Source organism: Cyprinodon tularosa, unplaced genomic scaffold (assembly GCF_016077235.1).
Source record: "Cyprinodon tularosa strain WSP-4 unplaced genomic scaffold, ASM1607723v1 ctg11, whole genome shotgun sequence".
NCBI classification, from domain to species: domain Eukaryota; kingdom Metazoa; phylum Chordata; class Actinopteri; order Cyprinodontiformes; family Cyprinodontidae; genus Cyprinodon; species Cyprinodon tularosa.
In genome coordinates this window covers 2,917,949-2,976,039 of record NW_024037893.1, presented here as the reverse complement: position 1 = coordinate 2,976,039, position 58,091 = coordinate 2,917,949, and the positions used below count along the sequence as shown (strand labels likewise).

The 58,091-nt window shown below is 38.4% G+C and overlaps 7 protein-coding genes and 1 non-coding gene across 8 annotated transcripts; 2 read left to right on the top strand and 6 right to left on the bottom strand.

Moving 5' to 3' along the window:
* Positions 1-7,085: 7,085 nt before the first annotated feature.
* On the bottom strand, positions 7,086-11,451 carry cxxc1b (CXXC finger protein 1b). The gene is made up of 14 exons (XM_038295978.1): positions 11,286-11,451; positions 10,048-10,163; positions 9,856-9,956; positions 9,623-9,759; positions 9,360-9,515; positions 9,123-9,269; positions 8,927-9,031; positions 8,640-8,818; positions 8,344-8,551; positions 8,135-8,245; positions 7,968-8,017; positions 7,798-7,894; positions 7,539-7,691; positions 7,086-7,457 (listed from the first exon to the last, which is right to left on the bottom strand). Exons 1-14 carry the CDS (start codon positions 11,286-11,288, stop codon positions 7,311-7,313), a joined length of 1,710 nt encoding a protein of 569 aa, XP_038151906.1. The 5' UTR covers positions 11,289-11,451; the 3' UTR covers positions 7,086-7,310.
* A 955-nt stretch (positions 11,452-12,406) lies between these two features.
* Positions 12,407-15,051, top strand: si:dkey-245f22.3 (uncharacterized protein LOC492819 homolog). The gene is made up of 5 exons (XM_038296060.1): positions 12,407-12,503; positions 13,502-13,648; positions 13,720-13,812; positions 13,891-14,124; positions 14,197-15,051. Exons 2-5 carry the CDS (start codon positions 13,531-13,533, stop codon positions 14,481-14,483), a joined length of 732 nt encoding a protein of 243 aa, XP_038151988.1. The 5' UTR covers positions 12,407-12,503; positions 13,502-13,530; the 3' UTR covers positions 14,484-15,051.
* On the bottom strand, positions 14,517-24,961 carry tfe3b (transcription factor binding to IGHM enhancer 3b). Its single transcript, XM_038295998.1, has 9 exons — positions 24,803-24,961; positions 21,148-21,370; positions 19,098-19,322; positions 18,608-18,703; positions 17,926-18,037; positions 17,775-17,831; positions 17,603-17,678; positions 17,366-17,513; positions 14,517-16,492 (listed from the first exon to the last, which is right to left on the bottom strand). Exons 2-9 carry the CDS (start codon positions 21,337-21,339, stop codon positions 16,034-16,036), a joined length of 1,365 nt encoding a protein of 454 aa, XP_038151926.1. The 5' UTR covers positions 21,340-21,370; positions 24,803-24,961; the 3' UTR covers positions 14,517-16,033.
* Positions 24,962-25,640: 679 nt separating this feature from the next.
* Positions 25,641-34,216, bottom strand: gnl3l (guanine nucleotide binding protein-like 3 (nucleolar)-like). The gene is made up of 15 exons (XM_038295990.1): positions 34,134-34,216; positions 34,003-34,046; positions 33,486-33,596; positions 32,370-32,486; positions 32,200-32,283; positions 31,957-32,092; positions 31,751-31,854; positions 31,495-31,639; positions 31,205-31,292; positions 29,666-29,843; positions 29,441-29,583; positions 29,216-29,352; positions 28,317-28,471; positions 28,029-28,200; positions 25,641-25,738 (listed from the first exon to the last, which is right to left on the bottom strand). Exons 1-15 carry the CDS (start codon positions 34,144-34,146, stop codon positions 25,686-25,688), a joined length of 1,680 nt encoding a protein of 559 aa, XP_038151918.1. The 5' UTR covers positions 34,147-34,216; the 3' UTR covers positions 25,641-25,685.
* A 3,145-nt stretch (positions 34,217-37,361) lies between these two features.
* On the top strand, positions 37,362-39,441 carry LOC119790524 (red-sensitive opsin). The gene is made up of 6 exons (XM_038296067.1): positions 37,362-37,478; positions 37,829-38,125; positions 38,231-38,399; positions 38,499-38,664; positions 38,752-38,991; positions 39,079-39,441. The coding sequence occupies exons 1-6, from the start codon at positions 37,376-37,378 to the stop codon at positions 39,175-39,177; spliced, it is 1,074 nt and encodes a 357-aa protein (XP_038151995.1). The 5' UTR covers positions 37,362-37,375; the 3' UTR covers positions 39,178-39,441.
* Positions 39,442-45,049: 5,608 nt separating this feature from the next.
* LOC119790495 (red-sensitive opsin-like) lies at positions 45,050-46,887 on the bottom strand. The gene is made up of 6 exons (XM_038296042.1): positions 46,737-46,887; positions 46,163-46,459; positions 45,889-46,057; positions 45,615-45,780; positions 45,288-45,527; positions 45,050-45,194 (listed from the first exon to the last, which is right to left on the bottom strand). Exons 1-6 carry the CDS (start codon positions 46,837-46,839, stop codon positions 45,096-45,098), a joined length of 1,074 nt encoding a protein of 357 aa, XP_038151970.1. The 5' UTR covers positions 46,840-46,887; the 3' UTR covers positions 45,050-45,095.
* A 1,583-nt stretch (positions 46,888-48,470) lies between these two features.
* LOC119790785 lies at positions 48,471-48,624 on the bottom strand. The gene has a single exon (XR_005281773.1). It is a non-coding gene; the product is annotated as a 5.8S ribosomal RNA (ribosomal RNA).
* Positions 48,625-54,334: 5,710 nt separating this feature from the next.
* Positions 54,335-56,339, bottom strand: LOC119790485 (red-sensitive opsin-like). The gene is made up of 6 exons (XM_038296031.1): positions 56,148-56,339; positions 55,581-55,877; positions 55,307-55,475; positions 55,035-55,200; positions 54,702-54,941; positions 54,335-54,608 (listed from the first exon to the last, which is right to left on the bottom strand). Exons 1-6 carry the CDS (start codon positions 56,248-56,250, stop codon positions 54,510-54,512), a joined length of 1,074 nt encoding a protein of 357 aa, XP_038151959.1. The 5' UTR covers positions 56,251-56,339; the 3' UTR covers positions 54,335-54,509.
* Positions 56,340-58,091: the final 1,752 nt, after the last annotated feature.

The following is a 58,091-nucleotide window of genomic DNA, read 5'->3' as shown; positions in this document are numbered from 1 at the left end:
TGCCCACGTGAGCGTTGAAGTCTCCCAGCAGAACAAGGGAGTCCCCAGGAGGAGCACCCTCCAGTTCTCCCTCTAAGGACTCCAAGAAGGGTGGGTAATCTGAACTGTTGTTCGGCCCGTTAGCACAGACAACAGTCAGAACCCGTCCCCCCACCCTTAGGCGGAGCCCTCTCGTTCACCGGGATGAACCCCAACGTACAGGCACCGAGATGGGGGGCAACAAGTATGCCCACTCCTGCCCAGCGCCTGTCACTGTGGGCAACTCCAGAGTGGAAGTATGTCCAGCCCCTCTATAGGAGACTGGTTCCAGAACCAGAACCATACGTCGAGGTGAGACAGACTATTTCTAGCCGGAACCTCTCAGCCTCACACACTAGCTCCGGTCCCTTCCCACCAGCGAGGTGACATTCCACATCCCAAGAGCCAGCTTCTGCAGCCGAAGATCGGACCACCAGGGTCCCCTCCCCCGGCCAACACACATTGCATACGACCCTTATGGCCCCTCTCACGGGTGGTGGGCCCATGTAAGGGGGGACCCAACAATTCACACTGATTTTGGGTCAATAGGTCACATGACCTGGGAGCTATTGACCAAAAATACTAAATTTTAACTTAATAAATTGGTAAAAAAAATAAAAAAAGAGTTAAAATGAAAGACAAATGAGTGTGCCCCATCTACAGAGACTAGTAGAAAAATTTTACACTGATTTTGGGTCAATAGGTCACATGACCTGGGAGCTATTGAAGAAAAATACTAAATTTTAACTTAAAAAATTGCTAAAAAATAAAAAAAGAGTTAAAATGAAAAACAAATAAGTGTGCCCCATCTACAGAGACTAGTAGAACCATTTCACACTGATTTTGGGTCAATAGGTCACATGACCTGGGAGCTATTGAAGAAAAATACTCAGTTTTAACTTAAAAAATTGCTAAAAAATAAAAAAAGAGTTAAAATGAAAAATAAATGAGTGTGCCCCATCTACAGAGACTAGTAGAACAATTTCACACATGTGACCTATTTTGCATCAATAGGTCACATGACCTGGGAGCTATTGACCAAAAATACTCAATTTTAACTTAAAAATTGGTAAAAAAAAAAAAAAAAAACTATCTCAATATAATGAGATAGTAACTCAATATAATGAGATAGTATCTCATTATAATGAGATAGTAACTCAATATAATGAGATAGTATCTCATTATAATGAGATAGTAACTCAATATAATGAGATAGTATCTCATTATTATGAGATAGTAACTCAATATAATGAGATAGTAACTCAATATAATGAGATAGGGATATATATGCACATCTGACTAATTAACGCTGTAGGGGACAAAATTTCTGGGTCAAACTTCTTCTCCATTGTCATTACTTACCTACTTTTGCCAAAAATTGTTCTGCATAAGAAATATATTTATATGTACTAATATCTACATTAAATAAATTTTAAGTTATTATTAAGTAGTTATTTATCTATGATTTCACTGAAGACTCCTAGATGACTTGCAGACACAATTTTCTCTTTACCTCATAAAGCACAAAAATAAAGTTCTGAAAAGAACATGAATTCTGTATATGTCAACTTTAAAGGAATAGTACACCCAAAACATGATTAGCCTTCATTTTCTACTCACCCCCATGCTGAACAACACTCTGGAGTACTTTTTTGATATCTCAAATGCATCTGGAGATCTGGGAGGCTTCTTGCTGTCTGCTGACATTCAAATAATGGAGGTCTATGGTGCCCGAGGCAGAAAGGTCCATAAAAGTCCACAAAAAACGTGTCAATATTCCTCCATACTGCTCGTCCAATGTATTCCAAGTGTCCTGAGTGGGTAGCGTCCATAATTTACTCGAAACAAAGTCATTTAGAATGTTTTTAGAGCATAAACAGTAGTGTATAGGATTTCCTAAAAGCGCGTTCACGAGTCTACGGAAACCGCGGCAGACCAAACCAGACGAAAGTGCGCATTCAACTCGGCAAAAAACTCATGCTCTTCCTCAACACTGAAGTCCTCAGACATTTTTCTTTCATTGTTTCTTTCTTTGCACAGGTAAACTGCACATTTCTTCTTCTACGCTTGCATTATCGGCAGAGCAGACGCTGAATGCGCACTTTCATCTGGTTTGGTCTGCCGCGGTTTCCGTAGACTCGTGAACGCGCTTTTAGGAAATCCTATACACTACTGTTTATGCTCTAAAAACATTCTAAATGACTTTGTTTCGAGTAAATTATGGACGCTACCCACTCAGGACACTTGGAATACATTGGACGAGCAGTATGGAGGAATATTGACTCGTTTTTTGTGGACTTTTATGGACCTTTCTGCCTCGGGTACCATAGACCTCCATTATTTGAATGTCAGCAGACAGCAAGAAGCCTCCCAGATCTCCAGATGCATTTGAGATATCAAAAAAGTACTCCAGAGTGTTGTTCAGCATGGGGGTGAGTAGAAAATGAAGGCTAATCATGTTTTGGGTGTACTATTCCTTTAATGTTAAGATTCTGAAGTGCATAAACACAGCGTTTTAGTTATTTATAATAGTTGTTAATATATGAAAAATTCAAATGTTTAATAAGTTTGAACATTCCACTTGAGAGTATTAGTGCTGCCACCATGGGCGGGGAAAAAATGGTAGGTGTAGCTACAGTGGTGGCCACTGATTGGCTAAGGGTGGCCATGGCCACCCCTAGCCCCCCATCTAGCTCCGCCCCTGCAGATATTGACATGAAATGCATATTTAAGTAGATACTTGCACCAACATGAACTTCAAAATATCAGTGGTTAAATGTTTAAGTTAAGTTAAGAATAACATTATTATCTTATCCGTGGTCATGTCAGAGCAGCAGATAAAAGTTAGATGGAGTGAGTCATCTTGCCTGAACACATTATCTGCTGCTGCCGCCTGCAGGCTTTGTATGCTTGTTTTTTTTTCTTCTTTTTTATAGTATTAGAAAAACAGCAATAAAAAGCTACGTCGAATATTGAAATAAAGGTTTAGGTTAAACCTGCCTAATGTGTAATGTAACCTATATGATTAAAACAGTGAGCACAGGAGCAAGGGTGTAACTTTGCGGTACAAGTTGGTGGGGACACCCTGAGGGTTATGGCTGATGGACCTGCAGTTATTCTACACAAACGCTTTCAATTAGGTTTGTATTTTCCAAAAATGAGCAGAAACATATATTTATTGAATGCTTTCCTATTGCTGAGATCACAGAATAATCAAAGTACACTGATATTTATATTTATAGATAGACATTAATGTATATAAAAAAGGGATGAATAACAGCCGATTCCGATGCCAACAGCAATATATCATGCCTCCCTACTATGCACACAATTTCAGCTTCATTCATCTATCCATCAGTCCATCCAGAAAATTGGGGATTGATTGATGGATATTTTTTCCTTTCAGCTACATTAGTGATTATCCTCCTTCAAAAGCAGAAAAATCTAATTTAGACATTTGCCCCACATATTGCTAAAGACAATGTATTGAAATTACTGGTGGGGACATGTCCACACCAGTCCTTCAGAAAGTTAGGCTTCTGCACAGGAGCAACAGCCTACTATGATAATACCGATTTGCTATATAGGTTCAAAATGCGGATGTCCGATTATGTCTCTTCCTTTTAAAAAAACAAAAACCAAATAATAGAGAAGTAAACTGAGAAACCAGTTTTTATAATCACATCCAGTTGTAGCAGAAACTTCAAGGAACTTTGAAAATTCAATCACAAAATGTAAATTTGCAATCACCAAAATATAATGAGGTGATACTTTTTTCTGAAGTTACATAAGAAAATAGCACTGGACTGTTGTAAAAGTTTGAAAGCCTTTCAGATGTACCTTTATTAGCATATTTATCAGTTCATTATTGTTTCTCATAGGAGCACCATCAATTAGACAATACACAGCCATGTCAGTTATGAAGCTAAGGAGAAGTTTGAGGCTACTTTTAACAGTTTCTAATTTTACACATTTCGTGGAGCAATGTTCAAGTCAAAAACCTTGTAAGTGCAAACCTACGTGGCAATAAACTTGATTTTGATTCTGAAATTCAATAATCATAGAACCTCATGGGTTCTATGATTAATGTTATAAACCAAAAATCTAGAACCCAAATAATTTATTCAATAAAACTCTTTAAACGTTTTAACATCAATAACATGGGTCAAACGTTCTAAAACCTGGCCTATTTTTGACAGACCTTTTCTAAAGCATAGCTTATCTAGATTTCATTCTCAGCGTGCTACCAAATTCTGCAGAAACATGACAACAGTGATACAAAGAAAAAACTGCAAGGCACTGGAATCACTTATGGAGGCGACACAGCAGAAGGTTCAAAAATGGAACCTTTTGGCCAATGCAAAAATTCAATGTATATTGATCATCTCTTTTCCTGCCTCTAACATGGTAGAGGTGACAACATGCTGTTAGAATATTTTTCAAAGGACAGACCAAAAAAAAAATATATATATATTACATTTTTATTTGTAAATGGAATTCATCAAGAATTCATCTCCCTAAATTACCCTCAACTTTGTGGTTGTAAAAAGATGTGTGGAAAATTCTGGAAAGACACAGCCAGGCAAGATGAGCTCCAAGCCAATTCTGCTAGTTACAGTAAGAAACAGAACTAGCCGGGAAGCAGGCCATGCTCTGATATCTATAAACAGAGATGTCGATGGCAGCAGCACAACAAGATGGAGTCACAGTAGAACAGGAACAGACCACATGAAGCTACTATGATGAGAAAGAGCTGAGAGAACTTGAAGTTATGAGTGGAACTGGACAAATATTGCAGAGCAAGAGAATAGAAACAGAATGAAGCAAAAGGAGGTGAAGTGATGCCTATATGATCCAGCACTCTCAAACATAGAGCAGCACAAAGACTAACTCAGGACTAACCGGAGTTTGCAGGCTTTCCCAAGGATGTTGTTTGAAAAGGATACCTGCTTAGACCTCCAGATATACTAAAGAACCGCACCCATACATGTATTTTAAACCATTAAAGAACTTAAAATGTACAAATGTAACTCAAAATCGATTGTCCACTCTCCTTTATACATTTGAACATGCGTTATTAGTAGGCTCTGTAAGGGCACTGATACAGCATTTCTGCAAGATTAAAAAATAAAATATTACAGTTATTAAACCATAATAAAACTAAATATGCTGACTGATTAACCCTACACTACATTCTACACTCAACATAAGAAACACATTATCTCAGCCCCTGAGATAGGATTCTTGGAATCCTATCTTTATTTCTTCAGGAGCTCAACTTTCCCTGGTCTTTATCTTCAGATCCACTGATCATGTTAAACTACACTAAAGTACTTAGCTGTCTTGATCCACCAAATGTTGGCTTTTTAAACTTAAAAGCACCAAGAACTGGAGTCCTGGCTTATTATCCTCTAAATCTCAAGGGACAGAAAATTCTTCTTTCTTGTTGCTTGTTCCAACGCTGTTCCATCTTTGCCCCGGGTGAAGGAGAAAAAAGGGCTTTGAAGCAGAATGCTGAAATTTTTATCCCATCCACATCCCACTGCTGTCTATCTAGCTTCCTCTTTCCACCAATCCAGCGTGTGGGAACTTCATCAGTGTGAGAGAACTTTCTTTCTAGCCAATAAGATGCTTCCTGTTACAAGCTTCTGCCAGACCAGACCCAAACTGTTTCTTTTTTATTACAAAATGTGTTCCTCTTTTGTTTCTCTTTTCTTACATCCTATTTTTCTATTCAGGGCATAACCATAATAAAAATCTTTACATTTCTTTCAATATAAAAACAGTCAATTTTTAGTCATATGCTTCCTGAAACATAAAAAGTCATTATTCAACAGAGATTTTATTTCAGTATAATTCATCTTAACAAGTGTGAAACAAGACTTTTTCTCACTTTAGTTGTAATTATTTTGACAGTATCAATGCACCATAAGGGTTTTAAATACTTTTGAGAGCCACTGTGAATTCAAACTGGTTTTCAGATAATCATACTTAATTTTTCAACCCCAGTTTTGGCCAATAATATGAAAAATTTGGTGATTAACACTTACTAAAGAAGTGTCTCTGCAGGTGGGGACCAGTAACCACTTCTCAGTACTTATGCTTTCTGGCTGATGTTTTGGTTCCTTTAAATGACGGCGATGCTTTCACACTCCTGGTAGCATGAGACGGACTCTATAACCCACACAAACGGCCCAGGTAGTGCAGCTCATCCATGATGGCATATCAATGTGAGCTGTTGCAAGAAGCTGGAGACGCTATCATTAGACAGGCTAGTACACCAGGAGACATGGAGGAGACTGTAGGAGGGCAACAACTCAGCTGCAGGACCTCTACCTTTGTGCAAGGAGGAACAATGCCAGAGCCCTGCAAAATGACCTCCAGAAGGTGACAAATGTGCATGCATAAACTGTGTGGTTGGCCTTGGGTTCCTCCTGATACAGGGCAATGCTATACCGCATGTAGCTGGAGTATGTCTGCAGTTCCTCCAAGATGAAGGCCTTGAAGCTTTGTACTTGCCCACCCATTCCCCAGACCTGAATCTGATTGAGCACATCTGGAACATAATGCCTCCATCCATCCACCAATGTTATGTGCTACAGACTGTCCAGGAGTAGGTATATGCTTCAGTCCGTGTCTGGAGATCCCTCAGGAGACCATCTGCCAGCTCATTAGGGGCATGCCAAGGTGTTTTAGGGAAGTCATACAGGCACATGGAGGCCACACACAATATTGAGCCTCATTTTGAGCTATTTTAAGGACATCAAAGTTGATCATCCTGAAGTGTTTTTCCAAATTTTGTTTGCGACTCCAAATCGAGGCCTCCATTGGTTAAAACATTTGATTTGTCTTGATATTTTTGTGTGAATTTGTTGTCAGCACATTCATTTATTCAATGACAATATTTAATTAAATTAAATCTAGGTTTGTTAGTGTTACATTTATTTCTATTTTGCTTTTATAGCAGTGTAGAAAATGACATCTGAAAATAAAAATTTAAGTAATCTCAAGGCATGGATAGTTGTGTCAGTATAAATTAATCAGTCCTGAAACAAACCCCCACACCACGTGGTCCATAAAGCAGTTTATTTAGAATGCACATACAAAAAACTGCAGTTGTCAAATGTAGCTTTTCTACCACTTTTAGGGAAAATATATTATAATACACACTTTATAATGGTAGAAAATGATCTTTTAAAGCAGTAGGTAATCTAGAACTTTAAAATCTTTAGCCCACAATTATTATATGTACATTGATCTACTGTTCGAAATCCAGCAACAAATCAGGCTGACTATCTATCCTTGTTGCTACGGAGATCAGTTGTCACAGGGTCATGCTGGATAGTTTGGTGCAACATTAGAGCCAGCAGACCAGCTCTGTTGGTCATAGCAGTCCTGACGTTACGCTCCTGCTCGAACAGCTCATCCAGCTTATACCACTGCAAAGAAAAGCAAAAATTATTTCATCAAGACCTGGTACAGCAGATTCCATGGCAACAGAGTGCTTAAGATCTTCCTACCACTCTGACTCGCTCCAAGTCCACCTCAGCTCTCCTCAGCTTTTCCCAGTTGTAATGTTTGTTGCACTTCCTTTTTGATACCCTGCAGTAATCCCCGGTCGGATCAAAAACGTTCTTTACCAGCGGGCATCCACACACCTCGTCTACAGGAACCTGTAGGCCAAACAAGAAACCGATTTGAATCTCCAAACAAAGATCAGTTGACTTTAAATCAAAACAACTTGGGGGTGGGCTCCATAGGAGTGCCCATAGCTCCCACCTTGGGATCTCTGGAATGTTCTGGACACAGAACCTGCAGCCTCTTACAGTACGTCTTGCTCTGAGGGTTGTACACGTCACAAAAGAGTCGAGTGGCACTGCAGAGAAATTAATACAATTAAAAGCTCAAGTCCAAAGAACTAAGTTCTTCTCTACAACTTTTACCCTTACCCCTCTATTCTTGTGGGATACATAGATCCAAAAGATGTCTGGCTTTCGTACTGTTGAGAAAAATCATTTCAGAAATGGGTTTTTAGAAGCACATAGAGCAGCTACACTTTTAGAAAACAGCTCACATCTTAGCTTTAAAATAGCAAGATAACAGAATAAATGATCACCTTAGCGTAGCATCTCTCCATATGTCTCAGAGCCACTTTTGGATTAATGGGATGACCGCAGGAAACACAGAAAATCTGGAAATCCGTGTCATCACTTTCCCCTTCGTTCACCTTTGATTATAAAACAGCAGAACCTCTTTTATTTTTGACCAATCTTTAAAATCTTTGGCAAACGTGTGAGAATCGGGTTTCTGAGCTGCGGCATGCACCTCCTCATCCTGCTGAACCGCCTGCTGCTTGGCCTTGGCGATGATGCCTTCCAGCTCGTGGAAGCGGCGCTCCATGTCGGTGAGGCGGAGTCGGGCGTTCTGTTGGTCCCGGCGGATGCGCTCGAGCTGCTTCTTGCCGTGCTCTTCAGCGATACAGGGACTCTGCTGCCACTGCTGGATCCGTTGTGGGAGGATCTCGTAGATCCGACTGCAGGTTGTAAAATCAAAAAGGAAGTTGACCATTAATCTGTTTAAATCAGGGGAATTAAAGTGTGTCTAATCAGAAAATAGCTTACTTGGCGGCTAGCTTCATCCCGCAGTTTTCAGAGCAGTATTTAGAGTTGGGCCTCGCCGCTTCCACACAGTTCGGCCCAAGACACTGACGCATCCCCCCACTGTCCCGTAAGTCCCCCCGCTCACTGTGTCTGCTTCTGTCTTTGTGCTTCTGCTTCTGTTTGTGGCGGCGAGACTCTTTCTAAATTGTTTGAGAGAAAGATTTGCTAAATCATACTGTATCTAACCAGACATCTTCTCAGCTTCCAAGGTGTGTCTAAGGACATATTGGATTCACGTGGAAACTCACTTTTTTCTCAATCTTTTTTTCCCGCCTCTTAACGTGCTTCACCTTTATGGCTTTCTTACGCATGACGGGACTGAAAGCCGGCTCGTCGTCATCGCTACCCCAAGCCTGTGTTAATGAGAAGCAGGGAATCTAATGACTTTCTGAACATGCCAACCATCCAAAACAAGCAGACAAAGGCAGCATCATGATGTGGTACCAAGTCGGCATCAAGTCCCGCTGCCCTGTACTGCTGGTAAAGATCTGCCTCGCTGTCGTAGTCCTCAGAGTACCGCCTTCGTCTGTGGTGGGAATTCTCCCTCCGCTCACGCAGGGAGAATTCTTCTTCTTTCACACGAAGCATTTTCTAAAGGAAAAAAATAATTGTATTAGCTCAACCATTTTCCATTGAAAGATGGACAGGGACAACTGACACAGCAGAAGGAAATCAACTCACCCTGGCTCGGACCTCACACTGCCTGAAGCGGCACTTCTGTCTAATTTTGTTGGGTCCTCCAAACTTCTTCATGTCCTTGCAGAAGTCACACTGGGCACAGTCTTCAGTCCTTCTGCAGGGCTCACATTCCCCACACATCCGCACTGACCGTTTCACCTGGAGACAAAAGGTTCAAAAAGGAATCAGAAAAATCTGAGGAACAACTTCTATGGCACAGGCTTTTGTGCTCAAATAAAACCATTGTTTGCAATGATTCAACGTACTTTAGATCCACGTCGTCTATCGCTTCTATAGTCGGGGGTGCTCGGGGTGCTGTACTGTCTTTCGGTTCTGTCTGAATCTGGTTCCTTCTCTCGGTTTTTCTTCGATCTGTATTTCACCTCCAACAGTGGGTTTTCCTCTGCTCGTCCCCCCCAGAAAATATCAACATGAAACCCATCTTGTTAAAGAACTCATGCAAGGAGGAAACAAATGAGAAGGGAGGGGGGATGCCAACCTCTGCAGCTCATGCAGTACCACTCCTGGATGGCCTTCGCCATCTTCTCTGTGATATTAATGCAGTGCCCGTGGAACCACTCATTACAATTGTCGCAGCCGCTGAAAAATAAAAAAACAAGAGCAGAGCCCGCATTTATAAACGCTCCTGCATGATTTTACCTTGAAGTAACTGGTCAAAACAGCAACTTACATCATAAAGCAGTTAATGTCTGGCTTTCGACAAATACAGTAAAGTGGAGCATTTTCGCCCTCCATACTGTTGCTCCCAGGCCCCAGTGCATGGTCAACATCTGACATTTCACTGTCCTGAAATACACAAGGAGAGACTGAATTAGAGCAAAACGGTGGGAAACTGTTCAACCTTATAGCCCATTGCTTATTGGGATCGCTACAATGCAGTTTACAGGTGTACCTGTGCATCTAAAGAAATAGAACAATTAAAGGTTTTTATGTTCTTCTAATATTAATGACTGCTTATACATACCCCCCCCCCCACACACACACACACACACACACACAAATTCAGGTTTATGACAGAACAAATAGAAAAAAAGAGAATCTTATTTTCCTGTGGAAAGATGAATGAATGATGAGACCAAAGTAGAGCGGTTTGGAAACAACTATAGCATGTTTGAAATAAAAAGAAATAATAACAAAAACCAAAAACACCATATTTCCACAATCATATCGGGAAAGCATGGTGGTGGATTAGTAGTAATTTCAGGCCATTTGTCCCACAGGGGTTCCAATTAGCAGTAAATTAACAACAGAATGATTTAGATAATATTATGCTCTTAAAACACTGACTTTTATTTATCCCCCAAATAGCTTTTCCACTTATGGTTCCATTGAATGATGTAAATATGTGCATTTTGTACACTTGATCTGGATTTAAACGATTCCAAAATCTAAGAATAAATATAGATTAAATACTTCCTGATATACTTAACGTAATATTTTACAGAACATGCACTTTCTTTTTTTGGTTCCATCATTGATGTGTATAAAATGCAAACAGTAACTCTAACTAACTATCTATGTCATTTTAAAGTGTGCTCTAATCGCGATTAGTTCTCAATTCAAGAAAAAAAGAAAAACATTTTTCAGCTGCTGGTGATTGAATGTAAGAAGAAAACCTTGAAATAATATGTTTTGTTTACACAACAAAAAGTCCTGACACCGCGCGCTAGTTAGCATCAGCTAAGTTCACACAAATAGCTAATACTGATATACTAATTTCAAGTGGAAGGCATTCTACGTACAATTTCAACTATTCTTTATCAGCTACGTGACAGTATTACCAAATCTTAGCATAAAATGACCCAGCTGTCGTGTAAAGTACACGGCTCTGGGCCCAGCTAAACTGGCTAACTTCTGTCCCCAGAAAACTCGTTTTCTCATTAATAAGCTACCGTTTTTCATACATACCATAGTGTGTTATCTCACGGTGTTTCGCTAAACTGCAAATAAAGAAGACGAAACTATTATATTAAGGGTATGAAAACCGTTGTTTCTACAGCTAGCATTATGCTAAATTTACACTGATCCCTTCGCAAACATCCGGCTGCGCTCGTTAATATCCGTGAAACCTTCTTCTTCCAAACGTGTTGTTCATTAACCAATAGTAAAGTAGCGCCATCTGCTGGGTGTACTTGGAAGTGCGCCTCTAGGTGAAATCATTAGAATGCCATGAAAGCATTTTCAGATAAAAATGCGCCAATATAATTAATAACTTTACTTTAAATAACAATGTTAAGTAGAAATGTATAAGAAGTCAAACATAAATATGGATGTGGCAGTAACTTTAAAGGAGAAAATATCCGAAAGACAGATAGAACTGAATCAAGTGAAAAATCCACTTAATATAGTCTAATTAGATGAAAAATTTAACATTTTCCATTTTTGGTTTCAAAACTTAACTTTATTTACCTAAAATTATAAAAACCTAACCCCGAAAAAAAATCAACTCAAATTATTTATTGGAACCCAATTTATTGGAATATTAGGTTAATTTATATTCATAATTACCTTTTTTTTATTTCAAGTTTTAATCAAATCGAGATTAGAACTTTAGTCAAACTTTTAAAATTTAGCCTTCAGTAATTAAGAGTATTTTTTTTATTATTTAGTTTAAAATAACATTCAGCAGATGAAAAAATGTGATCCTTATTCATATAACAACTGTAAGGGGAAAAAATTTAATGGGTCCAAGAGACACATCTATAACTATGTCTGCTCCAGGACGTATCAATATTACAATCAAAAATAGAATAAAATAGAACAAAGTTAAAGATGTAATCAGTCGAATGAATGGTGATCATTGTGTTTGAACAAAATAAGTAGTTTGCCCAAAGGAAATAATTTCAATCAGTTCTTTTAAAAGTTACATTACTTGAGATATTTCATTTTTTGTTGTTTATTTGTCATTTACGTACCCATAGACAATGTATGCCGGTGTGTATGTGTGGGTGTGAGAGACAGAGAGAGAGAGAGAAAGAGAGAGAGAATAGGGGGGATTATGAGAGAGAAAATAAGAGAAAAAGGGGAGAGGCTGATACAAAGTTATAGTTCCACAGCTGACAGAATAATGGAGTCTTTGACTGTGGACTCATCCTGGAGTATCGCCTTTTATTAATAGAATTGCAGGTAAGAACCATTTATTTTCCAGGAACTTATTATAAGTAGAGTCAAACAGATCAACAGCATTTTCATGGATTTGTCAGCATCATTGAACAGAAACACCAACAATGACTATTGTTTCAAATCCAACAGCGTATAACAAGTTAGGAAAGCTGTAGTTACCTTTGAAACTTAATGTTACTCACTTTAACTCTCAAATTCAGTGTGACAATAGCTCCGTATATATATATATATATATATATATATATATATATATATATATATATATATATATATATATATATATATATATATATATATATATATATATATATATATATATATATATATATATTATATACATTTGAACAGAAAATGTTGGGATGTGCAAAATAAAAATGATTATATGAAATGGTTTAATTATTTTTTGCATGACTGTTGATATGAAAATCAGAATCCGGCTCCCTCATATAGATGTCAGGATGTCCATGTAGTCAATTTCATCTACTTCTTAAATGTAGGCAAAGTGGAGATGAATAATAGATTAACTTGCTGCCATTTCCAAGTTGTCCACTCATCACTAACAGCTCAGAAACCTCAGCTATTGATCTGATCTGGGCTCTGCAGTGTGACAAGACTTATTTACCTTTTGTCAGCTGCCTTAAATCAGTCCACCTGATATATAACGAAAACATTACTCCTTTATGACACAAAGATCGTTTTTCTTTTGCATATCAGGTAATGGCAAATTAACAGTGGGTTCAGTATTTAGGCCCAAATTTTGTTATATCACAACAAATTTTTATGTATTTGAAGGGGGTTTTATATAGTTTAAAATAAAGTAGCACGAGGTTAAGAGGAAAAAGAGAGGGATAGGTGATAATCAGAGTTTGGTGTACATCTCAATTGAATTTCACTTTGCAACGTACTGATTACTGGCTGAATTAACTTTTTTTTTAAAATATAAATTTAACCTATGAAGAGGTATATTTTTCTCTCTTATCTCCCTTGTTCTTCCTTAACAGAGCGATGTAGGTGATTCACAGACTGAACCATGGATGACAAACAGAATGTAACCAATATGAACATATGTGAAGGTGATGAGGTACCAAAGCTGCAGAGCTCAGAATCCACATTCTCAGAGTTGGATGCCGAAGCTGCAGATAAAACAGGTATGTTTAACAGGACTGTGAGACAAACAGCAGCTTTTAGGAGGAGCTGAACCCATCATTTTCTTTTCCAGGATCTTTGACTGAAGTCAACAGTACGGGAGAGGAGACATCCACAGAGGAAACTAAACTGTCTTTAGCTGATGTCTCTCTGAATTTATCACCAAGTAAGATCATTACTATGATTGTTTCATGGGGAGGCATATTGAAGATCCATTGGTTATTGCTTTCCTTTTCTTGCACAGAGGAGAACTCTGTAGAAAACTGTGTGCAGCTTGGGTTTAAAGGTGGTCTGTCTACAGCGGTCTATGTCTGCAGCCGCTGTTCTCTGGAGGGACACCAGCCAAAACCTTTACACACCCTGCTGCAACCCTTCCAAGAGATCCATGCACTTCCTGATGTGAGCAAATCATTCACATCAACCAGGAGTCAAGACCACCTGAAAACCTCCACAGCTCACACTGAAGCAGATGGAAGCGGTAAGGCATTTTGAGTTATTTTTGATCTCATCTCCTCCTTCAGTTTCATCTAACTTAATCTTTTATCTCGAGACATTTGTGCTGCGATCCTGCTGGGGTGTCTCTTCTGCCGTCCCTTGGACTGCCTGCTGGAGACCTTCAGAGGTTGTACCATGTGCCTCTGGTCGTTGTGCTCCTCTCTGTGTGGCTGCGAGTCTGTTGCTCTTCAGCCTCTCCTGGATCTCACCCAAAGCTGCAACCCGTGTGCGTTTCAAAGCGCTCGCTGCTTCCTGTGCGACTGCACCACCTGCGACATCTGCCTCCCAGCCACCGAGTGTCTGGACCTCGCTATGGAGATCTCTCAAATGCTCTACCACTGACATTACACATCAAAATAAGAGACAGACATGAGCTGAAGTAACTCATTTATTTAGTTAAAATCTTAACGAAAGCCAAATCATGGCGACAAGACACACATTTTTGTGTTTAACTGTCTATTTTAGCACTCAAACATACCAGGACATGTGGTGGATAATATTGCATATTTGCAGAAAACATGTACAGACAATAAAAAGGCAGAGGTGTTTGGTGTAGAGCAGGTCCAGATTTTGAATGTACACCTTAAACATCATCATTCCAAACTTTGAGCAATACACAGATGAGTATTGCTGCTGTAACCTCCTAATGGACATACAAAACTAAATCAGCATAAAAAAACAAAACATCAATGAACTGCATACAAGATTGTGTTAAGCATTTTAATTTTTGTGCCTGTAGAGCTGATTTGCAGGATCCACTCAGTCATCAATTTTTCTTCTTTTTTTTAAACTCTGAGGTGAAGCTAGTGGTTTCTTTTAAAGAGAGCTGGGGCCCTCTGAAGTCCATACTAGAAAGAACATTAATGCATGATTCCATCATTCAAAAATAAAACAATCTGTGTAAAACATGCCAACTGGTAAAATTAATTTAGTAATCACAGAAATTTTAGGAAGACAATACAGATATTAGTAATGAAAAAGCATTTATCAAACTATCAGGTATAAAAAAAAAAAAAAAGTATAATAAACTACAGTACTGTTGGAAAATGATACATTTCTTCTCTCATAAACTCATGCGTTCACTAAGAGAATGTAGTAAAGAGTGGAACTGTAACTACTCTGGAAGAAATCCTGCTTTGGCTAAGTAGCTGCTTGTATGGTTTTATTATCATGCTAACCTGGGCTAGAAACAGTCCACTGGATGTAATGGTACAAAAAAAAAAAAAAAAAAAAAAAGCTCTCATAAAATGCATAGACTGCCTTAAAGTAAGGTGCAAGGAGATTGCTCAAAATAAAATACTCTTATATACAATATGCAGAAATATTTCACAATGTGCCAATTCGCTTAACAAAAGACCCCTTCTGTAGCTGCTGGTGAAAAAACCAACATGGAGGAGCGACCAACCCTGATTCCAGTCAGTTAAAGAGACTAAATTAAACTATACTGAATGTTGGCATCTCTTAGTAAGTTTGTGATGCCAGTAAATCCTCACAGCTTTTCTCATAATATATAAGTCTATAATAAATTTAGGAATAACAATAGGAATAAAAAAAAAAGACCTCCCGATTAAATCTCTGAATTAATCTTTAAAAAATATTGAAGCACTTTACATTTCTTAATGCTACAGCTCAATGCCTCTAATATACAATATTCCATTGAACAAGATTGCATTTATAAACTTAGACAATCATTTGATCAGTTCCAAATAGGAACAATGGTAAATATGGCAAAAATATATTTAATGACAAATCTAATTCCATTTTAAGTTACGCTGTTTTCATTTATCTGAACTTTGAGGTTCAATCCTATAAATAGATTTAATAATTAGTGATAGACTGCCCTTCCTCACATGCTTCCTCCCTACAGACCGTCTCCGGTCACTTGAAGCTCATCACAAGTCCTCGTCCATTTCAAGGCTGCTCCTGCGGCTGCTGGTTTTAGAGGCACCTGGAGACAGAGGTGAAAACAGCGGCCCGCCCATCCTGTCTGGCGACAGGGTGCACCCGTCATCCATGAGGATGTCCCCCAGGCCGACGTCGGGGTACAGTGCTGAGGCGGTGGGGTCGTCCAGCTCGGCGAAGCTCAGGCTGCCGAGGTCCAGCGGGCTGCTGATGGTGACCCCGGCGGGGGAGTCTGAGGAGGGCGGGGAAAGGAAGGAGGCCGGCAGCGGCTGCGCTGCGCCTCCCAGCCCGGAAAGGTTCAGGGAGGAGGCCACTGCTGTGTTTGTGGGCAGTGACTGGCCACTGTGGGGAGCTTCTGGCTGATGCTGCAGCGAGACGTCGGAAGTCAGGCCTGAGGAAATATTGTTGGATGCTTGGAGTCCGTGGAGCCGTGCCTGCATTTCTAGCTCCTTTGAAAAATAAAAAAAAAGGTCAAACATGATCGTTCAGATGAGGTGGTCATTCATGGGATGCATAGGCAGATGAAAATAGGTGATAAGAAGCATTTATACCAAATGATACTTTAATTTTATTAAAGACTGATCAGTCAATAAAGCATGGAAGTAAATGTTTCTTAAGACAGAATTAAAACCTCTCATACAATCTATGCCTCGTCTGCATTTGTTGTTGTCTGTTCAGTTGGCAAGATTTTAATGTTTGAGTCTAAACCCAAATATGTGAAATCTTTGCAGACCTACAAAGAGCCATCTACATTCGGCCAAATGTGCAATAAGCCAACAGTTTTCAGAATTAATGCTCTTCATTGACCTGAGTGACTGATTTTAAATATGAGGTTTAACTAAATAAAGTCACTGATTTTTATGACTTTCAATAGCACCTTAATAAACTTTAATAAACCCACTTTTTACTTTTTCTGTGCTACAAAAAAAAAAAACTCAAAGTGTTTCCAGGAGTAACAAAATGAAGGCGTGATTTTCTATATTATTTACCAGCTTCCATATCCCTTAACCTGGCTGAATCTCTGGAAGTGTCTATCAGCTCTGCACATTTAAAGTCTGCCGGTTAAACATCACAGGAGCGGCTGAACAGAAATGCCAAAGTTTCTCAGCTGGATTTAGATCTAGACTGTCAATTGATTCTTAATAAATTAATATAAATTGATCTAAACAAACTCATTGTAGCTCTGGCAGCATGCTCAGTGCGAGTGTCCTGCTGGAAGCTGGAGCTTCACTCCAGTCTCCACACTTTTGAAACGGCTTTTCCCCCACAAACGGTAACAAAAAAAATATTGCTAAAATGTACCTAAAAACACAAATACAGACCTGGATGCGCAACATTAGAATGTGGTTGGCCTGCTCCAACTTCTTTTGGCGCATTTCAATATCCTTGGCTCTCTGTTGTTCCTTCTGTAGTTTCCTGATGTAGTCTACAGAGGCTTTGAGAATGGTGCCTTTATTCCAGCGCATCTCTCTGTTTGGGAACAGATCAATAGGATCATCAGAGGCAGTCGAAGAAAATAATCTGAATCTTAACATGAAAATAAGAAGTTAATTACTTACGGGTCACTTGATTTGGGGATCAGAGTACCCAGCTCTTTAATTCGATCATTAATGTTGAATCGTCGCCTCCGCTCAACTGTAGCAACCACAAACAATCAGTCAAAGATCTTACGAAAAGGAACGTGGGATAAACGAAAAGGAGAAGAGGTTCAAAACATGGAGGCTGACTTACTGAGGTTATGGTTGTCTTTCTTTTGCCTTTCTTTCAATAATGCTTTGGTATCGGCATCTAAAGGAACAATTTAAAAAATGTTATAGTGAAATTAGAGGGAAATAAGTTTCATGATCACAAAGACAGAAGTTGATGAGAGTGAATTCTTTACCAGTAATTTCCCTTTTAATCTGTGGCAGGTCAGCAGGGCAGGAGTTGCTAACAGTGAGAGCAGGACCTGCCATTCCAGGGCTGTTGTAAACATCCAGCAGAGTTCCCGGGAGCTACAGCATCAACAAAGTTACCATGCATGTCATTAACAATAAGACTGAGAAAAAAAAAAGTCTACATGCCTCAGCTTTGAAAAGATACAATATCAAAGAGAAAGCAGCAAATCAGACTAGAATAAAACATTACAGCTTAGAGCATTTACCTCAGCCCCTTTCCTTTTCTCGTCCTCCGAAAGCATCACCATAATCCTCATCATTCAAATTCTCTTACAAGCCTTTCCCCCCTACCAATTATTAGTTAAGCCGGTACTGTTCATTTCTAGTCAGCATAATCTACTTCGTCTCGCTTCCCCTTGACAGCCTGTGACGGCTTCGGCCCCGCCCAGGCAGCACTTCTGTGACGAATCGTAAGCCAGTGCCAGAAATGTATATTTACTCCCACAGCTTCAGAATTCCTCACATAAAAGACACCATCCTTTCAAGCACTTAAGAGCATAAGCGAGAGCTGTAACAGAGCACGCTTAAACGACTCCTTTAGTGAGCGATACCAGAAAAACCTGCCCGTCCTGAGGAAATGTTAAAAAGGAAGTATTCACAGTCCAATAAATGCAGTGTTCTTCCTACCGTGCTGGGCAGCTGGAGACCTGAATCGATCATTGTAATAATGTCGTCATTGAAGCTGGATTCCAGACTGATGATGTCGTCGATCACGTCATCAATCTAGATGCAACAGAGGCGAGAAAGATGTTTATCTCCACACTATAAACAGAATGAGAATGCAAAGCTTGAGGCTCTAAACACAGTTTCCCTTCAAAGACAGGCTGCAGGGTACTGTTCAGCTATAGGTGCAATATTCTACATCCTATTGTGACAACAGACCAACAGGAATGTGATAACAGAAGGTATGCATCGTCCTAGTGGCAGCTTCAGGCTCAATAGTGCAAAACAAACACAGTTATTAAGCTGGAAATAAGTTGAGGAATCTGGACTGAACTTCCTCAAAAATATCCAGTGAATCTGCTGAACCAATAACAGACCGTGTTGTGCAATCGGCTGTACAGAGAATGAAACCCACAGACAGCCACTAGAATCAAAGAAAAGGAATTTCCCATACTTCCTCCTTGTTGGATCCGATGTTAAGTAGAGCCATAGGACTGTTGGGGGCGCTGCTGGCAGAGGGGCCGACTTCAGGGGCCGAGCTGGACTGGTGCACAGGGGAAACGCCGAGAGACTGAGTGATCGCCTTGTTTCCCAGAGTGGTGGAGAGATACTGCTTGACTTGTTGCCTCTGTGCCTGTTGGATGTGGTACTTAGTAGGATTCTCCAAGTGGGTCTGGACCTGAAAAATTTTAGCAGATGATAAATGCTCTGAATCCCATAGAAACATGTTTCCCTAAAACAATGCAAGAGATAAACACACAGCCTCATGTACAAAAATCCCAAATACAATGTAAGACTTAAATACAAACATTTACTGTTTCGCTCTATTTAAACTCTTTGGTTGTTATAAAATTTTTGTTGATTTCTTTTTAATCCATTTAAAAATGTGTAGAATCAGAAACTAAGAAAGCATTCAGAGGCATCTTTAATAATAAAAAACTCCACTAAAAACATCCTCAGGTAAAATCACTGCTTGAAATCACTTAGTTTATCATAACATTCAGAAATACACAATGAGACCAAGTAATGTGGAAATATTACTGTGATTTCAGCAGGACCAAGACTGAGATGAAACTTGACTAGCTTTGCTTTTACTTGTTTTCTTGTCAAAAAGTTTAAATAAAACTGAGATTAATTCTTGTAGAGGGGATAACTGGCACATCCATTTATCCATCGTTCCTTTATGATCTGCAAGTTCTCCATATTTAAATGAAGGATCCTCAATGTGAAACTGCCCTACCAGCAGACTTTTATGCAAACATGCATCTCCTTGGGAGGCATCCATTTTAATAAACATTATAAACTAAAGAATCACATGCCAACCATCAAACTGATGTACTATTGCACCCCAGTTCTACTGCGATTTCTACAGGCAGGAAGTGAGTCAAGCTTTTTGTTTAGAGTCAGCAGAGACGACAATCCTGTGATCCAGCAGTTCAAGGTTTTCTCTCACTTCCAGGCTTCCAGTCTGTGCTACTATAAGACAACATAGAGACAATCTGTTGTCTTGAATTTGTTTGATCTTTGAACATTTCAGCCAAACTGTTTGACTAAAATCTGATTTATTTTTTTTTTAAGAGGAACCCAAACCTCATGGTTCTTTAAAAGTGGCTGACGTAGTTTTTTGTAAAAACTTTCAGGCTTTTTTTGCTTCCTGACAACTAAGGCAGCAAAGCATGCGAACAGAAACCCCATTTCATAGAAGATTTAGTTGCATTAACATCATTTATATGAGAATAAAAAAAGAAAGAAAAAAAAAAGCGGGGGAATTTGAAACTATGTCTTTATATGTCAGACTGCAGATGCTATGGGATGAGATAATAAACAAGAGATTAATACATGTTTATCTAAAAAGACTTATTGCTGGGGTCTTTTTCTGCCTCAAGTTGAAGTATCTATATTTGACTTGTTTAAAAGAAACAGAAAACAGCAAGAGGTCATCAGATAGATTGTTCTCTTCCAGTATGTTCTAGTAAAATAACAGCTGAATCAAGTAGCACACCTGTAAGTTTCTTCTACTCCCATTGAAAGTCATGATCCACATCTCATAATAAACACAGAGTTGTGATATATGAATAATAAGCAAAGGAAACCTGAAGAACTGCTTCATCCATGGGAGGAACTGCTGCTCCTACACATCAAACGGAGTCACCTCAGCCAGTTTGCACATCTGATCAACTTGCATCCTGGGAACCTTAACTTAATGGCTGGAGGAATTATATAACCTTTCTGGCCTGGGAAGCATTTGGTATCCAGCCAAATGAGCTAGAGTGTGTTTCTGAGCCGAGAGATGTGTTGGTTTCTCTACTGAACCTTTCAGCCCTGCAAATCAACCGTGGCAAGGAGAAAGACAACGGTTTGATGGACTTTTTACTTCAGAAAATTAACCAGTAGGCGAGAACTTGTGTTGATGAATTAAGTACAAACTGCCGGAGTGGTGAAACATATGTGTTTGTCCAATTATTTTTAGGCAAACGCCAGTAAAAACAACTGTTCACTCTTACTTTTAGCACCTCCACAGGCACCTGTGCTGGTGGAGGACGAGCAGCATTGGGAGGCAAAGTGACAGAGATGGCTGTTGTGGAGACAGAGGCCCGGAGCTGGGAGGCAGAGGCCTGCTGCTGGGCCTCACGTCTTTCCTGCTCCTGGGCTTGTTCTCGCATCAGCTGCTGGCGCAGCAACACGCGTGACGACATGGTAGGAGCAGATCAAGATCTAAAGATGGAGCTGGGGAATAAAAATAAAAAATAAAAAAAAGGCAACATTAGTTTTTCATATTCTACACAATATTTGACAAAGACACTATTTAAAAACAAAGTCATTCAGACCAAATGAAAACAAATGTTGGGACTTTTATTAATTGTTTCAGTTTAGTCTGTTTATAATCCAATTAAGTACAAACTAAATAAATCATTTTTTTATCACTTCTAGCTTTAATGTCAAATTAACTTCTAATTACATACCACATAATTCAATCCAACTTTTAATACCCTGCAAGTAAATTAATTCTCATTTGATCATACAAAAAAAACTGGTGAAATGTTATCCAAATACGCTGTTTGTCTCCCTTAGAACTTGAATGAAATTTCTGAAAGACAACAGCTTTAACTTCCAGTCAGTAGTTTCTGTACCTCTTGGACTTCCTGTGTCATTTCAGGTTTCAAAATGAAAGTTTAAGAACAGTAACCGGCTAAATGCAGACAGATTTCTATTGGCCCTTAACCAGCTGCAACTGATGCTTGATTCACAGTTGAGTGAGGGTGCGAAAAAACAAAACCATACTAGCATCAGCCAAACAAATCAACAGTTTACATACTAAACCAAGAAAACGTCACTCACAGTGAGTGAAAAATGCAAGTATGAACTACAGCAATAAATGCAAGCGGATTTTGTTGCTTCTGACAGAATCAGATAAGGTCATTCAGTCTGAAAATAAAGAAAAAAACATAGACATCACTTTGCACAAACCACCATCCAAAGATCACAACTGGTATGTTATTCCTGATTAGCTCCAATTAGTGATCAACATATAAAATATTAAAAGCTAATGCATCATCATCAGCATCAAATGCATTTACCTTGGTGTTCACTTGGACAAAAAACTAGACTGGAGACACAACTGTGAAACCATCTACAAAAAGGAACAGAGCAGATTGTAGTTCTAAGGAAGCTTAGGTCCTTCTGCATTTGCAGCAAGATGCTACATATCTTCTATTAGTCTGTTATGTAGAGTTTGATCTCTTCTTCCATCCTCTGCTGGGGTAACAGTGTTAGAGCAAATAACTTAAAAAAGCTCAAAAAGCTAATTTAGAAGCCCGGCTATGTTCTAGGAACTCCTGTATAACCTCTGGAGATTATTTTCCAAAAAATGTTTTTTCATAAAATGAAGAACATTATGGACCATAGTGGGCATTCTCTTCTGAAGAGACTCCAGATCGGTGCAAGACAGACCGTTACAGAAGATCCTTCCTGCATACACATCAATTAATAAAGTACTTTTTAAACTGAATCAAAATTAACAACCCCCACCATTTTCCTTATAAAAAAAAAAACATGTGTGATCATATTATATGAACAAGCTTCATAAGTTGAACAAAAATGATAAATACACTAAGACTTAGAAGCTTTGCAGCATTCAATGCAGGTCCAGCAGATTCCAATACAGCTTCTTCTCATTAGACAGCTGAATGTTGAAAAAAAACTCAAAATCATGTCACAGACTCTGCATCAAACTGACTGTATCAATGCGTATTTTTTTTTTATAAAAAAAATATTATTTCTTAAAGAAATAAAAATATTTATTTCTTTTATAAAAAGAAATATCCATAAAGATCAAAGACAAAACGATTACTTGAAGGAAAACCAGGAATAAGCATTTGCCAGTAACAGTTAAGTAAGAAGAAATAAATGTATTTGTACAGCACAACTCAGCACAAGCTCTTAACAGCTGGGTCGTCAGCCTCACCTTAAAGGAATTTGGTGGTTCGGCTGCTTTGCAATTTTCTGAGAATTTGTTCCAGATTAAAAGGTTCATAAAAAGATTAACAGGTATGACTTTAAAATTATTTTCACAAAATCATCCAGGCAGCATGGTTGCAGACCATGATGCAAAAACATGATTTTTAGGTTAAGTGGCATCTCTAAATTGACCTTAGGTGTGTGGAGAATTTTTTTTTTTTTTGGAGAATTATGTTGTTGAGATTGTCATGGCCAGACACAAGCACAGATACTGTGGTCATTAAAGCAGGTATTGGAACTTCCAGGGTGAGTAAGGAACAGAGGCTTGCTGGAAATATCCACAACTACACAAAGCTCATCACAGACTGATAATTTGCTCTATGATCTCCTGATGGTTACCTGCATTAAATATGTACTTTATAAAGTATTGTTTACCAAAATCAGCAAAATCTCCACAAACTGTAAAACTTCACACTGGAACTCCAACAATTTGATTCTGTGTCTTTCAAATCATCATTCAGACTCTTTAACTTTATCTAATTTTACCGGATCTCATAAGAGCCCTTTGGACCCGTAAGACACCCTGTGGTTCAGGATTGGATTACCTCTGGAACCACAGTTGTAGCCCGCATCCTTGATCCATCCATGTGGCAGTTCTTGAGGAGGTGACTCAAAATGCCACCAGAAGCCATTTTTACTCCTCCTTCTTGTTTAACATTTTCAAACCTTTTAACCTTCTACTTCAATTTCCCGTGATTATGGTTTCACACAGCCCTATGGAAAATTGGCTCCATACCAGTGATCTGTTGTTTAATTTTCCTTCAGGCTATCAATGATTTTTTGATGAGAAACTGTCAAATCAGCAATCATCTGCATGATCATGTGGAACATGATTTCTGTTCTCAAACTATAACTTTTAAATGCACTTAAGTGTTATTACATATAGGATTAATTTGAGGAATGTAAGCCTCAATCATCAAAATAAATGCATGAAATATACCACACCCTGCTTTCAGATAATATCCACCTTAATTGTTGGGGTAAATTGGTAAAACATTCAATGGGATTCTGAATCAATTAGCAGCAATACTGGAGTTTTTGTTTATTTAAAAAAAAGGGGGCTTCTTAAGTGTTCCCTTTTGTAAACAGACCCAGGTTTCCCTCCAGGAGTGAAATGACCCCTGGTCTCTGTTCAGCACATGCTGTTCCAAGCTGAGCTCCAGCAGGACTTTTCAGCTTATGTAAAAACGCACAAAAAAAGTCCGCTAAAAAGATGCCGAACTTCCCAGAACAGAAGATGGAGTCTGTTGCGTTCCTTTGATCCCCATTATGGTGGCCAACGTTTTGTAAAAGCACCCAGGCATCTGTTAGCTTACTTTCAGCTGTTTTGTAATCTCTATTTTAAGCGGTCTATGTTGGCGTCATGACGGAGTTCATTTTGACAGCCCCGGGGCCCACAACAACGAGCTCATAAAAAAAAAAAAAAAAAAACAATTATGAAGAAACTCCTAATTTCTTTTAATATCGGCTTGTTTCTATTAAACATTTAACGGGGGTGTTTCTCCATTTACCTAACAAATGCTAAGGCAGTGTAGAGATAGGAAGTTACCGCTCGGCTAGCGAGTAAGCTAGCAGTCAACAGCTACCCGACAAGCTAACGCTTTTAAACAACTAAATATCCCGTCGAATTAATATACCTACCTTAGAATTGGGTCGATTTCACATAAATATAGCCATTAGTAACCAGACACCTCCGCTTTCTTTGCCATATTTTCTGTGTCGGCGGTTACACACTAAGCAGTCTGTAGCCCTGTCACTTCACGCTGTTGTTTATGTTGAGATGACATCATCACGCTAACGTTACCCGGAAGTTGTTGACAGCTGTCAAGCTGTGGAAGTCAACAATAGATTCCCCTTATACTAATAATGATAGGAAAATGCAACTCTTGGTTAACTTGATTATTATCTAATTGCAAAATTCCACATACATAAAACCAAATTTTCCAAAGGTCGACCTTTCTTCCCTGTGTTTGAAAATGATAAAAAAAAAATTACTTAAATTGTATCCAAAGAATTAATAAAAAATGTAATTCACTGTTAATGTAATTCAGGAAATATTCGGAGAAAGGTAATATATCTTGCCTTCTTTTCTTTTTTGTTTGTTGTGTTTAAATCTCTTCTGTTATTTAAGTTAAAGTATCTTATCTTAAAAGTATCTTAATTCTAATTGTACTCCATCATTGAACACTTATTTTGGAGATACTATTCTATATCTTGTGATATTTTTTGTGACTATTTTGTAATTTGTAACTTCTCAATAAAGTTTTGGATAAAAAAAAAAAAAAAAAACAATAGTTTTCCCTGTATAAGCAGATTGCTGCTATTGAAGTTAATTATAAATAACTTTAAGTAAAAAGTAAAACATTTGAGATAGAAGTGCAAACGTTCGGCATATTAATATAACTCATATTCACGATTTTAAGGTCCCAAATAATACCATGCCTGTGAATTAAGTTCAAGCAAAGACAGGACTAAGAGGTGTTCAGCTTTCATTTTAATTTATTTTCCATCAGCCATCTGAGAGTTAAAAGTCCATTGCAGATGTCAGCGTGTCGGAGAGCTTGGTTGCAATTTTGTCTGTAAAAAAAAAACAAAAAAAACAAACAAACCTTTTTTTAGATTTATTCCAATCCAAATCAAGCTATGTAATATTAACTGTAAAAACAAATATCTCTTGCTTTTGAGTCAGCGAAATACTTTATGCCTGAGGAGGTTGTGCTCAAACAGGATCTATCAGGTTTCAAATAGCTTGACAGAATAAGTTTTTATTGACCCATTGTCGGGACAACAGAAAATCCGATTATACAGATAGCAAAAACTGCATTCTTAGATTAACTAAAACGTGCAACAGAGGGGAAACAATTTAAAACTGTAAAGAATTATGCTTTTAACTGCAACAACAAATATTTTCAAGTAGAATGAAAAAACTTCAAACCAAAGCACGGATGTAAACAACGACTTAGTTTGTTCCTGGGAGGAAAGATCTTTGAGAAGGCTCTGTAGGGCACATAAATCTTTATTTCATTAATAATTGCTTTCTAACAGTACCATCATGTGGCTGGTTCTGGTATTGGTTAAATAAATTGATTTCTATAACAATTCTTTATATTTATGACAAAAAAAAGGTAATTCATAGGATTTCGTGGTCTAGGGTGCAGTGCAAGCAACACAGCCATAAAAGAAAAACTGTGCTACTGACTGCATTAATGTTTTAACCAACAAGATACTCGACAAGCATTTTCTTTCCCCACTCCATTTTCATTTCTTCTTTTGAGGCTTGAAGAAGTTACAGTCACCATCTGTCTCATACTCAGTCCTGTTTAAAAGAGACACTGTAACCCGGATTTTCCTCCTTCAAAGTGTTTTTTAGTCTTCTCGAGGACTGACATGCTGAGTGGGAGTTTGAGGCATTTCAATTTAAAAGACCTTAACATTTAAAGACCTTAATATAATGTGGCACATGTTCTTTAATAGAGGCACCATAATGATGATAATAATAATATTAAAAAAACGAATTAAAACCCTATCCCTGTTTTTTTATGTAGTTTTTATTTTCATTGTGTTCCTAAAGTTTTTGTATTTTTTGCAGAAATTTCACCACAAGGTCAGATCAAGGTTCAATCTTTTAGGAAATCTCTACTCAAAAGTAAACTGTTGCTTCAACATATAAAGTTCATTTTCTCTCCGCCAAGGTAAAATGTCAAAATAATATTTCAGATAATTATTAACATTAATATTGTATGAAGTGGAAGTTAATGACAGTAGGTTGGCCAGTACAGCAACATTCACAGGATAATAATAATAATAATAATAATAATAATGATAATAATAATAATAAATAATTTTTTATCTCACATTGGAGAAATTCACTCTCTGCATTTAACTCATCCCTTTGGGGAGCAGTGGGCTGCCATCATGGGGAGCCAGGGAGCAATGGGGGGTAAAGGTCTTGCTCAGTAACCCAGAATGGCAGTCTGTGGGAGTGGGTTTCAAACTCACATCCTCAGGATTCCAAGCTCTATGCCCTAACCACTAGGCCGCTACTCCTATGCTCTAGTGCCCTCTCAAGAGCCAATGCGCGTGTTAAAGTACCCTCCTGGGGGCCAAAACGGGTGTTTAAAGTACCCTCTCAGGAGTCAAAACGTGTGCTGAAGTGCCCTCTAAAATGATTAAAATGATCAGGACTATATTTGCCCCTTTTTTTTTTCTTTCCATCCCTGACCTTAAAAATGTTTGTGCACACCACTGGGCCAGCACATCCTCTAGATAATAAGATAGATACATGTCATGCATTAAGTTATGGTCTGGCTGCAATCAACAAGTACCCACGGAGACCAGAATAGTGCTGTTGTGGCTGTGTGTAGAGTCAATGTGTGAAAAACATAACATCATACTCTCACAGCTATCAAACATCATATCTATATCCCTACAGCAGAAAATGGAAGCTGCGGCTTTATTCAGCTCTCTAGTGCACAATGCTTAATGCTGAAAGAAAACATTGATGTTTTAAAATGAACACAGAAAAAAACAACCCTCTCATTCTAACCCGGTGCGCATCATGTTTAAGATTACATTATTTTATTGTGTTGATATCTGCAACAAATAAATGATGGCCAGACAGAAAAATCTAATCTTAAGTGCATGTTTCATTTATTTGTTCCCACGGTTATAGACCCCTCCATAAGGTAAACCAGCTTTGTGATAAAACTAAATGTTCTCTCAAAAGACAGTCTACTTTTTCAAATGAAAACTTTATTTTAACAAACAGTTGGGCCTTTTTAGTGTTTTAACCATTAAAAAAAGGGTAATAAAGAAGTTATAGTTATTTGGTAAACAAACCTGGAATTTAAAAAGGGATTATACAAACCTGCTCTCTTTTGCTGCTTTTTCCTTTTCTTGTTGGCAGCTAGGAGGGCTTGGCCCTGCTGTAAAGGATCTACTTTCAGAATATCCTTCAGGTCCGGAGCTTTGGGAGCAGCATCTTTTACAGAAAAGTCTGTCTTTTTCTGTGTTTTTATCTCTACAGTCATTGGTCCAAACTATATAAAGCAGGACAGAAATACATCAAATAGACAGGGTTAGTTTAAAATCAGTATGTTAAGAATAAACTGAGGGTTTAAAAGTTAATAAAGTGTAAGGAGAAAAACCTCCTCACCTCCGAATCCTGATCATCCTCCATGACTTCGGATTCGTCTTTATCTTCCACAGACTCTCCACCCATTTCAAATTCAGGTGACTCATTCTGACCCCCTTGTGTCATGCCAGCAGTTTCCATGCAGAATCCCATTTGGACATCGGAACAGGAGGACTCTGGAACACAATAATAATTTGAGTGTTTTTCTCAGCAAGACACTTGATCTGACTAAGGCCTACACTTTATAGCTTCAATCATTGTACTCAGCTACAGCTCAAACTGTACGACGAAACCACAGGGTTTAAAAGTCCACCGCTCAAGGTGTATGTTCTTAAACTGTACGGTGTAGGTACCAGATCTGCTCAGGTTCTGCTTCATGCCAGTGACATTACGCTACATGATTGGCTGAACATTGCCACATGATGTAAAACATTGTGGTTGCCCAGACAACGACAATAACATCACGCAGCGTCCGTTAGTGTGTCTAATGAACGATGGATAAAATCTGTTTACAGTGAACAAAGTAACTACTAGACAGTGATATAAAGGGGGATTATATTTATTTATATATATATATATATATATATATATATACAAAAAGAGGGAAGTCTAAAAAATTAAAAAGGTTAAAATATCTAATTTGATGCTTACATAACATATGTTTCAATTGCTGCCGTGCTGTTTAATAATGTGGGCTTTTTTCAAGCATAATTAAAAGCTTTTAAATAATCTAGATCGTTTAAATAAGGTCAAAATCTAAACACAAGCTTCTATTTTATAATTTTGGTTGATACGATATCATTATATCAAACTTCACAGACTGCTAAGAAAGCCCACCACAGAATCCTGTTCTGTTCCGTCTTTATGCAATGCTATTACTGTGTTTTGTCCGCATGAGGTTATAGACTTAGACATTCTACCTGCAAGAACCTCCTGATTTCCCTTTTCCAACTCATCCCAGTCAAATGCTTTTCCCATCTCTGAAACGATCTCAGCGCTGACGTGGGTGGGCAGAGTGTGAGTTTCTGGAGGGTGTGTGAAGTAGCTGATCCTCCCTCTGCACAAACACAACCATAGACCATTTATATCAAACAAACACAAACTGAACATGATTGTTAAAAGGATGAATAAGCTGAATAACCCACCCCGTCCAGTCCATTAACACGCTCTTTGCTGCTTTATCCGTGTCAGGCAGTCCTCCCTTTCTCAGTTTGCCCTGACGGCGTGCAAGAAGAGCCAGGAACTCCTGAGCCATCTGGAAGTCTGGAACACCGTAGTGCTCAATGATCTGTACACAGGAAGATCCAGTCAAGGCCCCGACAGAGATGCAGTACCAACCTGTGAATAGTTAAAGGTGTGTTGGTTTGGACCTGTGCCTTGTTACATCTTCGGAGGATGGCCTCAACAGGGGGAAGAGGATCTACAAGCTGCTCGATTTTCACACAGTTACGGAGAATCATTGCAGCATCCGTTGTCGACGTTGCCATGACAATTCCGGGACAATCCAGAAGTTTAATGTGTTTGTCCAAATGCACTTCTTGAAGACATCTGGAGACCAAATTAAATAAGAAATGAAAGTTAAACATTCCACGAACTGAGTTCAGTGTTTTGAGGTCTGCTTTGAACACAAGAAGGATGACTGAAGTTTACTTTGTTTTCCGAAGTCTGAACCGAACAATGGTTTTAAGATAGAGAAAAATTAAGCTTAGTGACAAGGCCATAAGCCTATGCCCCTTATTCCACTCGACTGTCACCTTCAGCTTCATGCTAAATATAGCATGAGGGATATATAAACCTGAATTTCCTGGGTCTTTTAATCTGATAGGCCTTTATTTGATGCCTTATCAGTATTTAATACAGCTGGTACAATAAACAAAGTATTATTTTAACTCATCATATTGTAAAATAAATATTTAGCCTTTCATGTTATAGAGAGATGTTATGAGAAAACCTTTTTTAATGGCCCCTTATCATTTAGTTGTTAGTCAATCAATAAGCTCAAACAATTTTAGATTAATTCCTCTCTAGTCTGCAAACATATGGCATTTAAATTTCTTTAAAGAAAATTACTTCTCAAAACACAAAATTACTTTGCCAAATTTGACTTTGCAGTTGAAAGAGGAGAGAGGAAGACCAGCTTTGGAGCTCAAAGATTTGTTTCAAGCAATTAAGAGAAAATTCCTGTCCAACCACATTAGCACACCCATAAAGACCAGCTGTGTGGTTTTGCCTAGAGCTTATTTTCCAAGCGATTAAACAGTTGATTATTTTTTCAATTAATATATTAAAAATCAGATAGCCAAAGGTTCCTTAAAGAAGACATTTGACGAAATTAAACCAGGTGAAACTAAAACTTTTCCACTTGAGGAGATCTGGAGGGAGCATACCAACAAATGAAAATGTTTATTTTTTTTATATGTTAAATCTAAAATCTTTATTTATTTATTTTTTCCACAATTTTGATGTAATTACTACTGTATCACATGTGATACATGTTTTACAGTCTATAATCGGTTACTAAATTAGCTGACGATTATTTCAGTAATCAATTAATCAAGATTAATCAGATTATTGGTTTCAGCCCTAAATGTGCCTCTTGTGCTCAAAATGTGACGATGTCTGAACTAATGCAGGATAATAGCACATAATTTATGAAGGGGTTTCATTAAATGCTTTTAAAAAATCTAGATCTTTTAAATAAGGTCAAAATCTAAACACAAGCTTCTATTTTATAATTTTGGTTGATACGATATCATTATATCAAACTTCAGAGACTGCTAAGAAAGCCCACCACAGAATCCTGTATAAACATATGACCATTATTTTGCCATATATATATATATATATATATATAGTTTTTTTTGTTATTGTCCCTCTCTTCTTCCTCACCAGTTTTAACACACACTCACTTTGTGACCCCAGGTGTGGCTCCAACACTGCACGCCCGGGCCCTTTTCAGACTGTTGATCAAACTACTCTTTCCAACATTAGGAAAACCTTAAAGAACAGAAAGTACAAATCCGTCAGTTAATGCTAAACCACATTATAAACATGAACTACAATTGATTTTTTTTTTCCACAGTCTATGAATAAAGTTTTGTTTTTCACATGTTCTTTGCTAAATACAACCTAAAATCAAGAGCAGCAGGTAAAGAACCCTTAAAGCACATTAACTGTGTCACTGCATTCAGCATCTTACCTACAACTCCCACAGTGATGGCGGTCTTAATGTCCTGGTTGCGGCAATAGTTTGCCAATAATTTCATCAGGCAGTCGGCTCCGATGCATGCGCTGCTGCTCAGGAGCTCAGAGGTGGCTTGTGTCACAGGAACGTTACTGCGTTTCTACTTGCAAAAAGACAAAGCCCAGTGGTATTAACTTTATCAAACTTTAATAACACAGCTTTAATATATGGAGACTTGTCTAATATATGGTTTATAAGAACTAGTGTTTACCAGGTTCTTATTTTGCTGCTGGGTGGAGGCTTTGAAAGCCACAGTAGGAAACTCGTTACGGAGATATTTTATCCACTTTTCAATTATTTCTTTTGACACCAAATCTGTAATAAAATAGTTTTGAAAATAAAACACAAACAGAAAGCATAAAAACATAATGAACCCCAGATCACATTTTTCATAATTGAAGGTACAGACATTCTTACCGATCTTGTTAAGGACTAAAACGATCCTCTTGTTGGTTCCACTCTGAATAACGGCTTGTTCCACCTGAGGACATCTGCAGCCCAGAGGGTCCCGTGCATCCAAGACCTCCAAAATGACATCTGAAGCCTCCACAACCTTCCAAACAACAACTCGTTTACACAATCCAGTCTACTTGAAGCGCATTCAAACCTTTAATATGCAAAGAGAGCTTGACCAATGACAATGATTTAACAGAAACCTACCTTTTTAAATTCTCTATAATACGCCTTTCTTGAATTCTCGTTTTCAAAGTTTACATGTTTTTCCAAACTCTGCATCTCTGTTTCCTGTGGGGATAATTTGAAGAAAAACAACTTGAAACAAACTGCAATATTCAGCATTCGACTATCTGTCAGAATGGACTTTCATTTACCTTCAGCTCAAACTCTCTTTGTCGTTGTAGGATGTCATTCTGAAAGGTCTGTAAATTTCTCCTCTTCAACATCTCGCGCTCTCTGGACAGTTTCTGCTTTTCCTGAAGAGCTTGGAGCTAAAAAGAAAAGTATATTATAGCCTTAAATTGACCCCCCTTAGGTTTAAATCCCATTCCCTGGGGATATTCTTACCCCTAGCCTTCAAAAAGCCATTAAAAAAACAATTAGAGGTTCAAATATTCAAAACAGGAAAGGATAAAATCCTTCAAGGAGCTGAAACGTCACTTGACGACATTGATTTATTTTATATAAGCCCATATTATATTGTATCTTTACATATTTGGTAATTAATAATATACATTATAAGGGAAATATACAAATATAAAATTGAGCTATTCTAGTTAAAGTACACAGCTGATAAGTCTAACTGTAACTATAATCTTTATATAGGTTTAACTAGCAGTGACTTTATTCTAGGGTAAAACATAACATCAACCAAAACACTGCAGTTTTTTTTGCTTTTTTTTCTCGCATTTTAAAAAATCTTTAAAAAAATAACGAAAATATTGCTTTGCATCAAACTATTCTATAAAATTCGACTAATTGGATGCTGTGAGTTTAAAAATACCTTTATTATAAAAGGGTTTTTTATGCTTATGAACAGGGATAGCAATGTTTTAAATGCATAAGATTGTTACATTATGCATTTGAAATAATATATTATTTCAAATGCATAACATTATATTATTTTTATAATGGTGGTTATTGATGTATGTATCTACAGGCAAAGCGTTTCTTCCTTTTTTGATTTAAAGTGGGCCCTGAAAAAAAATGCGGCTTGTAGGAGTTACAAAGCCAATTCTCATCGTCTGTGTATAAGCAAAATGGTTAAACATGCAAATAAAATAAAAAAAATTATTAAAGATAAAATTCAATACATGGTTATTTCAATAATCAGTAAATCATGATTGTTTCAGCCCTAATGACAACACAAATCTGTATAATCTTATAAACTTATGGCTTGTAAAAGCCGAACTAGAAGTTATTGTTAGGAATTTGGTTCTTGTTGGCAAAATGTGACTCAGAAATGGACCTTAAAAAGCAAAGAAGGTTACCCTTTGCTTCCTGACATCCTCTGGGTTTCTGGAGTCCTTGACCTGGTGAGCAGCAGGCTGCTTTGCATTGTTTGCTGACCCTGAGCCATCAGCTTTCCGCCCATCTTTAGTCTGAAAGAAAAGCAAACATATTTTTAAAGGGATTAAAGAGGATCCCAGCTCAACACAATGACCACACCTTAAGATCCCAGTCCTTCAGAGTTCATCATCAAGTAGAGAAAACGATATTTATATATTTTTAGGATACCAAAAGACAGATCTACAGCAAAGTAAAGAAGCTGAATTGATATTCGTTTATTCTTACATACAGCAGATGGGAACTTTGACAGCTACTTACTAAACCAAGCGATTAAATAGAGTTAAAATATTTTCAGAACGGAAAATATATATATCCCTGGTAAAGTTATAACCTTTCGTTGAAATACACATGAATCTGTGTGAGTGACAGACGAGAATCATCAGACAAGTGATGCCTGAAGTAAAAGTTAGCTACTTAGTTAGCCAAGATGGGGCTTACCTTAAATCTCCCGAGAAAACCAAGACGTTTAGCTCGTTTTTGCTCTGTAAACAAACCAAGAAAACATTTCAGCCGATTATATGCACACATATACCAGGATTATAGATCTATCACAGTATTTGTAGACGTACTTGCTTTGGACATGACTTCAGCCTTGCTTCTTTTACCGCACGTGTGCGTCAGCTGGCTAATTCGCCGTCAACATCCGGTAAACTTTCAGAATAAAAGCATCATTATCAAAGCCAATTTCTGCAACCCCAAGGAAGAAGAAGAACCAAACCAAGTATGTAGGCCTATCTGGGTATTTGTAAAAGTAAAGGGAGCAGCATGGGTCTGTTATTTATTTATTTATTTTGTGTTATGTCTGTGTTGTTTTTTTTTAACCAAAGCAGGAGCAGCCTAATGAAACAAATGAATATCCATCCATCCATCCATCCATCCATCCATCCATCCATCCATCCATCCATCCATCCATCCATCCATCCATCCATCCATCCATCCATCCATCCATCCATCCATCCATCCATCCATCCATCCATCCATCTTCTTCCCCTTATCCGGGGTCAGGTCGTCGGGGCCAGCTGAGAAACCGAGAAAAATAGCCCATCCAGCGTGTCCTGGGTCTCCCCGTGGGCCTCCTCCCTGGGGGATGTGCCTGAAACACCTCACAAGGAGGCATCCTAATCAGATGCCCAAGCCTCCTCAACTGACTCCTCCTGATGTGGAGGAGCAGCGGCTTTACTCTGCGTCCTCCCCAGATGACTGAGCTCCTCACCCTATCTCTAAGGGAGAGCCCAGACACACAACGGAGAAAACTCTTTTCAGCTGCTTGTATCCGTGATCTCGTTCTTTTGGCCATGACCCAAAAATGAATATATAAACTTTAAAATATTTTGGACTACATATACCTTGGCCTGGAGACTAAATAACCTTGTGGTGGACTGTGGGATGATAAAGTGGAAAAAGTCACACTTGTAGACAGAGAAGTCCAGTCATGACTTTGCTCCCACCAGAGCCTTTAAATTGTTCTGCAATTTACTGTGTAGTCTAAATTACTTTAAACTTATTGGTCATAGAGTATAGGCCTATATTATACTCACTGGCTCAACCCGGGATAAGGTTTAAAAATTTGCAACAATTATTTTTTTTTACAGCACATCAGCTATAGTCTTTGAATTGAATCTATGCAAAATTGTATGATTATATATAAGGCAAGAGGATATTGAAGTCTGAAGTTTGTAGGCAATATGCATAATTTTGACCCTAACAGTATTGTGCTACAGCAAGGGAGGTAACTTGAGAACTTTGTGTTGTTGTACACTGAGATTCCTGACAATTCACTTGAAAATTACTCAAGTCAGAACAACAAATCAGATTAAAAGTACACCTCAGGTTGTTCCATTATATTAATTAGTCCAATTAGCTCTGGCACATCCTCTCCGTAATCCGTAAACCATTCAAACGTACAGTTATTTTAAAGGTAATAGATTAACCAAAGCTGGTGTAATGGTTTAATCTGACATATTGGTTGCCTTCTGGTTTATCTACAGGACACGGTGTCACAAAACCATTAGAACTCGAATGTGGAGCAAGGGCTTAACATGGATAGATCCTGGAACACAAATACAAATGGTTATTTCTTTATGTATTTATTATGCAAATAACTCCTTAAAATATCAAAAGAATTTATTCTTTCTTTTTTAGATTACCTTGAAATCCCCTTTTCTACAGCTTAATCGCTTGCTTAAACTGCAAAAAAAAAAAAAAAAAGAAAAGAACACTTTTATTAATTGGTTCTATAGTGTGCTGCACATTTGTGCAGTTTATAGATCTGTTGCCTTGCTGGTTGGTCAGAATATATAGGAGTAGATTTGGCAGGATAGTAATAAAATGGTGTTCAGACTGAGAAGGGAGGTTTATGATGATTCAAAATCAGATTTATGATCACTTTACTATTCTTACCGTCTTACGTGATTAAAAGTAAAGTAAAATATTCTAAAAAATAAAATGTTCTCCCTAAATAAACCAGGGTTTTTGTGTCAATTACTAGCTTGTAGTAACTGCATGACTGAAATACTATTTAAATATATATATATACACATACATATATAAATATCTAGAAATGTTTAATAAATTGTCATGCACTTGATTTTTCCTGAAAAACATTCTCCTACTGTCTTAAAGTCATGACTTCACTTTGACTAGGATTTATTTTTAATCATTGGATAGGTAAATAATTACTTGAGCAACTTGAAAACACTACATTCTAATTATGCTAAACATTAAGGCTATTTATGAATTTTAAGTTAATATCCCATTTCTTTACAACTTTAAAGAGTTTTAGATTTCTTAGACTACTAGTCATGCTGCTATACCAAAACTACTTTAAAATATATACTTTGTTGAATAAAATGTCTTTTATAGGTTACACATTTATTATTCTTGGACTTTCCCAAGGCACATTAAGTATTTTCTACACTTCCATATAAGGTTTTAGTGAAATATCTGTCTAATCTCATGTCTGTAAACATCCCCTGTTTTTGGCTGTAGTCTTTAAATCAACCTCAAAAAGATCAGATATAAGCACCGTCATGAAACAATAACCTTTTTAAATCACTGCTTCATCCATTATAGCAAACCAAAGTATTGTCCAAAAACTTGGCTTTAAACGGTAAAACCCTCATTAACCGGAATGTGTCTTTCAAATCTTCTTTGCACATCCTCATTGGCTTTAATGGCTGTGACGTTACTTGCTGCATCTAAGTTGGGTCAAAACATCCAACACGTTCAGGTGAAGCTTCTTTCCGGAGGGATTAGAGATGCCTTACCTGCTATGCGTGTCATTAAGTGTACCCGCCTCAGTTAGAATGAGGACCTCCTCTTGGCCTCTAAATCTGGTTTAAGGTCTGACTCCTAAGCAACCCACAGCATCACACACAATCTGAATTTATTTTTTTTAACACTTCAAATTCAAAATTCCAACTTTAAACTTATTGATAGGTTTAATGTTTAAAGAGAATAAATTTCCCAATTGCTGAGCAACATTTGACAGTGTTGTTATTATGTGCTAATGTCATAACAGAATACATAATTTTAACATAATTTAACATAATTTAATCTATAAATGTAGTCTGAATTGAAATCCTGAGTCTTTTAATATCATTAGGAGATTGTTTTACATACAGTTTATAATATGTGTTTTGGATTAGGATTGAGCATCTCTGCCAAGTGGCTGACCACGGGTTTAATATGATTTTAAAGTAATCCCATCAGAGTTTAGTAAAGCGCGGGTATATAAGCTGAAGTCTGAGGTAAAGCACCTGAACGAGCGAAAGGAAGGTACGACAGCTGAGTATCTCCTTCCAAACCCAGGATGGCAGAGGAATGGGGTGCACAGGTGTTTGCTGCCAGGCGGCACAATGAAGATACAACGAGGGGCTCTGCATTCACGTACACAAACAGCAATCATACCAGAGGCATGTTTTTTATATCAAACGGTTTCATGTTTAGTCCTGGTGTTTTTATAGAGACTGATGTAGAGTTGATGTGTTTGTAGAGTTTGGCAATCTGAAACCTAGCTGAGTGACATGCAATTTAAGAAATGACATTTAAACAACAGCTTACATGATTAACATTAGCTGTAGTGATGTTTCTTATTTCATTTGATTATAACTTTATTTCTATTTGTGCACAAACTATATTAGTCTGAATCTAAAATTAACATATTTTTAGATGCTAGACATAAAAACACTTTTTGGTCTAGAATCATTTCTAAATTAGAATGGTGCACTACTGCAGATTCTGATGTGTGAATCTTTGCTTCCAGATCCTTTTGAGGGACCAAACTACCATATTGCTCCTCGGTGGGTTTACAACGTTGCTACAGTATGGATGTTTTTTGTGGTCGTTCTATCAGTCTTCACCAATGGCCTCGTTTTGGTGGCCACTGCAAAGTTCAAGAAACTCCGTCATCCCCTTAACTGGATTCTTGTCAACCTTGCTATTGCTGATCTTGGAGAGACGGTCTTTGCCAGCACCATCAGCGTGTGTAATCAGTTTTTTGGATATTTCATTCTGGGACACCCAATGTGTGTCTTTGAAGGCTATATCGTCTCAACTTGTGGTAAGTCTTCAGATTGTTTTTGCATGATGAAGACCTGTAAATTAATTTACATCTAACTAAAAGAATATTCTTGTTTTCACAACTTGAACATTTTACTCTCCAAAGGTATTGCTGCTCTTTGGTCCCTGACTATCATCTCTTGGGAGAGATGGATAGTTGTGTGCAAACCTTTTGGAAACGTCAAGTTTGATGCCAAATGGGCCATAGCTGGAATTGTGTTCTCCTGGGTCTGGTCTGCTGTGTGGTGTGCTCCTCCCATCTTTGGATGGAGCAGGTAGGTTCTCTGGTTATATGGTCTTTATATCTCAAAGAAAATCTTCTATAATCATTAAGGGAAGATTTTATTGTTTAAATCCTGAAATATTGTCATCAGGTATTGGCCCCATGGACTGAAGACATCCTGTGGACCTGATGTGTTCAGTGGAAGTGAAGACCCTGGAGTTCAGTCCTACATGATTGTTCTTATGATTACATGCTGCATCATTCCTCTGGCCATCATCATCTTATGCTACCTGGCCGTGTGGTTGGCCATTCGTGCTGTAAGTTTAGCTTTTCTGTAACCTTAGGATAAGCAGACCATTTCTAAAAGTTTGGTACAATGTATCCTGTTGTTTTGTTGGCTATAGGTTGCTATGCAGCAGAAGGAATCTGAGTCAACCCAGAAGGCTAAGAGGGAAGTATCCAGGATGGTTGTTGTGATGATCCTGGCTTACTGTGTCTGCTGGGGACCTTACACCTTTTTCGCCTGCTTTGCTGCAGCCAACCCTGGTTATTCTTTCCATCCTTTGGCTGCTGCAATGCCTGCATACTTTGCCAAGAGTGCCACCATCTACAACCCAGTTATCTATGTCTTCATGAACCGACAGGTTGGAACAACAATCATGTTGTTACATTTCTTTAGCCAGCATAACAAATATATTTTGTTTTATTTAACCTTAATTCTATTTTTGCAGTTCCGCACATGCATCATGCAGCTCTTTGGAAAACAGGTGGATGATGGTTCTGAAGTGTCCACATCAAAGACAGAAGTGTCCTCTGTGGCTCCGGCATAAACGCCTATTTCTCTGGTTGGGGGAAAAAAATTCTGATCTGCACAAAACTTTGTTCTTGCAATGAACAAAGCTTTATAGCAGTTGAAATGTTATTTGTGTTGTAAATATAATTCCTAAACAGATTAAATAGCTGTTACATTTTTTTAAATCTATTTTTACCTAAATAGAATTCTTGCAGAGTAAAAAAGCAAAAAAAAAAAAAAAACATTTCTCAGTGTATATGTTACAATATTCAGTTGAATAAAATATCCTGAAGCATGTGTACATTTTTTTTTCTAATTATTGCCTACCTTGAAAAAACAGAAGAAGTGACAGAAGAAGAAATAAAACACATGACCAGACTGTAACAGAGATTTAGTTATCATGTCATTTTCTCATTTGTTTCATATACTAACCAATAGACTAAACGCTTTAGAAAAACTACAAGGCCTAAAGTAAATTAAAAACCTTTCTAATATCAGAATGGAGAAGTGAACTAAAAAGTAAAAGCAAAAGCAAAGATGGTGTAAGACCAAAACAGAAAATACCCAAGTAAAGAACTTAACCTAAAAAGCAAAACTCTAAACAGAAGCTCTAAAGGTGAACAAAAAAAAACTTAAAAACCACATGATAACAAGAATAAACTAAAAACTACCACACAAAACAAAAAAAATCTATAAGTCAATCGTAACAACATACTCATAACCAACGCACAAAAAAGGGCAGAACAACTAGCTCACTTTTTTTGATAAAACAAAGATACTCATATACTGATAATAGTAAGTAACATTTTGAATTATTATTTTTTTTTTTTTTCTTTTGCTTCTCTATTTCTATGAATACTGTCATGGTATCAAAAATATGCAAATATTTGTGTAAATGTATCACCTATCAGCAGAAGGTACAAAATAGATATATAAATGCTTTAAGCAGTGCAGAACCTTTACAGGATATAAAGATTAGTCAAATGATCTAATCCAAGAGCATATTGTATTTCCATGTAGAAAAAATATCAGAGTTTACTAATGAAAATGCAAAAGAGAGATGTAACGAAATACTGATGAGGCTAAAAGTTGGATTAGGATGTAATCTTGTCAGGTTTTGCTCCAGCAAAACCTGACAAGATTACATCCTTGTCCTTCGAGTGAAATTTGTCTTAATTGTCTCTGAAGGATAAAAAACAGTCTCTTTCAGCAACAGACTGTACTTTTTTACAGCTGCTGCTGGCAGCTGGAACATCTGCTAATGTTATACAATGGATATTGATGGATAGATTAACAATTAATGCGATTTTGAGGTATTATCTTAACAGCCTCAGAGTGCAGAGCTTAAGCTCCTTAGAAAGAAGAAATTGCCCCAGCAAATGGAGAAAATTGCCAACGGCATTTGTTGAACAATAATCCCAACATTGGTTGTCTTTTAGCTTGAATAGAAATTTTCCCCTAGGGTGTAAATTAAGCATGATGAATTACTTTATAATACATCAATTGAACTTTCCCTCTTTTCCAAAGATGAGAATTTATGTGATTTGTAAATCTGTTCATTTCTCTAGTTGGGAGTTCTGCATGAAAGACAACTATTGCTCCGTTAGATCGCACTCAGAATTCTATTTAATAAACTGACTAACATTTTTTCTCATTGTATTGAGATGGGTTAAATTTCTGCAAAGTTGTTTTTTCTCTAAAGAAGGGCTCAAGGTTTAAAAACTGCCAGTCCAGAAATTCCCAATGTGAAGGGCGCGCCCCCTAGGGGTTACCAGTGTAACTGCAGGAGGAGCATAACATGAATAAATGAGCGAGATATTTACAAAATGGTATAAATGACTATGTTGAATTGTAATGAACAATGAAATAATGACTCTTTTTTGATAATAATGAATTTTTATTGATAAAATAATGACTTTTTTTTTAAATATAGTTGAGGGGTGTGAGAAAACATATCTTTTTTCCTTTTTTTTAGACAAAGTGCAATAATGTAGGTTTTATATCATTAAAGGGTTCCTTTATAATATGCCAAATGAAATAAAACAAAAATCAAAACACTGAAAAATGTAAATCCATATACAAATAAACTAACAATACATTTAAAACTTTAAAACCATGGATTTAGGTCTCTAGTTTTATCTTAGGTAAAACAAAACTGTGCGCCCTAATGGTGCCTTTACTTTTTATGTGCATTAAATCCTAAAGGTGGCAATACAAGCGGCTTTTTATGGTCTCAGTATTCTGCCAAAAGTCCACACATGCAATATATATGCCTACGAGCAGGCTTAATTCATACAAATGCTCATAAACTACTCCTCCTGCGAATGTTTAACATGTTAAATGCACAAATAGAGCAGGACACCAATATATTCTACACATGAGGGCTTGTTCTTGAGGGCTCTTCTCTGCTCTCCCTGCTCTCCTCGTCTGGACCTGTTTCTGTGAGCTCCTATCAACGTTTGCCCTTTTGAAGACGTTACCCACCGGACAAAGCAACCCGTCTGAGATTGGCCACTGTTCACTATACACAATCGTATTGCCACACTGAGGAAAACAGAAATGTATTTTTACCATGTATTCTAAGTAATAGATGTTGACATTAATATTTTTCTCAGTGTGATTCGTGGATACAATTTGGTTGCCCTATCAAGTGTGTGAATTTGTGCACAAATGGGTAAATGACTGAGGAGTCCCTCGACTTGGAAATGTGCTATGGCCTGAGTCCTTCAACTTCTAACACCGATTGAAAGTGAGAAACGTAGATGCACAGTAAAAAAGAAGAGCATCACTCTGTCCAATTTATATGGAGCTGTTTATTTTAATGTTACCCTCCTGTTTCCCCAACTGTTTCCCCAAGTATCTAAGGCTGTAAATATGACAGATAAGGTCACGGATGTATGTGATGGATTGTGAGGTGAAACGGTAGCGCTCAAACAATAACTTTTTGAATAAGAAAGGAGATCTGTATGTGGTCTTTGAACCTCCTCCTGATGAATATTTGATTTTCTGTGAATTAATGCCGGTCCTTCGTTGATCCTTATCCAAAGGATATAGCATGTTTGTGTTTTTAACACCTTATGTTTAATCCGGAGCTAGTGACTGATTTATTTAGTGTTCGTACAGAACAATGACAGAACCCTCCTGACTGTGTCAGAAAATCAAACATTGGATTTAAGAAGGATGGAGGCAAAGGACACTCTGAGTTTATTAAAGAAACCCTCCCTCGGACCAGGTTAGGGAGTGCTATAGTAACAGACACAGGGTGAGTAACCTCTCTACGTGAATTTGAAAACTCTGTTTCCCCAGATTTCATTGAATTAATAAAAACTTAGTTTTTATTAATCCTGCTTTGTGAAACGCACCCCAGTACTGTAAATGAAGACAAAAAGCAAATAATTGAACCCAATGCCAAACAAGAATCAAATGAGGACCCAAATGAAGGTGCAAGCTATGGGCAAGAATGAGGCAACACTGCTGAATGGGATATACTATTAAATGGTGACTCTGGTTTTTAGGTAGAGAAGTGGTTATCATATCATCCCGTCAATAAGCTTAAGCGATTCTCAAGTCAGATTGTCAAAACAGCTCCTCCTTTGTGACCTCATAGAACTTCCTGATGAGTGAATTTAAGAAACGTTTTTCCCTTTTTACTAAATCACTGTGTACCAACAGTTGCTTTGCACATTTAATGTACTTCAAACCAAATTCATAGTTTTATCTAATGAGCCTTACAAAGGTAACTACAATGATTGGAGTTACAGTAAAGGTGATAACACTCATGATCCTGTTGTTGTTTTAATTATCACAAATTCCAGTTTAGTTGCTGCTAATCTTCATTATGAGAGAGTAACTTAATGATTTTATAAGGGAAACTAAATTAACATTTTGACAAGTTATGTTAAGTAAGTAGGTGTAAGCGTAAGTGTTTGTGCATGACACACTTCACTCTGAAGAAAAATAAAGTTTTAAGATTTCAAAATCATGTTTGATCAATACATCCCATTGCCAGCTCGTATTACTATTTATTACTCCAAGTATAAATCTTTAGTTTCAACCTGCTTACATTTTGCATAAATGTGATTAAGTAGTTTGTTTTGGTAATTATGCAGTTTTGAAAAGAGAAGTAACCATAGAATACTTTAAATTTGACATGAGTTGATCAAATATTATAATCAACATAATTTTCTTTGACCGATTATTATAGTGATAAGAAAGCTCTTATTGAATACAGCTAAACCTTTAACCTGGGTTGTTTTGGTTGTAGTCATCTGAATACATCTAGAAAAATGTCCAGCGCAGGTATGATTCAGTGCGAGTCCCATGGCAACTTAGCAGTTTTACCAAAGCAGCAAAAAAAAAAAGAGAGAGAAAAAAGTTGGGAGCGTCTTGTTTAGAGCCTAATTAAAGCACCAAACCCTATACCGTAGTAAAAAGGACCCTAAATGAGCAATATACAAACACATAAAGCCACAGCATCTTTCTAATGTAGAATGTTACAACAAATACCTGGAACCAGGCTACTAACAAATTAGACAAACAGTAGATATTAGGCACCCAACGTTACCATTTCACACTATCAAAGGAATTTCCCTTGTGGACAAAAAGAAAGCATTCTGTGATGTCTGTCATTCTTAAGATGAAGACAGTTAAAAGAGGAAGCATACTCTGGTTGGTCTACTCCATTTGTTTGTTGTATGAGGTTTAGATGCTTCATATCAACATGAGGAGCTTAATCCAATAAGTGAATATATCAGATAAGCTGACTCCCACTCCAACCTATTGGGGAAGTACTTTAGCTAGAATTCAGAAATTAATGTTCAGAAGTTAAAAAGCCAATGGTCACTTTGAAAAAAAAAAACAATAACAGTATTTTTTTCTTTTATTTCTTTCTTATTTCTTTTAAGAATATAAAACCAAAACCTAAAAATGTGTAAATAAACTGAAAATGTTCTAGTTTGAAAAAAATATGTCATATCTAACCCACACAAAGCACTTCAGCAGCCATTTTTTTTTTTTTTAAGAATTTAATTTCACTTAACTCCTAATATTGTGATGCATTTAAAATCTTGGAGGGACCTTTTCTACCTAAGAAAGTGCTCTATTTGCTTCACCTTGGCCTCAGAAAATATGAAATAAAGAATTCAGAGTGTGCAGACCTCGGCTAAGCAGCAAATTTCATCCAATATTGTGACTTGCACTGGAACATGATCTGGATCATTATCATATTTTAAATAATTGTTCTTTGGCATGAGGCACAGCTCTGGTAAGGATTACCTTAAAATCTGTTCAAAAGTTTACAATTGTTGACAAGCCAAATGTTTTTTGTCTTCCATAAAATACTGCTGGACTTTTTGAGACCAATGTTGAGGCTGTCAATAGTCACTGCTGCCACTCTCTGGTTTAGGATGGAACTGATTGTTCCAACAAATATCAATATCTCACAATGTCAATAATCTTTTAGAAATTCCTGTATCCAGTTTATGATCTGGATTATCACAAAAATTGAATGGGTAGTTACCTGGCATTAAAGACACCTCCAGTAAAAATCTCATTAAGATCTGTCCATAACTTTTCAAGTTATCCTGTTCACAGACAGACAGAGAGACAGACAGACTCTCCTAAAAAATAACACCCACAGATTATGGTGTGGCTGTTGCCTAATTCCAATCTATGGGTGAAAACCTACAAGTCATGTTTTTGGACTGTGGGAGGAAGGGGGAGCTCCCAGAACCCAGGACCTTCTTGCTGCTATGGACAACAGTTCTATAATCTGCGCCACCGATCTGCCCTAAGTTACAATAAAATGAAAATATGACAAGCAACAGTAAACACATGACAACCATGTTTTTTCAGTTTGTTTGTTTGTTTTTTTTACATAAAACTTTACAATTATAATAAAACACAATAGTTCCTGTACAGATAACAGTTTTTGCCCTAAACCTGGAATAGAACGTTTTATTCAGGAGCCACAGAGGAGACCTCCGTCTTTGACATGGATACATCAGGATCATCATCCATCTCTTCACCAAAAAGCTTCATGATGCATCTGCGAAACTGCAAATAAAGTAACAGTATGAAGAATAAACATATAAAAAACCTATTTGATATAAAAAATAAAAAATTTAACAACATGACTGTTGTTCCAACCTGTCGGTTCATGAAGACATAGATAACTGGGTTGTAGATGGTGGCACTCTTGGCAAAGTATGCAGGTATTGCAGCAACTAAAGGATGGAAGGCATAACCAGGGTTGGCTGCAGCAAAGCAGGCAAAAAATGCATAAGGACCCCAGCAGAGACAGTAAGCTAGAATCATGACGATGACCATCCTGGATACTTCCTTCTCAGCATTTTGGGTTGACTCACAATCCTTTTGCTGTACAGCAACCTGTAGCCAACAAAACAACAGGATTTGATTTAACTAATTAATAACATGATAAAACTAAGTTTACAGAAAACTGTAAGCTAAACTTACAGCATGAACGGCTAACCACACGGCCAGGTAGCAAAAGATGATGATGGCCAGAGGAATGATGCAGCATGTAATCATGAGAACAATCATATAGGACTGAACACCAGGGTCTTCACTTCCACTGAACACATCAGGTCCACAGGATGTCTTCAGTCCATGGGGCCAATACCTGATGAAAATATTTCAGGATTTGCTTATGTTATAAAATAAAATATTCCCCTAATGATTATTGAATATTTCCTTTGAGATATAAAGACCACATAACCACAGAACATACCTGCTCCACCCAAAGATGGGAGGAGCACACCACACTGCAGGCCAGACCCAGGAGAACAAAATTCCACCTATGGCCCATTTGGCATCAAACTTGATGTTTCCAAATGGTTTGCACACAACTATCCATCTCTCCCAAGAGATGATAGTCAGGGACCAAAGAGCAGCAATACCTTTGGAGAGTAAAATGTTCAAGTTGTGAAAACAAGAATATTCTTTTAGTTAGATGTAAATTAATTTACAGGTCTTCATCATGCAAAAACAATCTGAAGACTTACCACAAGTTGAGACGATATAGCCTTCAAAGACACACATTGGGTGTCCCAGAATGAAATATCCAAAAAACTGATTACACACGCTGATGGTGCTGGCAAAGACTGTCTCTCCAAGATCAGCAATAGCAAGGTTGACAAGAATCCAGTTAAGGGGATGACGGAGTTTCTTGAACTTTGCGGTGGCCACCAAGACAAGGCCGTTGGTGAAGACTGATAGAACGACCACAAAAAACATCCATACTGTAGCAACGTTGTAAACCCACCGAGGAGCGATATGGTAGTTTGGTCCCTCAAAAGGATCTGGAAGCAAAGGTTTATGTGTACGAATTTTATCCGGTTGCAAAAAATTCCAAATCTGAAGTACTGATTTTAAAAATGAAATTTAACAAATATTATTACAAGTGGTACAAATGTGTTGTATGTAAATACAATCAGATGTCTGGTTTTAGAAAGGAAACATAAAACTAATGTAATTAGTTTGAACTCGTTAGGTTCATCTATGTAAGATGTTAACAGAATCAATTATTTTCTTACAACAACAGATCTAAACATGAAATAATTGAAAATGAGAGCATACCTTTTGTATGATTGCTGTTTGTGTATGTGAATACAGAGTCCCTTGTTGTGTCGTCATTGTTCTGCCCAGAAGCAAAAGGCTGTTTCCACCATTCTTCTGCCATTAAGGTCTTGGAAAGAGGGTCTCAGGTTTTGGATCTTCTTCTCATTCATAAGCTTAAGGGTTTGGTGGAGCTTTACCTCCGACTCCAGCTTTTATACCCACGCATCTCTAAACTTTGATTGGATTACTTCTAAACCATCTTCAGGAGCCCATCCCCCCACCCTGAGTGGAAACCCCTGCCTGGGAAAACAATTCAAATGATGATGCTGTGAATTTGGGACTACAATTTCCCCTGCACCATCTCACCTTTTCAAAACTATATAACGGCATTCTTAGGGTGGAATTCAGCTCAGAGTTTCATGCTATCAGCTTGGACATTTTCCATTAAAAGCTTACCCAGCTTTCAGTGCCAGCCTCCAATTATCATTGGATAAACAGCTTTAACTGATCAGCAGCAGCAGGTAAAGAACAGTAGATCCTTCCTCTCCACGAGACAGTTGGAATATGCACCTCTGTGGTCCTGTCTATGAAACTACAAATGTTCACTGAGGACAAGGTTATTCATCCACAAAGCACACCCCCTGAGCCCGCCTGCAAAAGCCCTACCTCCCTATCCGTTCCTGGAAGCTGGTTCCAGGGGGTCTCTCCCACTCATGCTCTGCCCGCCTGAGAGGCCTCCTCCTCGGGCAGGCTGCTGGGGAAGCCCCCTTGACCTCCAGGAATCTGATTCTGTGTTAAAAAGGCGCATTTCCTCCAGGGTCACGGTTTATTCATCCACAAAGCACACCCCCTGAGCCCGCCTGCGAAAGCCCTAGCTCCCTGGAGCTTGTGGAATACTGGTTCCATGGGGAGCCCCAGCTCCCTATCCCTTCCTGGAAGCTGATTCCAGGGGGGCCTCTGCCACTCATGCTCTGCCCGCCTGAGAGGCCTCCTCCTCGGATTGCATGCAGGGGAAGCCCCCCCCTTGACATCCAGGGTTAGGGTTAGGGTTAGATAGGCACATTTCCTCCAGGGTCGGGGATTATTTACCCACAAAGCACACCCCCTGAGCCCGCCTGCAAAAGCCCTAGGGTTAGGGTTAGATAGGCACATTTCCCCCAGCGTTTGAGGTCATTTACCCACAAAGCACAACCCCTGAGCCCGCCTGCAAAAGCCTGGGTGGGCCAGGTGCGTGGCTTCGTAGGGGTGGGCAGCTTCCATGGAGGCTCACGGCGAGCTCGGAGAAAGGTGACCGGGTTACCCGACCTGGCGACGGCAGAGGCCGGTCCCGGACCACGCCGCCGTCGCCTTCGTCCTCCCCCTTCGGACCCCGGCGCTCCCCCGCTAGGACGGCCCGCCTCCACCGGGGGAAAGACACCACCCCCCCAGCACGCCGGGGGTGCGGGCAGCACGGAGAGACAGAGCCCACCGGCACCGCGCCCTGCACATGCGGGGAGAGGGCCTCCTGGACGGAGAACGGCTCCCCACCCCCCCGGCCGTTTGACCGGTCGGGGAGGAAGGAGGGAGCGCTGAGTAAAGGGAGGACGGCGGACGGCGGAAGCGACGGGCACTAGGAGCCGGGTACTCGCGTGTCGCGCCGGGCGTCCCGGTCTCGTCTGCGCTTAGGGGGACGAAGGCGGTCCAGGCTGCCTGCGACAGCCCCAGCCGTGGAGAAGGAGGGCCGGAGCTCTCCCTTTCAGATTGATTGCAAAACGACCCTCAGACAGGCGTGGCCCCGGGAGGGACCCGGGGCCTCAATGTGTGTTCGAAGTGTCGATGATCAATGTGTCCTGCAATTCACATTAGTTCTCGCAGCTAGCTGCTTTCTTCATCGACGCACGAGCCGAGTGATCCACCGCTAAGAGTTGTCAGGTTTTATGGGTGAGTGAGGACAAGTTCGGAGACACGGCCTGGTTCAGTTTGCATGTCATTTAGACTCAACAGTTATCTCGTTACCATGCTTGGACCACTTTTGGCACGGTTGTAAAAGGGTAGTTTAAATGGGGCAATAGTGCGCTGAAGTAACAGCTACTAAATATATCCCAAAAAAGAAAATTGACAGCTCTGCATGGTCAAAGACCAACCCAATCTAGTTGGACAGGGAGAGGGGAATTTTTACTTACAAATTATTGACAAGGATGTTATGTATTCAAAATATAAACATACAGACATTCAAGGTAATTATTACAAATAAGATAAGGTCCTAGGTAATACTAATCCAGTCAGAAGAGGCATTGCTAACACCAGTCCCACATTTGCTAGTCTCCGAGGCTTCAACTCGTCGACCAACTAAAAACAAAAGCCAAAAGACAAAGTAACAAATAATACACCAGCAGGATGGTGTAATTTATCAAAAATTAGGAAAAAAAAGTATGGAAAATTGAGTTAAAGAGATGTCAAATAACATGACTATGTACCTTTAAGAGTGCAAATACTGGAAATCAAAACAAAAGAAGAAAAGCAGGTCCATGTTGGCGGACCTGCTTTTCTTCAGTAGGGAGAGGGAAGATGGTTGAAAGTGATGGGAAGATGGACGGAGCCAGATCCAGGACCATTCTGGAAGAAAACCAGTTGTAGTCTGCTAAACACCTGGGACTGGGATGGAGATTTTTCTTCCAAAAAGACAATGATCCAAAACATGAAGCAAAATCTGCAATGAAAAGGTTAACAGATAAACATATCCTGGTGTTAGAATAGCCAAGTCAAAGTCAAGACCTGAATTTAATTGAGAATCTGTGGAAAAAACTGAAAACTACTTTTCACAAGCGCTCTCTATCCAACCTCACTAAGCTTGAGCTGTTTTCCAATAAGTATAGGCAAAAATTTCTCATGATGTGCAAAACTGACATACCCAAAGCAACTAGCAGCTGTTATTGCAGCAATGCTACAAAGCATTAACTCAAGGGGTTTGAATAACTTTACACACCCAATTTTTCAGTTTTTTATTATTTTTGAAAGTTTAAAATATCCCTTAAATTTTGTTCCAATTCCCAATTGAGTCCCACTTTTTGATTTTTCACAAATTGTTACAATTTTATATCTATATGTTTGAACCCGGAAATGTGGCAGAAAGTTGAAAAGTTCAAGGGGGGCGAATACTTTCGCAAGGCACAGTACACAAATTAATCCAGAGCTACTGACCTTATCAGTCCATCTTCTTCTTGACCCCCCTCCTCACTATACATTCTACATACTGTCCTTTGCTCCCTCTCGAGTTATATACTGGTTCCATGCATCCAGTCTTTCCTGCTATCGGGGTTCCATTCGGACAATTGCCCTGTATCAAAGCAAGTTCTGGTGGCCTAGCCTTTAGAAAGAAATCCAAGACTACATTACAGCCTGATCACCAGATTACCTGAGTCACAGGGTATGAGCACCATTCTCACAATTATCAATAATATCCCTAAAGCCTGTCATCTTATTCATCTTCATCAGAAAACTTCCCTCTGCCTTACAAACTGCTAAATTTCTGGTCAAGCACGTGTTCAGATTCCATGAAATCCCAATAAGCATTCTGTTTGACTGTGGTCCCCTGTGGTCCCCTGTTTCAGTATAAAGTATTTCTGTTCTCTTGGTTCCAAACAAGGGCGTAGGTTTGATTTGAACTTTGGTAGGGACACTATTGGTCGGCTGTCATTGGTGCTGCAATGTGCATGCCCTTTTTTATGCTCAATGTGAGCATCCGTACTGATAAGACGAATTCATTGTAAAAAGAGAAAAGCATCATTTTGCTACATTTATAAAAATGTTATAAGCTCTACACTCATTAGATGCTTGTTTGAAGTATCACCGGCTCTGATGAATGTGGAATTAGGACTGTTTTCCACATTGTAAATGGTTTCATTTGCATGACTAATAGAGAAGGTAAATACAGTATTTTCTTTTGAAGATATACAATTGTGCAGAGTTAAATCCCACTCTAATATTTGTACCTACTATTCTCTCTCTGTATCAAGCAAAATAATACATTCATTAAAATATTAACTTCACTATAAAAGTTGAACATCTGGGCTGTAGTTACTCTGTATAGCCCATTTCATGTATTTTATCTAGGGCTGAAAAAATTAATCGCATTAATTGATTATTTCAATAATCATCAACTAATTTAGTGAGTGATTCATCATTAACTGGAGAATGGAGACTATAAAACATTATATAAATGTAAAATGTCCCTTTCCCCTACAGAGCAATCCACTTAGATCAGTAATTATACCAAAATTGTAAAAATACAATATATATATATATATATATATATATATATATATATATATATATAGGTGAAAGGGACAGGAGAGAGCAGGCAGAGGAGCTGCGAGAGGAAAAGAAGCCACTGCTGGAACAACTACTGCTGTAAATTATAAACATGTTGCTCACATCCAATTATTGGTAGGGACAATTAGGTCGGTTCAAAACTTTGGTAGGGAGATGTCCCTATGGTCCCTATGCAAACCTACGCCCATGGTTCCAAAGTCAGTCTCCCTTTAGGTTAACACCTGCCGTCAAACTGTCAGACCTGGCATAAGCCAGATGGATACATATAGTTCATTTTCGAGGCTATAGCATATCCATCTTGACTCTTGTCATGTCATGATCTTGGCACTGATGACTGGCTTGATTACTCATTTCATTCACCTGCCTAGCTTCGCCCAGTTTCTGATTACTGCTCCTCTGTTTTTACTTGCCCTAGCCTCTATTTATCCTGCCTTCTCCAGTAAAAAGCGCCAGATTATTCAAGCCCTTGGTGAGAGTCTTCTACCATGTCTTAGTGTTTACTTATTACCTGATCCTGACCCGTTCTAGCTTTGGACCTGGAATTTCCAGCTAAATAATTTTGTTTTTTGTTGATTTTTGTATTTTTTCGATTAAATATGTTCAGTGTTGTGTAAGACAGTGTTGTGTAAGACAAGCTTTAGCATGGTACCCCATGATGACACATACTGACACATATAAAGCTGAAATAAGCTTTATTTCACTAATGGTTTAAACACTAGTATAATGGTAAAATGTATTAGTTTCCTCACATGTTTCTCTTATTTTGTGTCAGGCTCAGAACAAAAGGACCAAGTATTAAAGGGGTAAAGACAGTTAGATTTAACAATACATGTATTAAAGATGGAACTGATGTGAACAGCATCAGCAACTAAGGCAGGAACCTCTGCAGGAGGAGACCACAGATTTATTACCACCTCTGTCTGGCGGAGAATGACAATAAATGTGTGAATCACTGACCTGGTCTTACAGTACAGTCCGGACCCAGAGGATGAATGTGGTTCCAGCCAGTAGGCTGCCAGCAAGAACTGGCAGACGCCACCTAGAAAGTCTGGCTGGTGTCTCGGAGGTCGGAGGACAGGAAGGAGATCAGAACTGAGCAGACAAAGGAAGGCAGGATAATCCAGAGGGCGAAGACAAAATCCGGTGTCGAAGACATGCTCAGTAGTCAGGAAATCAGAGGTCTGAAGAGGTGCCGAAGGGAAATCCTGAATAGAGTTGGGGAACTGTTCCAGGTTCAGTTAACAGACAGGCAGAAATCTGGCCGTAGTCCAAAGACAGGTCAGGCAAACAGATCAGAACAGGAACAGACAGGCTCACAAGTCCAGAAACAGTATGGCTCAGGATCCGGTAATCACACACAGGTTTTACATCCATTACACCCATGTTACATCCATTTCACCCACCTAACTATCGTGATTCACCTATGACAATGTAAACTCTGCTTTGCATTCTATGACCCCTTTAAGGTTTTTAACCTATTTATTAATTATTTCCTTCGTGTACATTGTAGATGAGCTTTGGTTAAGTGTAGAGCATTTTTAAACTGAAATTTGTTTGACTTGTAGTTGAATAATTTTTCTTAACGAACTTTTATATCGTGAAAGGAATTTGTGGTGCATTTATTGTCATGGTTTTAAGGTAATTGGCCCAAATGCAGACACAGTCGGAGGAAAAGGAGCAGTTAAATATGTCTATTTAGGCTTTTAACTGACAGGAAATGCTCACTACATGAGCTGCTGGTGGGGAAAGGAAAGTCCAAGTGAGGAGCACACCAGGTTTGGATTATCTGTCTGCGACTCACTGGCTTCCGATGGATGGAGATGGATGAGTGACAGGTTGGCTAGCAGATGGAACATGGGCAGAAGCCCGAGCAGCGCCACAGCAGAGGCAGGTTCGAGGAGCAGCTGAGGGAACCAGCATGAATCCAGGAAGGGAGGGTTCTCTTGTCCGGCTCGGTACCATCGAGGGGGCTTGAGGGGAACACCAGAGCAGAATCTGAGCATCAGGGATTCAAGAATCAGTCCTGAGAGCATGGAGACTGAAGGGTGAGTAATCCAGAGCACTACGAACATGACGGTATAACACTCTGGCGTCCTTCAGCTGGCAGAATTCTCCTCTTAAGCTCAGAAGAGCAGCCTGAATGAGCCGCAGTTGCGGGGCCAGGCCCACCTGTCAACAACAACCACCTGTGGAAGAGAGTGAGCAGAGCACCGAGCACAGAATCCTGACATTTATGAGATATATGTGAAAATGTTTCCGTTTGACATCAATATGACCTTGATCCCCACTTTTATTTCTTGTCCTAATATACAGACAATTAGGTGTGTTCACAGAAAAATAAATGATAGCCCAAATATCTTATGATCAAATAACATATTTACAACCCCTACTAGGGTGGGCATTTAATATATGGTTATTGCACAACACATTTAAGCATTATCTGATTACAAATTAAACCCCAACCTTATCATTTTTTCTAGGTAGAGATTTACAACTTCTCTTGATAGATTTTTATTTGGTTTGCGTTAATTGTATAGTGTAATATTTTTCCTTTGCATTTTAGTTCAGTAACTGTTAAGGTATCTGAGGTTTTGCTTTTTTCTAGTGTGAGTAAGCTTCCTGTCACAGAGAGGATCTTTGCTGGTGCCAGGGCCAACCTGTGCCGTTGCACACCTGAGAACATTTCTCAATCAAGATAACTTGTGTGTATATAAGGAGGGGAAGGATCTGTCTCATCTCTCTTGGCCGGATGATTACCCCTGATGGCATTCCAGCCAAATATCTAAACAGGGATGATCCTTCTTGTTGAAATTTCTCTTCTTGGGAATCTCTTTAAATGTGGACTCTGTTATTGTTTCTGACAATCTGTGAACCTCAGTTCATCTCCGATCTTTATGGAAAAGGTCTTACCTGTGAGCAGCAGGTCTCAGTCTTCATCAGCTGCCTGCCTGCTCTCCAGTACGATGTCTCTTGCAAATACTAAGGCTCTCAGATCTCACTCACATTCTCCATGACCTCTGGGGTAACGTCTGCAAAGCCTAATTAAATTAAGTCCCCACAGATCTATGCTAACTCCCCTTCATCTCTGACACAAGTAAATCAATCAGTCAGTAATCATCATCAACCAACTCCTTCCCAATCAGTCTGCTTTTTTAGACCAACCAGAAAGTTCAGCTGACTTCCTGCAGTTCTCCACTTCCAGAATCTTGTTGCTTTAGTAAATAAAATTTTCAAATTCACTAGTCGAAATTCTCTGTCGAATGTAATATATGTAACTACAGAAATTAATTCACACAAAGAAAAAATTTATATAATGCTTTTATTTATATTAATTTCAAAAAAGACCATTCACACATTCATACAAGATACACTCACTTTTTTTCATTTTTTTTTTTCGTTTTTGCCATAAAGCTATGAAAACAAGCAATAAATGGGTTCTGTACAAGTCAGAGTATTTGTTTAACCAGAGAATATGAGGGTTTATGCAGGAGCAACTGAAGAAACTTCTGTCTTTGATGTGGACACTTCAGAACCATCATCCACCTGTTTTCCAAAGAGCTGCATGATGCATGTGCGGAACTGCAAAAAAAAAAAAAAAAGAACCGAACTAAGGTTAAATATGTATAAAATATGTTGTCCTATAATAGATAAATGTAACATGATTTTCCCCACCTGACGGTTCATGAAGACATAGATAACTGGGTTGTAGATGGTGGCACTCTTGGCAAAGTATGCAGGCATTGCAGCAGCCAAAGGATGGAAAGAATAACCAGGGTTGGCTGCAGCAAAGCAGGCGAAAAAGGTGTAAGGTCCCCAGCAGACACAGTACGCCAGGATCATCACAACGACCATCCTGGATACTTCCCTCTCAGCCTTCTGGGTTGACTCAGATTCCTTCTGCTGCATAGCAACCTGTAGCCAACAAACCAGCAAAATCAGATTCAACCAAACTTTCATTAATGATATGATAAAATGAAGGTTACAAAAACTGTAAGCTTAACTTACAGCACGAATGGCCAACCACACAGCCAGGTAGCATAAGATGATGACAGCGAGAGGAATGATGCAGCATGTAATCATGAGAACAATCATGTAGGACTGAACTCCAGGGTCTTCACTTCCACTGAACACATCAGGTCCACAGGATGTCTTCAGTCCATGGGGCCAATACCTGATGACAATATTTCAGGATTTGTTGTTTGAAAATACAATTATGCTCCAGTGAATATTTAAGATTTACCCTGAGATATAAGGCCCACAGAACCTGGAGAACCTACCTGCTCCATCCAAAGACGGGAGGAGCACACCACACTGCAGACCAGACCCAGGAGAACACAATTCCACCTGTGGCCCATTTGGCATCAAACTTGACGTTTCCAAAAGGTTTGCACACAACTATCCATCTCTCCCAAGAGATGATAGTCAGGGACCAAAGAGCAGCAATACCTTTGGAGAGTAAAAGATTCACATTGTAAAAACAAGATTCTTCTATAAGTTAGATTTAAATTAATTTGGAGGCCTAAGTCATGCATAAGCAATCTGGAGACTTACCACAAGTTGAGACGATATAGCCTTCAAAGACACACATTGGGTGTCCCAGAATGAAATATCCAAAAAACTGATTACACACGCTGATGGTGCTGGCAAAGACCGTTTCTCCAAGATCAGCAATAGCAAGGTTGACAAGGATCCAATTAAGGGGATGACGAAGTTTCTTGAACTTTGCAGTGGCCACCAAGACGAGGCCGTTGGTGAAGACTGATAGAACGACCACAAAAAACATCCATACTGTAGCGACGTTGTAAACCCACCGAGGAGCGATATGGTAGTTTGGTCCCTCAAAAGGATCTGGAAGCAAAGGTTTATCTTATAAATGTACACTTTAAAAGAAAAAAAAATGACCAAATTAACCCATGGTGCACAATGATTCAAACTGTATTACATTTCATTGACAAACTAAATTTCATTAGACTTCACACTGATTTATTTTTGATTTGAATCTTTTCAGTATCTAAACTAAATAGTTTATTTAGTAAAATAGTTACCTACAAACAAAAATATCAGAACACTGAAAAAGTTCAGATACAAAGTCATAATAAAAAGAAAAAGAAAGTATACCTCTGGTTTGATTGCTGTTTGTGTATGTAAAGGCAGAGCCCCTCGTTGTCTCTTCGTTGTATCGCCTGGCAGCGAACACTTGTTTTCCCCATTCCTCTGCCATCCTGATCTGTGAAGAAGGTCTCTTGGCTATTGGACGTTCGTCTTGCTTGTAACCTCCTGAGTCGTTTGGCGGTACACATCAGACTTCAGCTTTTATACTGATGCCTCAGTGACCTCTTAGAGGATTACTTTATAATCATATTACAGCAACAGTGTGCCATTTGGCTGAGATCTTCCCAGACAACGTAAAACACATTTTTTGACCAGCACCAGACGTAATGGGGTTAAGACACTGAGTGGATTTCCGTACTCTCACTTAATATGTAGATCAACTTTCAGATCTTTCACCATTTATCAATGCAATACATTTATCAATGCTTTATGCATGACATCTCCAAACAAGGGTAACAGGTACTTCCTAAAATTATAGCTATGTCGAATTTAAACAAAATTGTGTGGATTTAAAAAAAACAAAACTTAATTCTATAAAATACAATGCCTTATCTCAATTCTGTTTGGTGTAAAGAAACATGCTTGGCATTCAGACAGTTTTGCATGAACTGAGTTTGACATTGCATGATGATACAGGCAAGAAATGTAATGATCTGTATGATATTCACTCCTTGTAGGAATATGTGGAAGCTCAGTTTAGCTGGAGAGGACAGACATCTTTAAGCAGATTTTGAGGACAAGACTTTGTTGCTTTTAAGCCGAATCGAAATGTTTAATTAAACCAACAGTAGACAGTAACATTACTATCTTTGAATATACAACAAATAATTGGTCAAAGGATTTGTAATTAATATTAACTGATAATAATCGAATCCTTATCCTGTGACAATATTTTTGCTGTTTCCTGTTTTAACCATACTTAAGCACTACATTTAAACAGACCAAAGCTTAAGCTCAGCATATACAGAAAACAGCTCCATGTTTTTTCCGTTTCTCTGTGTTTGATACATACACACAGATCTTCATTAATAAATTCCTTCCCTTCTCTTGAATAACCTTTGGTATATTTTCAGGCAGTTAGATATTTTACTGTGCCAGTTGTAACTGTTGACATGTGGAACAAGTAAGACACCTTTAATCCGTCCGGAAAGAAGATTCACCCCAGATGAGTGGATGTTTTTAACCTCTGAGCCTACCTCTCGGGTCACGCTGATAATTGCATTATTGACCTATGGGATCCGTTCCAGGAAACTTCTACTTTGAAAACTATTCTTTCAAATCTTTTGCAACACTTTTTATTCTATTTTTATTTGTAGAGTTTTAAATGCATTAAGGTCCACCTTTTAGTTATGTAAAGTGGTAACTGATCGTTTTACTGTAATTTTGCTCAGATAGGGATGATGTAGGGATATCTTCGGCTATCTCTAAAAAAGTAACTCAGGTTGAGTTTGCAGTGGAGCAGGACACTGCTGGCTGTGAGTTTGTCTTTTTATTACTTCTACTTTACTTTAACATATATTTCATGTATGTTAAAGTTGTTGGTTCGGAACTGTAGAAACTATGACGTAGCTGTGAGTAATTCTGTGCTAGGTGTCTATAGTTCTCTCTGCCTCTCATCGAGTTTGATATTTTACAAAAATTATTGTTTTCAGCAAAGACAGATGTGGCATTGAGCGGTTACTTAAACTGGCTCATTATCTTAAACAATAATAAACAATAGCAGATAATTTGTTATTTTAGACCAGGTTATGAGGTCAGCATCTGTCACACACAACTGATAATGGATAGAGGTAATTTTGCAAATTGTGTTTGTTACATGTAGGTTAAATATACATTTTAGACAGGGATTTGAGGAAGAGATTTTTTTATCAGTCTGGTATGAATTGTAAATAAATCTCTCACAAAATGACTCTGCCATAACCCATAAGCCTTTGCTTATATAGCGCCTTT

What these genes read in the sequence shown, in the direction of transcription:
- cxxc1b (XM_038295978.1), bottom strand. An exon ending in AAAAAAAGATTGAGAAAAAA is followed by an intron (nt 8,819 to 8,926) that starts GTGAGTTTCCAC and finishes CAAACAATTTAG; the next exon opens with AAAGAGTCTCGCCGCCACAA. An exon ending in GGGATGAAGCTAGCCGCCAA is followed by an intron (nt 8,552 to 8,639) that starts GTAAGCTATTTT and finishes TACAACCTGCAG; the next exon opens with TCGGATCTACGAGATCCTCC.
- si:dkey-245f22.3 (XM_038296060.1), top strand. Translation starts at nt 13,531, where the DNA reads ATGGATGACAAACAGAATGTAACCAATATGAACATATGTGAAGGTGAT. An exon ending in CTCTCTGAATTTATCACCAA is followed by an intron (nt 13,813 to 13,890) that starts GTAAGATCATTA and finishes TTTCTTGCACAG; the next exon opens with AGGAGAACTCTGTAGAAAAC. An exon ending in CACTGAAGCAGATGGAAGCG is followed by an intron (nt 14,125 to 14,196) that starts GTAAGGCATTTT and finishes TTTTATCTCGAG; the next exon opens with ACATTTGTGCTGCGATCCTG.
- tfe3b (XM_038295998.1), bottom strand. Translation starts at nt 21,339, where the DNA reads ATGTCGTCACGCGTGTTGCTGCGCCAGCAGCTGATGCGAGAACAAGCC. An exon ending in TGCCTGTGGAGGTGCTAAAA is followed by an intron (nt 19,323 to 21,147) that starts GTAAGAGTGAAC and finishes AAAATTTTTCAG; the next exon opens with GTCCAGACCCACTTGGAGAA. An exon ending in GAAAGACAACCATAACCTCA is followed by an intron (nt 17,679 to 17,774) that starts GTAAGTCAGCCT and finishes TGGTTGCTACAG; the next exon opens with TTGAGCGGAGGCGACGATTC.
- gnl3l (XM_038295990.1), bottom strand. An exon ending in AAAGAGAGTTTGAGCTGAAG is followed by an intron (nt 32,284 to 32,369) that starts GTAAATGAAAGT and finishes TTATCCCCACAG; the next exon opens with GAAACAGAGATGCAGAGTTT. An exon ending in AGGATGATCAGGATTCGGAG is followed by an intron (nt 28,201 to 28,316) that starts GTGAGGAGGTTT and finishes TGCTTTATATAG; the next exon opens with TTTGGACCAATGACTGTAGA.
- LOC119790524 (XM_038296067.1), top strand. Translation starts at nt 37,376, where the DNA reads ATGGCAGAGGAATGGGGTGCACAGGTGTTTGCTGCCAGGCGGCACAAT. An exon ending in AAACAGCAATCATACCAGAG is followed by an intron (nt 37,479 to 37,828) that starts GCATGTTTTTTA and finishes CTTTGCTTCCAG; the next exon opens with ATCCTTTTGAGGGACCAAAC. An exon ending in CCCATCTTTGGATGGAGCAG is followed by an intron (nt 38,400 to 38,498) that starts GTAGGTTCTCTG and finishes TATTGTCATCAG; the next exon opens with GTATTGGCCCCATGGACTGA.
- LOC119790495 (XM_038296042.1), bottom strand. Translation starts at nt 46,839, where the DNA reads ATGGCAGAAGAATGGTGGAAACAGCCTTTTGCTTCTGGGCAGAACAAT. An exon ending in AAACAGCAATCATACAAAAG is followed by an intron (nt 46,460 to 46,736) that starts GTATGCTCTCAT and finishes CTTTGCTTCCAG; the next exon opens with ATCCTTTTGAGGGACCAAAC. An exon ending in TGTGGTTAGCCGTTCATGCT is followed by an intron (nt 45,528 to 45,614) that starts GTAAGTTTAGCT and finishes TGTTGGCTACAG; the next exon opens with GTTGCTGTACAGCAAAAGGA.
- LOC119790485 (XM_038296031.1), bottom strand. Translation starts at nt 56,250, where the DNA reads ATGGCAGAGGAATGGGGAAAACAAGTGTTCGCTGCCAGGCGATACAAC. An exon ending in TGTGGTTGGCCATTCGTGCT is followed by an intron (nt 54,942 to 55,034) that starts GTAAGTTAAGCT and finishes TGTTGGCTACAG; the next exon opens with GTTGCTATGCAGCAGAAGGA. An exon ending in ATGTCTTCATGAACCGTCAG is followed by an intron (nt 54,609 to 54,701) that starts GTGGGGAAAATC and finishes TTTTTTTTGCAG; the next exon opens with TTCCGCACATGCATCATGCA.